This window comes from Somniosus microcephalus, chromosome 5 (genome assembly GCF_052327205.1).
Source record: "Somniosus microcephalus isolate GS21.2 chromosome 5, FLI_Smic_1.0, whole genome shotgun sequence".
NCBI lineage: Eukaryota > Metazoa > Chordata > Chondrichthyes > Squaliformes > Somniosidae > Somniosus > Somniosus microcephalus.
This window is the reverse complement of record NC_140991.1, coordinates 60,941,616-61,013,704: the sequence shown is the minus strand read 5'-3', so window position 1 is coordinate 61,013,704 and position 72,089 is coordinate 60,941,616.

Here is a 72,089-nt window from a genome sequence, read left to right as displayed (position 1 = left end):
AGCTTTTGCTAGACACTTTATTGAGCACATGTGGACTAGGTACAGTATCTGTAGAGGCATCCATCTTGACTGCTGCCTTTTGGGTCACCTGGTGCATCGTGGGTAGCCCACTCTTATATACATACAGCACCACCTAGTGTACCATTCCAGAATGACAGGTTACTGATCATTACAAAAAGGACACTGATTGCAATTTAGCGGGGTTCCAAGCGAGGAACCCACTGTGGCTTTCCCACCAGGCTGAAGGAGATCAGCAGCCGGTCTGCAGGAGGCCCTCCATGATAAGTGGGAAACTTTCCTTTTCCGCAAAGACAGTCTCAACCTCCGCTGCCCGACTCCGCCCACCTCCTCCGATAGTCCTGAAACCCCCTCTCCATGAATTATGTGCTTGTCACTGAGCTTTCCCTTAGTGCCGGCCGGCGGCCTCTGGCCACCCACACCTCCTCTCCCACCTGCCATGCAGCTGCCGCTTTCCAGCTGTTTCGGGCAGGCAGCTGACTAGCGGCACATAGATGAGGCCCAGGAGTTAAAATACCCCGGGCCTCAAACTTAGGTCAGGGAGGGCGTTTCGTATCCACCCCGCCTCCACGCGGCCAAAAACCCATTCAGGGTTAAAATCGAACCCCAACATCTCTAGGAAAGGAGTTGAGGAAAAGAAGAAGAAGTTACGAAGAAACAGAATGTTTCATTAATGCATTCTTTACAGTGTTTAAAAAACAGACAGGAGGTGGCACTGTTGTACAGAGTCCCGAGCTCCTTGCACATTGCACAACCTTATGTTGCAACTGTAACAACGCACAGCACCATCTCCAGGCTGAGAGGAGGAAAAGGATCGATTGTCTTAATCGCCATTCAGATTCACAAACCTGGATTTTCCAGTCAGACACAGGCCTAACTTAGCGCAGAGCCTGATTCACGGCTGCCAGACGATATGAGCACTGGCCTTGCCAGAATTTCCAGGGTCACCTTTGTTCTAATATTTTGGGGGGAGCTCCAGCGCTCACAACATGTCTGCGAGCAGGCTGTAGTGGGGCTGCTGCTGTTCCGGGTGACCAGAGGCCGCAGGCCTGGCACTAAGGCAAAGCTCGCTGGCAAGCAGCTATGTTGCAGAGAGGGCATTTCAGGAGGGTTTTGAGGGAGGAATGGGGTGGGGTTGGGGGGGTGGTCGGTTGGGGGTTGAGTCGGTCAGGGGAGGCCGAGACTGTCCTTATGGAAGAGGAAAGTTTCCCACTTATTGTGGGCGGCCTCCTCTACAGACCAGCAGCCGATCTCCTCTGGCCTGGTGGAAAAGCCACAGCAGCTCCCCACTCAGGCCGCCCGCTAAATTGCAATCGGGGTCCTTTTGATGTGATAGGACCCTGTTTGTATAAATTCATGCCGCTGCTGGATGCATCCCTGGAGTTTGTTCCTGGGAAGCCTGGCATCAGCTGCCACATTTCACTGGATTAATGCTCCGCAAGGGAAGGCCAGAGGCTTGGCTTGTGCTGCTGTCCCGAGGGATAGCAGTAACAGGCAGGTGGTGCTCAGGTGTTGCAGTTCCACTGGATCTGTGTCCCTGCTGATCAGGAAAATGGTTTATCGAAAAGCAGCTTTTAGATCCTGAAAGCCCTGAAAGATGGCAGCCTGGCCTTGGAAGCTGGTTTGCAGGGTGCTGTTTATTTGCTCCCCTGTTGCCACCAGAGCTGCAGTCTGTGCTTCCATGGAGGTGGAGGCCACTTTTAAGGGTCATGGCCACTTTTTTTAAGGGTCTGCTGCAGATTCCAGTGAAGCCGCCACATGTTGCTTTGGTGCCTTCACCGAAGAGAAAGCTTCCCTGATGTTGCCGCGAATTAGAGCTGTGGACTCGAGTCACGCCTGTCAGTTGGCGCACATCCTTGGAGACTTCCCTCAGAGCCTGCATGTACTCCGATGTTTCTCGAGTAGCCTTCTTTTCAGGCAAGTACCCATGAGTTCTGGGACCCATGTCTATGAAGACATAGGCAGCCTTCTCTCTAGCCCCCGCTGGGAAGGTGGCACATCATGAAAATTGGGCAGATTCTATAACAGGTGGCTTATCCGCAACGCCAATTTGATGCCCGGGTGGCAAATTTTTTTATTTTCTTTTATTCATTGATGGGATGTGGGCGTCGCTGGCTAGGCCTGCATTTAGTGTCCATCCCTAATTGCCCTTGAGAAGATGGTGGTGAGCCGCCTTCTTGAACCGCTGCAGTCCACATGGTGTAGGTACACCCACAGTGCTGTTAGGAAGGGAGTTCCAGGATTTTGGCCCAGCGACAGTGAAGGAACAGTGATACAGGTCCAAGTCAGGATGGTGTGTGGCTTGGAGGGGAACTTGTAGGTGGTGATGTTCCCATGCGTCTGCTGCCCTTGTCCTTCTAAGTGGTAGAGGTCGCGGGTTTAGAAGGTGCTGTTGAAGGAGCTTTGGCGAGTTGCTGCAGTGCATCTTGTAGATGGTACACACTGCAGCCACAGTGCGCCGGTGGTGGAGGGAGTGAATGTTGAAGGTGGTGGATGGAGTGCCAATCAAGCGGGCTGCTTTATCCTGAATGGTGTCAAGCTTCTTGAGTGTTGTTGGAGCTGCGCTCATCCAGGCAAGTGGAGAGTATTCCATCACACTCCTGACTTGTGCCTTGTAGATGGTGGAAAGGCTTTGGGGAGTCAGGAGGTGAGACACTCGCCGCAGAATTCCCAGCCTCTGGCCTGCTCTTGTAGCCACAGTATTTATATGGCTGGTCCAGTTCAGTTTCTGATCAATGGTAACCCCCAGGATGTTGATAGTGGGGGATTCAGCGATGGTAATGCCATTGAATGTCAAGGGGAGATGGTTAGAGTCTCGCTTGTTGGAGATGGTCATTGCCTGGCACTTGTGTGATGCGAATGTTACTTGCCACTTGTCAGCCCAAGTCTGAATGTTGTCCAGGTCTTGCTGCATATGGACATGGACTGCGTCAGTATCTGACGAGTCTCGAATGGTGCTGAACAGTGTGCAGTCATCAGCGAACATCCCCACTTCTGACCTTATGATGGAGGGAAGGTCATTGATGAAACAGCTGAAGATGGTTGGGCCTAGGACACTGCCCTGAGGAACTCCTGCAGTGATGTCATGTGATTGAGATGAATGACCTCCAACAACCACAGCCAACTTCCTTTGTGCTAGGTATGATTCCAACCAATGGAGAGTTTTCCCCTTGATTCCCATTGACTTCAGTTTTGCTAGGGCTCCTTGATGCCACACTCGATCAAATGCTGCCTTGATGTCAAGGGCAGTCACTCTCACCTCACCTCTTGAGTTCAGCTCTTTTGTCCATGTTTGGACCAAGGCTGTAATGCGGTCAGGAGCTGAGTGGCCCTGGCGGAACCCAAACTGGGCGTCAGTTAGCAGGTTATTGCTGAGTAAGTGCCGCTTGATAGCACTGTCGACGACACCTTCCATCACTTTGCTGATGATTGAGAGTAGACTGATGGGGCGGTAATTGGTCCCAGTTTCAGTCACCGCCACACAAGTGTTCGAAAAAGCAGAAAGTCTGCTTGGAAAGTGAATGGTTGGCAAAACAATTTTCAGGGCTACAGGGAAAGGCAAGACAGTGGGACTAGCTGAAGTGCTCTTGCACAGAGTCGGCACGGGCTCGACGTGCCGAATGGCCTCCTTCTGTGCTGTAATCATTCTATGATTCCATGATTCTAATTCTTCAGGTCTCTTAGCATTCCATAGGTCACAACCATTCTTCCAGTCGAGATCCATCAAAGTGTTATATGGGGTGTGGCCCGATCTAATTGCATTGGGACCCTGTAACATCTGCCTAGATCATCCCTGATTGTGCATATGAGTGGAGAGTTGGGGATCATTGATTTTATAAAGATTCTAGGTGATTGCACCACAGAGTATTTGAAGGCTAAATTAAAATTGTCTTTTAAAGTTGGGATTCTCCTTTTCAATGAGAAGTGCCACTTTACAAACAATTAAGCAATAAACGGTATCTGTAAATGGCGATGAGGGAAGTTGACCAGTTGGTCCTCAAACAGCACAAATATTGACACTGCAGTAATATGGACACTGGAGTAATAGGGACACTGAAGTAATATTGACACTGGAGTTATATTGACACTGGAACAATATTGACACTGCAGTAATATTGATATTGGAGTAGTATTGACACCAGAGTAATATTGACTCTGGAGTAATATTGACACTAGAGTAATATTGAAACTGGAGTATTATTGACACTGGAGTAATATTGACACTGGAATAATATTGACACTGCAGTAATATTGATATTGGAGTAGTATTGACACCAGAGTAATATTGACTCTGGAGTAATATTGACACTAGAGTAATATTGAAACTGGAGTATTATTGACACTGGAGTAATATTGACACTGGAATAATATTGACACTGCAGTAATATTGATATTGGAGTAATATTGACCCTGGAGTAATATTGACACTGGAGTAATATTGACACTGGAGTAATATTGACATTGGAGTAATATTGACACTGGAGTAATATTGACATTGTAGTAATATTGACACTGGAGTAATATTGACTCTGGAGTAATATTGACATTGGAGTAATATTGACAGTGGAGTAATATTGACAGTGGAGTAACATTGACTTGAGTAATATTGACATTGGAGTAATATTGACATTGGAGTAATATTGACATTGGAGTAATATTGACACTGGAGTAATATTGACATTGGAGTAATATTGACACTGGAGTAATATTGACACTGGAGTAATATTGACATTGGAGTAATATTGACACTGGAGTAATATTCACAGTGGAGTATTATTGACACTGTAGTAATATTGACACTGGAGAAATATTGACATTGGAGTAATATTGACACTGGAGTAATATTGACATTGGAGTAATATTGACACTGGAGTAATATTGACTCTGGGGTAACATTGACCCTGGAGTAATATTGACACTGGAGCAATATTGACACTGGAGTAATATTGACACTGGAGTAATATTGACATGAGTAATATTAACACTGGAGTAATATTGACACTGGAGTAATATTGACTCTGGAGTAATATTGACACTGGAGTAATATTGACACTGGAGTAATATTGACTCTGGAGTAATATTGACACTGGAGTAATATTGACTCGAGTAATATTGACATGAGTAATATTGACACTGGAATAATATTGACACTGGAGTAATATTGACATTGGAGTAATATTGACACTGGAGTAATATTGACATGAGTAACATTGACACTGGAGTAATATTGACACTGGAGTAATATTGACATTGGAGTAATATTGACACTGGAGTAATATTGACATTGGAGTAATATTGACTCTGGAGTAACATTGACACTGGAGTAATATTGACACTGGAGCAATATTGCCACTGGAGTAAAATTGACATGGGTAATATTGACACTGGAGTAATATTGACACTGCAGTAATATTGACACTGGAGTAATATTGACTCTGGAGTAATATTGACACTGGAATAATATTGACACTGGAGTAATATTGATATTGGAGTAATATTGACTCTGGAGTAATATTGACATGAGTAATATTGACACTGGAGTAATATTGACACTGGAGTAATATTGACTGCAGTAATATTGACACTGGAGTAATATTGACTCTGGAGTAATAGTGACACTGGAGTAATATTGACACTGGAGTAATATTGACACTGTTATAATATTGTCATTGGAGTAATATTGACACTGGAGTAATATTGACTCCGGAGTAATGTTGACACTGGAGTAATATTGACACTGGAGTAATATTGACTCTGAAGTAATATAGACATGAGCAATATTGACACTGGAATAATATTGACACTGGAGTAATATTGGCATTGGAGTAATATTGATTCTGGTGTAATATTGACATGAGTAATATTGACACTGGAGTAATATTGACACTGCAATAATATTGACTCTGGAGTAATATTGACACTGGAGTAATATTGACTCTGGAGTAATATTTACACTGGAGTAATATTGATTCTGGAGTAATATTGACAGTGGAGTAATATTGACACTGGAGTAATATTGACATGAGCAATATTGACACTGGAGTAATATTGACACTGGAGTAATATTGACTCTGCAGTAATATTGACACTGGAGTAATATTGACACTGGAGTAATATTGACTCTGGAGTAATAGTGACACTGGAGTAATATTGTCTCTGGAATAATATTGACACTGTTATAATATTGACATTGGAGTAATATTGACACTGGAGTAATATTGACACTGGAGTAATATTGACCCTGTTGTAAAATTGGCTCTGGAGTAATATTGACATTGGAGTAATATTGACACTGTTATAATATTGACACTGGAGTAATATTGACACTGGAGTAATATTGACTCTGGAGTAATATTGACATTGGAGTAATATTGACACTGCAGTAATATTGACACTGGAGTAATATTGACTCAGGAGTAATAATGACACTGTTATAATATTGACATTGGAGTAATATTGACACTGGAGTAATATTGACATTGGAGTAATATTGACCCTGGAGTAATATTGACACTGGAGTAATATTGACATTGGAGTAATATTGACACTGGAGTAATATTGACACTGGAGCAATATTGATTCTGGAGTAATATTGACACTGGAGTAATATTGACCCTCGAGTAATATTGACTCTGGAGTAATATTGACCCTGGAGTAATATTGACACTGGAGTAATATTGACACTGGAGTAATATTGACATTGGAGTAATATTGACACTGGATTAATATTGACTCTGGAGTAATATTGACTCTGGAGTAATATTGACCCTGGAGTGTTATTGACACTGGAGTAATATTGACCCTGGAGTAATATTGACACTGGAGTAGTATTGACACTGGTGTAATATTGACTCTGGAGTAATATTGACTCTGGACACTGCAGCAAGTGTCAGCATAGAAACCTTTACTTCCCCAATCCTATTAAGGGACCAGAGATTACAAATGACCCACAATTTAGTATGTCAAATTTGAACTGTAAAGTAGTCAATATAATCTTTCATTTATATGTTACAATGTTACAATGCCTATGCTTTACAGATGAAAAAGATTCTAGGTGTTTGCCCAGTGGTAGGATTAAGTGAGGTAGCTAGCTGCTGGGTGTCGGTTGCATCCGCTTGAGGTTGAGGTGGCCCAGTACCTAATCTTGTACCACTGGTTCTGTACATCCACTGCCGCGGGTGCTGCCTAGTTTCCAGCACATCTCCAGATGTGGCATGGCCCTGGGACACAACAGCTTTGTCTGTCCCTACTCCAGGCATGATCCTGCTGTTGAATACTCCCTCAGCATGTCCACTGATCTGTGTTGGACAATGAAGCCATGTGTAATGATTCTCTCCATCCAATGCCCCAGCATGTTCGAGTGGGAAAAGAGAGTCAGTTGTAGGTTGCAGTCCAAGGCCTCTACAGCTGCAGTCTCACCATTCATGAGAGATGCCCACACTATGCTTAGGACATTTGCCACTGAGCACTCAATGTCAGATGCCCTTTGGATTCTTACTCCATAAGATGGTCGTTCTCAGATAGAAATGTTCTTTAATAAGCATATCTCATTAGGTCAGAATCCCTAGAGTCTGCAGCTGCGTAAGGGTGCATGCCGGTCCTCCAAGCAGCAGATTCCTGCTCCTCCACTACCACCCCCATTTGCTCCTCCTCATCGTGCTCACTGCTTCACCTCCTCAAACTCACTACATAAATCCCCTAGAGTTGATGCACCTGTGCAAGTTCTTGTAACAGGTGGAGGAGTGATGCTGGCTGCTGTGAGGTGCTGGCTTCATCTGTGGGGCCTCATAGCTGCTGCTGCTATTTGCTGGACACATGTAGGAAGTGAAAATGAAGATATGTTAGAATTATAGCTGTACAATAGCTCAAAATGTACTTACATGGCAAGATACTGTTTGCCATGATTTTGCGCTTGAGTGTATATTTGGGTGACAGTGAGAGTTCCATGAGTTTTTATAAGTTCCATTCTTATCTATCTAACCATAGCCAGAGAATCACCTGCAACAGCTTCTCTTCCCGCTCCTGCATCATTACCTCTGGTGTCCCCCAAGGATCTATACTTGGTCCCCTCCTATTTCTCATCTACATGCTGCCCCTTGGCGACATCATTTGAAAACACAGTGTCAGTTTTCACATGTACGCTGACGACACCAAGCTCTACCTCACCACCACTTTTCTTAACCCCTCCACGATCTCTAAATTGTCAGACTGCTTGTCCGACATCCAGTTCTGGATGAGCAGAAATTTTCTCCAATTAAATATTGGGAAGACCGAAGCCATTGTTTTCGGTCCCCACCACAAACTCCAATCCCTAGCCATTGACTCCATCCCTCTCCCTAACATCTGTCTGAGGCTGAACCACACTGTTCGCAACCTCGGTGTCGTATTTGTCCCTGAAATGAGCTTCCAACCACATATCAGCAGCATAACTAAGACCGCCTATTTCCACCTCCGTAACATTGCCCATCTCTGCCTTTGCCTCAGCTCATCCGCTGTTGAAACTCTCATCCATGCCTTTGTTACCTCTAGACTTGACTATTCCAATGCACTCCTGGCTGGCCTCCCACGTTCTACGCAAACTTGAGGTCATCCAAAACTCGTCTGCCCCTGTCCTAACTCGCACCAAGTCCCGTTCACCCATCACCCCTGTGCTCGCTGACCTACATTGTCTCCCGGTTAAGCAACGCCTCAATTTCAAAATTCTCACCCTTGTTTTCAAATCCCTCCATGGCCTCGCCCCTCCCTATCTCTGTAATCTCCTTCAGCCCCCAAACCCCCGAGATATCTGCGCTCCTCTAATTCTGCCCTCTTGAGCATCCCTGATTATAATCGTTCAACCATTGGTGGCTGTGCCTTCAGCTGCCTAGGCCCTAAGCTCTAGAATTCTCTCCCTAAACCTCTCTACCTCTCTTTCTTCCTTTAAGATGCTCCTTAAAACCTACCTCTTTGACCAAGCTTTTGGCCATCTGCCCTAATTTCTCCTTATGTGGCTCGTTGTCAAATTTTTTGCCTTCTAACACTCCTGTGCAGTGCCTTAGGACGCTTTACGACGTTAAAGGAACTATATATATGTTGTTGAGAGTGAAAGCGAGGCTGAGTGACTGAGTGACTGAATAGGCAGACAAGAAAGAACACGGGAAGGATGACCCTCAGCGGGGACAGGCATTTGGCTTTATTCTGCTCTATATGTTCTCAACCCCTAGGATTTCCAACGTGGCCTGCTCAAAGTAACTCAACGGCAAGTCTGCTCTCCAGTTCTGGCCTGCTCCTTTCTCTGATATGCTGGCTTGTCCTTCCAGTAGAGAAATACTAATGGAAGTGCCGGGACACACTCCAGCCCATCATATGGTGATTATGCAAACATGCACGATACAGCTGGGATTTCTGAGAAGGATTGTTTTGCATTTTTAACTGTCAGTGTGCCAATAGTTTCAGTGGTAAGCTACTGCCAGAAGCTGTTGCTGAAACTTGTGCCATGCTACAGCAAGTGAGTGTATCTTAATGATTCAAAGGATTGTACAATAGTCATTGAATCATAGAATATTACAGCATTTGGCCCATTCAATTAGCCTCACTCCCCCGCTCTGTTCCTTTTCAAGTATATGTATCCAAGACCACTCGGCTCCCGACCTCATTACAGCCTTGGTCCAAACATGGACAAAGGAGCTGAATTGCAGAGATGAGGTGAGAGTGACTGTCCTTGACATCAAGGCAGCATTTGACCAAGGGTGGCATTAAGGAGTCCTAGTAAAACTGAAGTCCATGGGAATAGGGGGGAAAACGCTCCACTGGCTGGAGTCATACCTAGCACAAAGGATGATGGTTGTGGCAGTTGAAGGTCAATCATCTCTGCCCCAGGACATCACTGCAGGAGTTCCTCAGGGCAGTGTCCTAGACCCAACCATCTCCAGCTGCTTCATCAATGACCTTCCCTCCAACATAAGGTCAGAAATGGGGATGTTCGCTGATGACTGCACAGTGTTCAGCGCCATTCACAACTCCTCAGATAATGAAGCAGCCCATGCCCGCATGCAACAAGACCTTGGGCTGATAAGTGGCAGGTAAGATTCGTGCCACAGAAGTGCCAGGCAATGACTATCTCCAACAAGCGAGAGTCTAACCACCTCCCCTTGACATTCAACGGCATTACCATTGCCGAATTCCCCACCATCAACATCCTGGGGGCCACCATTGACCAGAAACTTAACTGGACCAGCCACATAAATACTGTGGCAACAAGAGCAGGTCAGGGGCTAGGTATTCTGCGGCGAGTGTCTCACCTCCTGACTCCCCAAAGCCTTTCCACCATCTATAAGGCACAAGTAAGGAGGATGATGGAGTACTCTCCACTTGCCTGGATGAGTGCAGCTCCAACAACACTCAAGAAGCTCGACACCGTCCAGGACAAAGCAGCTCGATTGATTGGCACCCCATCCACCACCTTAAACATTCACTCCCTCCACCACCGGCGTACCGTGGCTGCAGTGTGTACCATCTACAAGATGCATTGCAGCAACTCGCCAAGGTTTCTTCGGCAGCACTTCCCAAAACCGCAACCTCTTCCACCTAGAAGGACAAGGGCAGCAGGTGCATGGGAACACCATCACTTCCAAGTTCCCCTCCAAGTCACACACCATCCTGACTTAGAAGTATATTGCCGATCCTTCATCATCGCTGGGTCAAAATCCTGGAACTCCCTCCCTAACAGCACTGTGGAAGTACCTTCACCACACGGACTGCAGCGGTTCAAGAAGGCGGCTCACCACCACCTTCTCAAAGGCCATTAAGGATGAGCAATAAATGCTGGCCTTGTCGGCGATGCCCACATCCAATAAAAACGAATTAAAAAAAAGTCTGAATGCTTTGCATGAAACAACAGTCAGCGTACAAAGGGTGAGGAAACTCTTTGTGGCATATATACCTTGCCCGTCTCCTTAGTCTAAGGTACTAGTGGGTCGCCCTACCGTGGCCATTTCTTCAGGTCCGGAAGCTTTATCCAAATTTGCTACCAGTGTATTTGGGTGGTGCAGACTGAATCAACACATTGCACGAGCACCTGATTGTGCTCCTGAGTCGAGGGTGCCCTGGATTTCCATACATGGAACCCTCCTTTTCCCCAATTCTTGGAGCAATACCTCAATTGCTGCATCTGTGATTCTGGACCACTGCTGTGATGGTGCTCTGTTATAATTGTTGTCTTCTCTACAATATTCGTTAGCAAATTTTTAAAAAATGACAAAAAAACATTGTTACTTTTAAAGTGTTACCTGCTCATCTAAATTACTTTTGACTACACATTTCCACTGCACAGTTCCATTGCTAAACATTTAACATTGTATGAAAGCATCCTGTACAATCAGGAGGAAGCTCTCCTGATCTCTCCAGAAAAATAGGCCTACTGCATTTATGTGACTGAGGCTTTGCCAGCTTTTCTTGCCTTGATGGGAATGCCCAAATGCAGAACTGTAGAAATAACAGTAATTTTTCCTTCAATACCTTCATTAAAGAGATATTCAGAGCACAGCACTGGTAAGAATCTAATGAATCGTGTGTGGGTGGAGGAATGGGGAATCCCTACCAACTCCGAGGCGCCTCATTCCAGTATATCAGTTATTGCTGTAGGGTATTTTCCACCCTGTCTCTGTCTTTCCATTCAGTTCTGATAGGGCTTTTACAATCAGGAACTATTTCAACAAAGCTTGAAGCTATCTTTTGTAAATATATGCTTCTTTTAAAAATTGTCAAATGCATTTCCACAAGTTAAGCAAACTAAGATTAAGTTAAATTATAAATTAAAGTTTCCTTAACTAGGCCACCATTGTAGTCGCTGTCAGGCTTCAATGAATACCTTATCTGAATGAAGCTGCTTTTGCAGTGTCAGTTTCCTGTCTGTATGGACACCTATTGACTTCCCCTTTTTTGGTAAAAACACAAAGACATGTATCTGCCTGAATTTTTCTTCACAAAACAACTCAGAGATCAATAAAAGCAATTAGATTCACGGTAACAATTGTTTTAAAAGGGAGGAAACGGGAAAAAAAGACCTTTGATTCTAATAAGTTGTACCTTGGTACTGTAATCAGTGGGTCTGTAGATTCATTTATTGTGTAATATTTATCAGACCGACCAACACCTGCATCATAAAGTGACCCTCATGGGACACATATTTAAATGCATGGTTAAAAAAAGGCCCAATTTTCTTTTTTTGCATAAATTAATGGTAGTGTTTCATTTTTTGGCAGTAGTAAGTATGAGTTCAGCCCCGAGAACAACTTTGGGTATTAAATTCCATATACAAAGCTTGCGAAAGCTATCTAGGGCTAGAACACCTTAACTTCATTGACTTTTTTCTCCAGTTTAACCTAAAGTTCCTGTTGATGGCAAGCTTTCATCCAGTCTTTTTGGACATTTTCCCCATGTGATGCCAGCTATTACCTGCTTCCCACAAGCGTTAACATTAGCAATGATAGCCGACTGTCCTAGAGGTAGAAAAGGAAATAGTGGCAACTGATTCGCGTCATGATCTGCCTGCTGTGCATGCTGCTGGCAGTCATTAGGCGCCTGTGCATGCACAAACTCCCTTTACCAAGATGGCGTCCAGCGTACGTCTTGTTGAAACCTTAGGTGAGCGCTAAGCGGCCCAATTTAACCCCCAACATAAGTTCCATTTCCCAAGTTTATTCCTGTAGGTGGCGCTGCAAGTAAATTTGATTTAAATTCTTCATTCATTTTTTCTTACATTGAGCCATTTTAAGTTTTATTTCAAATTTATTTAAGTTTTATTAGTTTCAACCTTCCACTCACCCCACAGCCTCTCCGCACCACTCCCCGCTGCCCGCTGCCTCCATTTCCAATTCGTGCCACGCCCAGGCCATCCCTCCCCTACTTGCCATTCCCACCATCCCCAAGCCTACCCAACCACACCACTTGCTGCTCCTGAGCCGACCTGCCCACTTTCGGCCATCCCAGTCTTGGTCCCTCGACTCCCCCCTGCTGCTGCTGCCAGTTCCCAGTACTTAGCACTTAGCTGCTGATCTGACGATTTCATTTTCAATTTGTTCATTGTGCTTATGCTAACTGCAGCAGTTTGTAAATCTATATCTTATTAAGAATATTGTGTCAGGAATGCACATTCTGGCCAAAAAAAAACCTTTTGTCAACATTTGCCTTCAATGTCACAATTGCATCCCTTGGCCAGGAGGTGTTCCTGCATCAAATTTTACAACTCTTTACTCCCAGCATCTTGCTTTCTGCTTTCTCGTAAGTAACTTCTTCGCTTTTTGAAACATTTGGAGAAGCGCTCATGAGGGTGTAAGCGAAAGACATTGGCGGTGAATTTCCTCAGAGTTTCTCCTGCTCCGTCACCGTAGCATTAGCAGGATTTTAGCGGCAACCCCACTTACCCGCATACACGGGGTTTCCGCCAAACTTCCACTGAAGTTAGGGCGGCGGGGCAGGAGAATTACCAAGGAAATACACCTCCGTGATATCTAATTCAGATCATGAGGGGCTCCTAATGTTACACTCTGGGTATAATTTGATATTGTGCAGTACAGGCATATTCCTGAATGTAAAATGTTCTGATCACTTACAAAGGCAACCAGTATCCATATACCTAAGAGAATATCTAAGGCAGAGCAAACAGTTGTAACTGCACGCCATCAGTGACACCCCTTTGTGTCCACATCCCTGTTATGTTTGTAATTGCCTGTGATGTCTTTAGGTGGCGCTGAAATCGCCTTTTCCTATTTAGAGCATTTAGTCCTTTGTCATGTTTTTTCAGTCACAAGGCTTGTGATTCTGTGCGATTCCCTATTAATAAACACGTCCATTGTCCAAGGTCTGGCCAGCAGGTGGCAATGTAGAGCAGATTTGTCAAACACCATCTGGAATTTCTTGGACTGCTAAATTCAGCTCCGTAGCACTTGATTTTTCGGCGCTACGGATACCATTTTGAGTCCAAAATGGCGTCCGTGTCACGTGCACACTTCTGGTGTGGGCCATGCCAGATGCCATTTTGGGTAGGTCGTTAGACAGGCACTGGGAGCATGCTCCGGAAGAGAAGCAGGCAGATCGTGACGTCCGTCAGCGTGTAACACTGATTTGACGCCAGCGCTGCCATTTTTGACCTCAACGCTCCAGCCCTCTCTAAAACACGCACAGCTGACCATGTGTTCATCAGCAGGAAGCACCTCCCAACCAACGCTATTTAAAGGGAGCATCAACTGCTTTCAGGTTAGTTGCTGATTGATTCCTACTGGCTCTTGGTGAGTTTGGAGAAGTGTTTGGTGGTTTGTTATCTTATTTGAAGTTGCTGAAGACTCCAGGGAGTGATGTGGCAGGTTACTTCAAGACTTCTGCTCAGACCAGTTTCTCCCAGACATGGGTGCTGTAGTTTGTATCCCTCCTTGGCCTGCAGCATGACGGGGAGAATGAGCAGAGGCGACACAGAGGAGGACAAGCTGCTCAAAGAGGGAGGAAGAGGAGAAGAGCTCTCAGCAGGATGCCATATCCACCCAGCGTCTTCAGGGAGCAATTCTCCGACCTCAGCCTCAGCGAGGAACAGTGCATGCAACGTCTCTGCTTCACAAAGGAGGTGCTCACTGAAGCCTGCCACCTGCTGCAGGCAGAACTGCAGCCTTAGAGCAGGGCGAGGACAACATTGCCAGTGGGTGTGAAGGTGAGCATGGGAATGATTTTTTATGCATCGGGCTCCTTCCAGTCTGGAGCAGGCGATATTTCCAACCTCTCCTGTTGTGTCCGTCAGTAGTAAGACACAGACTGCAGGAGAACGGTACAACAGGTGTTTACTCAACGTGGCTCACTCTGGAACTGAACTGTACAGATTACTACTCAGTGCTATATACAGGTGTGGTCACTGCCGGTACTACAGTATACAGGAGCTGTAAAAAGTAGTTCCCCCCTTAAAGGTATATACATTACAATTCCTCCTCTTTTAGATTAACAGTACCATAACACTCATTTAACAATTAAATATCAAACTAATTACAATTAACACTTTTAACATACAAAGTTAGCTGAAAATAGTCCCTTTATATATTCAGTCTTTGGGGAGGCTTTCTGATCCTTTCTGGATAGCGCCTTTCCCGAGTGTCTCGCTCTTGGTGCGGAGGCGATTCTGGCATCCAGTCGTCGGTTGGGTCATCAGCTTCCGATGCTACTGTTTCTGGGGTAGATGCGACCTGTACGTCGGGTTCCTCACCAGGTACGTATGGGTGAGGCATGGGGTTGACTTGTTCCTGTGACTCTAGGATCTGGTCAGCATTGCATCTCACGATGTTCTCCCCAACGTCCACTGTGTACATTAGTGGGCCCTGCCGTGTGCATATCGTTCCTGGCTGCCATTTTTCTGTTCGGTAGTCGCGGGCCAAGACTGGTTGCCCTACATTGAAGCTCCTTGTTGGCTTCTCATGGATGTGCTGGAATTGCTTACTCTCAACATCTCTTCGTACGTTTGGTCTGAGCAAATCGAGGCGAGATCTTAACCTTCGGTTAAAGAACATCATGGCCGGGGCCTGGTTGGTGACTGCATGTGTCGCATTCCGGTAGGCGAACAGGAAATTGTCCACCTTATGCTGCAGCGGAATGTTGTCATTGTACATAGCCTTTATTGCCTTCTTAAAGGTTTGTACGAACATCTCAGCCAATCCATTTGTGGCTGGATGATACGGGGTGGATGTGTAATGCCTTACCCCATTCTTCTGCATAAACCTCCGGAAATCTTCGGACACAAACTGTGGTCCGTTATCGGAGCAAATCTGTTCTGGCAAGCCGTTCCTGGCAAAAATGGTCCGTAGGACTGCAATAGTTTTCTCCGTGGTGGTGGAGGACATTTTGATGACCACAGGCCATTTCGAGTGCACATCTACGGCTATTAAAAACATTGAGTCCATGAATGGACCAGCAAAATCAATATACACCCATTGTCATGGAGATGAGGGCCACTCCCATGGGTGTGGAGGGCCATGTGGTGGTGCATTTTGGACTTTCTGGCATCCTGAGCAACTCTTGGTCAGGTCCTCGATTTGTTTATCGATCCCCGGCCACCACACATAAGCCCTGGCAAGGCTTTTCATTTTTACCCCTCCCAGATGACCCTCATGAAGCTCATTGAGCACTCTATCCCTTAACTTGGGTGGAATTACCACTCGGGATCCACACATCAAGGTCCCCCGGCACACTGACAGCTGTTCTCTTCTTGTCGAGAATGCTGGCAACAGTGAGTCGCCATGTGCTGGCCATCCCTTCACCGTCAAATCATATACCCGAGACAGTGTCAGGTCATTTCGGGTCTCCTTTTCTATACGAGCGTTTGTTACCGGTAGGTATTCAACTATAGTCGAATGAAATATTTCGACAGGATCCACTGCTGGTGCTTCCTCCGCAGTAGGCAGTGGCAGGCGTGATAGCCCATCAGCATTTCCATGCTGTTTCGTGCCCTTATATTCAATCTCATAGTGGTGCGCCCCTAGAAAGAGTGACTATCTTTGTAGTCGTTGCGCAGTCATCACCGGAACGCCCTTCTTCGGATTAAAAATGGAGACAAGAGGCTGGTGGTCAGTCAGCAAGGTGAATTTCTGCCCGTGCAGATAGTGATTGAACTTTTTCACTCCCCACACTAGGCTGAGGGCCTCCCTGTCAATCTGGGCGTAGTTACGCTCGGCTGAGGTTAGTGATCGTGACGCAAAGGCTATTGGCCTCTCTGAGCCGTCCGAGAATTTGTGCGACAGCACTGCTCCAATGCCGTAGGGTGACGCATCACACGCCAACCGAATTGGTAGTGCTGGGTTGAAATGGGCCAATACCTCTTTCGATGTGATTAGTGTTTTGCTCTTCTGGAAAGCTCGTTTACATTCGTCACTCCACTTCTATGGCACTCCAGTTTGCAGTAGGGTGTTCAGTGGGTGTAGTATTGCAGACAAATTTGGCAAGAACTTATGGTAGTAGTTGTGACACGTTTTCCGGTGCTGGAGCCTTGCCTACTGCCTCAATCTTTTCTGGGGACTTATGTAACCCCTCTTTATCGATAATGTGGCCACAATACGAGATCTGTTTTTAAAAAAACTCGCATTTGGGGCGGTTAGCTCGGAGCCCAATTCCTTCAATCTAGTGAGCACCTGCTCCAGGTTGGCGAGGTGATCACTGTCATTTTCGCCCGTGACCAGGATGTCGTCCAAATAACACTGGGTCCCTGGGATCCCTTGCAGGACTTGTTCCATTGCCCTTTGCCAAATAGCCAGAGCTGATGCTACCCCGAATACCAGCCGGTTGTATTGATAGAGACCTTTATGGGTGTTGATTGTGAGGTATTTTTTTGATGCTTCTTCTACCTCAATTTGCAGATACGCCTGGGCCAGATCAATCTTAGTGAAGCGTTTCCCTCCAGATAGCGAGGTGAAAATATCTTCAATCCGCGGAAGTGGATATTGCACGGTGTGAAGGACTGGGTTCACTGTTACCTTAAAGTCCCCACAGATGCGAACCTTCCTTGGTTCCCCAGGCGTGCTGCTCAACGACTTTTTCATCACAGGGATGATGGGTGTAGCCCACTTGCTCCAGTCTACCTTGGACAGTACTCCTGAACGTTCCAAACTCTCCAGCTCTGCTTCGACAGCTGGGCGGATCGCATAAGGTACCGGTCTGGCCTTAAAAAATTTTGGGCTTGCGTTTTCTCCGATTTTACTTGTTGCTGTCATGCCTTTTTAGTGTTCCGAGTCCTTGCTGGAACACTTCTTGCGCGTCGGTTAGGATCTTTGACAGTCGCCCAGGTGTGACGTCGTCATCCTTTTTGGCAGCCACAGTCAGTGCTTATATGGAATGCCAATCCAGCTGCATTTTCCGGATCCATTCATGTCCCAGTAATGGTGGTCCTCCATCTTGCAATACATACAGGTCTAGTTTTGGTGTTTCCTTACCGTTATATATAACGGTCACCCTTATTTTTCCTTTGGGGTAGACTTTTTGCCCCGTGTACGTCTTCAAAATAATTTTTGTGTCTCTCAAGGGTATGTGTGAGAATAGCCGCTCGTAGTCCCGTCGGTTTATGACTGTTAGGGCTGATCCTGTGTCCAATTCCATTTTTACCTGGACTGCTATCTTGAGAGTGACCCAAATGGTTCGGTGATCCTCCGTTTTGATCAAATTATGCAGTTTCAGACAACTCAGCTCCCTGTTTTCGGAGTCGGTATCACTCTTTTGTTCGTCTGAACTATTCTCCGTCACCTTATGTACCTTCTTGTACTTTTCTTTTGGAGATTTCTTATTGCTGGTTTTCTTTCCCGACCTGCAGACTCGTGCTATGTGTCCTACTTTTCCACACTATCTGCACACTTTGTCTTTGAACCAGCAATCACTGTGGTCGTGTGTTGTTCTGCCGCAGCGATAGCACTTCTCTGTTCTGTATGACATTTCGTTTGTGCCATATTCTTGCAGTCTCTGTTGTATCTCTGCAGCGCCCCGTGCTGCTGCTTCATATGATACCGCAATGCTGAAAGCCTTGTCCAGCGTAAGGTCCTTTTCAGATAAATGCCATTTCTGGGTTCCTTCACTTTGAAGCCCACACACAAACTTGTCCCTTAAGGTATCTGCCAGTCCCGTTCCAAACTGGCAATGTTTCGATAGTTTGCGCAGTTCTGTTAAATATTCAGCATTGCTTTCATCCTTATGCTGGTTCCGTTTGTGAAACTTGAATCTTTCTGCTATCAGCAGCGGTGTGGGGTTTAAATGTTCCTGTGGTATCGTCACTATGTCTCCAAAACTCTTTTCCACTGGCTTCGCTGGGGTTACTAGATTTCGTAATAAGCCATATGTCTTTGCACCCATTAAATTTAACAATACCGGCGCTTTCTTGTCATCTGACACCTCATTTGCCTTGCAGTATACCTCTACTCGTTCGACATATGTAGTCCAATCTTCGACTTCATTGTCAAATGCGGTGATACTGCCGCTCTTCGGCATTTTGGGTGTGGTTTAATATGGCTTAAAATGGCATCTCCCGCGCTTTCCTTCCTCCCCCGCTGCTGCCAACGCCGCTCTCGGCGATCCTCGTGGCAATGGCGGCACCCTATAGGTTTCGCGCGCTTCTCCTGCGCTGCTGCCAACGCCGCTCTCGGCGGTCCTCGTAGCAATGGCGGCGCCTCGCGGGTTTCTGCGCGTCTCTCTCCCTCTCCTCGACGCTGCTCGGCCCCTGAACACCGGCTGCGCCCTGTGCGCTCTGCCCTCTCTCTCTCTCCCGTCGATGCTGCTCGGCCCTTTGCTGTGCTGCTCGGTCGGGCTCTAGCCCGCCGCTGTCCGGGAAGGGTCTGCGCACTACCTGTTGCCAGCCCGTTTCGCTGGACCACCGCAACTGGAAAGCCAAGCCTGGGTCTCAACAGCCTCCCCTGCAATTCTCGAATCTCTGCTGGATGACTGGGCGGTTGCCCGTGGTTGACGCCCGTGTCTCTGGCCTTGACCTCCAATCTACTGGTCTCCAGGAACGAATCCCTGGGAGGTGATGCAGAGTTGCAGGTAGGATCGAATTTGCCTCGTCGCCAATGTTGTGTCTGTCAGTAGTAAGACACAGACTGCAGGAGAACGGTACAACAGGTGTTTACTCAACATGGCTCACTCTGGAACTGAACTGTACAGATTACTACTCAGTGCTATATACAGGTGTGGTCACTGCTGGTACTACAGTATACATGAGCTGTAAAAAGTAGTTCCCCCCTTAAAGGTATATATATTACATCTCCCAGTTCACCAGGCACTGTTGCATAAGGGAGGTCACTGATGCTCTGTATGCAAAGAGAAGTGAATACATTTCATTCTCTCTTGCCAGAGAGAATCAGGAGAAGCGAGCACGCGGCTTCGCCAGGATAGCAGGCTTCCCCAGGGTGCAGGGTGCCGTTAACTGCACACACGTCACTTTGCGAGCACCACACATGAATTCAGAGATGCACTGCAACCTCCCTCAATGTCCAGCTGGTGTGTGGCCATGCTCAGCGCATCATGCAGGTCAGTGCTCGGTACCCTGGTCATGATGCCTTCATTCTGCGGCAGTCCGCTGTACCAACTGCATTTGAGCCACCACGACAAACCAGAGGGTGGCTACTGGGCGACAGTATCCAATGACCACCTGGCTCATGACTCTGGTGCTCAAGCCAAACACATGTGGGCAGCATGCACATAATGAAAGCCATGCTGCCACACGGAATCTGATAGAGCAGACCATTGGCATGCTTAAACAACGTTTCCACTGCCTGGACCACTCTGGAGGAGTCCTGCAGTACTTGCCAGAGCAGGTCTCATGATTGGTCATGGTCTGCTGCATACTCCACTACCTTGCCAACATAAGGGCACAGCCCTTGCCACCACATAAATGGCGAAGAGTTGAGGAGGAGCAAGAAGGAGGAAGGGAGGAGGAACCAGCACAGTGCCTTTCTGACCGTGCTGTCCGCGATCGACTCATTCGACTGCGAACCAGTGAACGCAACCTCAATTCCCCATTCACCAACAGCCCCACACCTTACCTTCCTTCCCTCTGACACTGACCATCACAGCGTCCTTTTGGCCACAATGCTACAATAGAAGTCACCACAAAACAAACATTCCAAACCAAATTTATTAATCAAACCATCCAATACAATATTACATACCAAAGTCAACTAATCACTCTTGTGCATTCCCTTAGTGCCTGTCTTCCGTGTTTGCCTGTCCTCGGCCTCCTACGCAGTGTTAACAAAGTGGCGGCAGCATGGCTGGTGGAAGGCTGCTGACTTTCAGTGGGGGAGACTGCAATTGGCCTTGGAGGACGACCTCAGCAGCTCTGGACCTAGAAGGTTCAGCTTCAGACTGCACCACCTCAGCATGGGCGGCAGCAGTCTGGGTTGGCTGGCTGACAAGCAACAGCAAGGGCACTGGTGGAGTGGCAGTGGTGGGAGGATGAATGCTGTTCTCCTGTGAGAGGACAGCAGGTTCATACTTCATGGAGCCACTGCCACTCCCTCAGGGCGGTGCCTCAACATTCCTAGTAATCTGTTGGAGGACAGATTGCTGGACTGCTGTGACAAACTGCAAGCCCCTTTCAACACTAGTAACTGCAACCATGATGGCAGCAGTCTGAGCTTGCGTGGCAGTAAGCTGACCTTGCATGACAAAAGTCTGAGCTTCCACTGCAGCACTCAGATGCTGGGTGGTTTCTGCTTGTGGTGCAATGAAAGCTGAGACATCGGCCATCAGATGCTGCATCATTGTTGGGTCCACAAGTGCGCTAATGGAGTTGCGCATCACTTCCATGCTGGAAAAGATGGGCTCCAAGCTCTGTGGAAAGCCCTGTGCAAGGCTGGTGCTGCACTCCTCCATGCTCCTTGACATTGCACTCAGGCTTTCTGGCTGGCCTGCCAATGCACCAAGCATTTCATTGTGCATATCCATCAGCCCTCTTCTGCAGGCCGCCCCATCGATGTCCTCATCTGAGTCCTGTGCAGCAGAACTCGTGTGTAACCTCACCCTTTGGGGAGCTGGCACCTGCGCTACCCTTTCTCCCTGCCCTAGCTGCATGCCAGTTGTGCCCGGTGTCTCACCACGTGCAGATCCCGTATCTAACCTATCCTCTAAAGTATGCAGAGTGTCAGTATCTGAGCTGGCGGCTGTGAGTGTGAAATCAAGTGATGGTGCGTCTTCAGCATCACTTCCTTCTTTCTCTTGCAGTTCTTGCTCTTCCACCACTGCCTGGCCAGGTTGCAGTTCTTGGCTATCTGAAAGAAGAAAGACACAAGGGTAGGGTAGTGGTGAGGGGAGGGTGGGGGGGAAAGCAAGAGGTGCATGCTTACACCATCTGCAGCTTGTAAATCAGAAGAGATTGTGAGATGAGGGGGAAGTGGAATGTGAGAAACAGGATTAGGTATCAGGATACCATCATCTTCCATTGTTTCAGCCCCGCCGCTGGCCACAGGCTCAGTGCTGGCTGCTCCAATAATCTCCAACACCGTCTCCTCCCTGGGGGTTAGGTCATGCAGGCACACCTGTCTTCCTGCAGGTAGCCCCTGCTGCCTCCGGTTATGAGCCATCTTGTCCTGCAAAAGAGAAGGAAGTGTGTCAGTGGATGTGGTGCAATGTGCTTGGGTGATGTGCCTGTCATGGTTGAATAGCTGGCAGTGTGTGCAAGCTGTGAGATGTGGGTGTGAGGTTTGCAGCAGTGCTAAGTGTGTAAGGGTGAGGTACAGCTATGAATGTGAGGTATGAGATTGATAGAGATTGTTGGTAGGTGAATGAAGGGTTGTGGTGCATTGAGCAGTGTGTGAGGCTAGTGGTTCAGTTGTAAGGATATGGCATTTGAGCATGAATTCACTGACTTTGATCACTCGTGTGAGGTCATTAAATTTCTTGCGGGACTGCATCCAGGTCCTCGGGGTTACACTGCTGGTATTGATTTCCACGGCTATCTGCTCCCATTGCCTTCTCAGCGTTTGCCTGGAGAACCTCCTGACACCCTGTGGCTTCAGGACCTCTCTCCTCCTGTCCACCTCCTGCACCAAGGCCTCTAAAGCTGCATCAGAGAATCTTGGAGCCCGCTCTCTGCCCTGTTGCACCATCAGAACATCTTCTTCTTGCTCACACTCTCTTCCCCAGCCACTTCCAGCACCTGCTGCAGCCAGAAGGCACCTCCCCTTTAAGAGGTGCAGGCTGCCTTTAAGTAGTGCAGGCTAGCTTTAAGTGATGCAAGCCTCGCGCAAACTTGGGTCCCCTGCTGAGGTGTGCAGCCTCTCAGCAGCTTGTTCAGTGCTGGGCTGGACACTGCTACTATTTAAGTTAACAGGCAGCATGAAGTTTGTGTGTTGCCTGCATCGGAAAGAACGGACATGGTTTCATCACGCATCGCGATACCCACACCCATTTTCAGCCTTGTCCAATTTCTAGGCTTTGATCTGCTATTATTTTTCTGTGGCTGAAATTTCTAATGCCTGAAATAAGGGTTTAAACTAAATTTAAAACATCCAAAAGTTACATATTTCACACTAGCATGATTAATTTTGTGTTGTTTTAATGTCTTCATTAAAATTTTTACTTGAAGGCCTCAGCCTGTCTCAAAAGCCTGGGCTTGAACTGAATACTTTTCCTTTACAACCGTTAAGAGACAGCTTTCAATCACATTTGTAGTTTGTACAATTTCCCAGCATGCAATCTGTGCATCGCTAAAAGGTAAAGGGCAGAAGGGTATAACCACTCAGCCTGTGAGGATTTGAAAGTTTCTTTGCTTTTTCCAAAAGAATTTGAAAGAAGCCGGAGATCATGGCCCTGATATTGCTTGGGGTTTCCGCTATAGCTCCGTGGGAGGCTAACGGACTGCCCCAGAAAATGGTATTACTGGGAGTTTCCTGGCTGCCTTGTAAGGGACAGAACCTTTACAAGGCAAATTAAGGCCAGAGATAGAGTGAGGGCAGAGACTCCCTAAAACCAGCAATCCCCTCTCCTCAGGTTGGTGAGGGAATCCAACGCACTGCTGGCGGCTTGTACGCTAAATGACTGGACACAAGGGTATATGTGGGCCCCACTAGTAAGAAACTGCTCATACCAAAAAAAGAAATTCCACCTGCTGATAGAATCCACCTACATTGGGAGGGAGGACGTTACACCTCTTCGACCTCCAAAGTTGCACTGTAGGCAGAGAATGTGGGAACGTTGGGAGTTCCTGGCCTCAGCCCAGCCTCCTTCTGACATGGGTGCCCAAGTAAGAAAGAAAGACTTGCATTTATATAGTGCCTTTCAGGATCTCAGGACGTCCCAAAACGCTTTACAGCCAATAAAGTACATTTGAAGTGTAGTCACTGTTGTAATGTAGGCAGATGGATATTTGGATTTAGGGCGGGAGACCAGCAGAACTTCCAAGGAGTTTTGGCCCCATTATTGTTTGTATAAACTAGTTAGTCGCATAGAAATAATGTTGAGACATTATTTAATATCTGTGCTTTTTGACATGCGGAGATACTGATGGGCGCAGTGCATTGCATCTGAAACTAGGGATGGGATTTAATTAATTTAATTTGTAAATGATACAAAACTGACACTAGGACACAGTACGTGCCATTTTCTTCCCGTTACACTGGGCGCTTGTCAGATCCTCAGGGTGCCTGTGTAACTGGGCTTTTGAAGCTGCTGATCTGTACCTGAAAACTAAAGATGTGAAAAGAGGCAGCCATGAAGAAGAGGAAGAGATGTTCAATGCCAGGAAAGTGAGTCGGTATTACAGGATGAGGTCTCCTACCCATCGACACGTTGACAAATAGGATAAGCATGTCTTTGCAGAGGAGTGATGACTTGGGAGGCTTCGATTCACAAGGGAGGTTGTTGATAGATTTGTGTAACATGGTTGCAGGAAGTAACTCCAACCAGACTCCACGGCAGGCACAACACCGCTGGAAAGCGGGCAGAACCAGGCTGCCCCCACAGCTGTGGAAATTGTAGTGTCCGCGTATCAATAACACACGGACTGCAGGAGAACGGCAATAAGAGGAGTTTACTGAACAGAGGGTATGCTGGAACTGAAAGTACAGAAGCCTGCTACGGCTTTATATACAGGTGTGGTCACTGCCGGTACTACAGTATAAAAGCAGTTCTCTCTTAAAGGTACATACACAACAATTCCTCCCCTTTTAGATAAACAGTACATAACATTCATTTAACAATTGAATAATAACTAATTACAATTACAATTTTCTTTGTACTATATACATCAGCTGAAAGTAATCATTTATAAATTCAGTCTTTGAGGAGGCTTCCTGATCCTGTCTGGATAGCGCCTTTCTCGAGTATCCTGTTCTTGCGGCAGAGTCGATTCTAGCTCATTGTCATTGGTTGGTTCGTCAGCTTCCAATACCACTGATTCTGAGGTAGACGCAATCTGTACTTCGGGTTCATCACCAGGTGCGCATGCTCGTGGTATGGGTTTGACTTGTTCCTGTGACTCTAGAATCTGGTCAGCATGGCATCTCACGATGCTCTCTCCAACGTCCACTGTGTACATTAGTGGTCCCTGCCGTGTGCATATCGTTCCTGGCTGCCATTTTTCTGTTCGGTGGTCGCGGGCCAAGACTGGTTGCCCTATCTTGAAGCTCCTGGTTGACTTTTCATTGATGTGCTGGAATTGCTTATTCTCAACATCTCGTCTTATGTTTGGTTTGAGCAAGTCCAGGCGACATCTTAACCCGCGGTTGAAGAACATCATGGCTGGAGCTTGGTTGGTGACTGCATGTGTCGCATTCCGGTAAGCAAACAAGAAATTATCCACCTTGTGTTGCAGTGGTATGTTGTTGTTATACATCGCCTTTTAGAGTCCCAAGTCTTTGCTGGAACACCTCTTTCGCGTCAGTTAGAATTTTTGACAGTCGACCAGGTGTGGCGTCGTCATCTTTTTTGTCAGCCACAGTTAGCGCCTGAATGGAATGCCAATCCAATTGTATTTTTCAGATCCATTCACATCCCAATAATGGTGGTCCTCCATCTTGTAGTATATATAGATACAGTTCCTGTGTTTCCATGCCGTTGTGGCGGTACCATCGGTTGTACCTTACATAAAGACACATAATTCCCTTTAACTTACCTTTTGGGGCCATTGCCCTTTTAACTTACCTGTTGGGGCCATTGCCCCTTTAAGATGTGCCCTAGCGTGCTGACGTCACGTCACGTACGACGTGACGTGCGTGCGGCGGCGGCCAGCCCGACTCGGCCTTCCAGGAAGGCCGCCGGCACAGCCCGGCCTAGCGTCTTCGGCCGCATCGGCCAGCCGACAGGAGCGACGCGATCTTCCGCTCCCGCGGCAAGCACCGGCTCAGCCTGGCCTCCAGCTCCCGCTCCCGACTTCGGCCTCAACAGCCAGTGACGCAGCGACGCGCATCACGTGATGCCCTAAGCGCGGGAAATGCGAACAACGTGATGATGTCACAACACAAACGCAATGACGTCATCACGCTCTCTACAGGACTGCGAACTCAGTCCTCGTGGAGTCCCCGCTGGGACAAGACCTATACCACGGTGCTCCTGCAGTCAGCCATCTTACCTGCCATCTTACCTGATGTAATTAGTCTGTTCCTGTAAATAAACAACTTGTTAATAGTTCGTCGAAGTCAAACTCTCTTATTTAGTGGCGATCTACACGAACCGTTACATTGGTGACCCAACGACGTGAGTACGGGAGTTCATCAATTCCTACACTACAATTGGTGACCCCGTATCTGTGAACGATTTTCACGGTAGCAACGCGCAGCCTGACCCTTGTCTTCACAGAGGTACAGCACGCCCAACGGCAACCGTCGACCACCAACGCTACATTGGTGACCCAACGACGTGAGTACGGGAGTTCATCAATTCCTACACTACAATTGGTGACCCCGTATCCGTGAACGATTTTCACGGTAGCAACGCGCAGCCTGACCCTCGTCTTCACAGAGGTACAGCACGCCCAACGGCAACCGTCGACCACCAACACTACATTGGTGACCCAACGACGTGAGTACGGGAGCTCATCAATTCCAATGCTACAATTGGTGAACCCGTATCCATGAACGATTTTCACGGTAGCAACGCGCACCTGAACCTCGCCTTCCCACAAGACGACCAACGCACAACCGACGAACAACCACGGAACAGCAACCGCCTCGCTCCACCAAAGGCGACCCCGTCTTTGCGAACGTATTCGCAAGGTAAGCGCAGCCTGGAGCAGATCCCGTTTGACACGGACAAACCTCAACCGGACCCCGTTCGTTTTTTTGTGAACAATATTCACAAAAGAAGCACGCCATGGAAGCACCAGCCATTTTGCTGTCGCTACCGCAATCCAGGGAGCCACAGTCTCCCTCGTGCTTTACACCGGTAGAAGCCCCGTTCGACGAGAACATCGATGCGGCGCCGACCACGCACTTGCTCACGGTCCCCGTACTCGTCTTTCCTACCACCACACGGATTGTCCGCCTCTACGTCCACAGCGACAGCAAGTATAAATCTCTCCAAGCGCGGGGTACAGCATGTTCGGGCCCACAAAATTCGAGCGCGCCCTGCGGGGATACCACGAGGACTCACCCCCGCGAAACACGAGGACCCACTCCTCGCGCACGAGGACCCATCCCTCGCGAACCACGAGGACCCATCCCTCGTGAAAAACGACGACTCCTTCTCCACCGCCGATGCACCGGCCCTTCAGCCTGCTGGTTGTGTTACCTACTACACGATTTGGCGTGAACAAAAGGCGTGCCGCCCTCCCGGCTGTTTTCTCCTAAATCTACAACTGTTACAAGTGTTGCCGCCCTCCAGGCAGAGTTAACCCCTCCTGAAAGCAACAACAACCTGGACCATTGCCGCCCTTTCTCCAGTTTTCCCTTTAACAAACGCAAACGTCTACTGAAGCTGCACACATCGAGGACGGGTCCAACGGACACTGCGGCCGCGATCAGCCACGTGAAAGTTGCTAGCCTTACCGATCACAGGTTAACACAGTAACTCTTCACCCTCTGTTGTGTTAACGTCGTAGCACTATGGCACGCACCGTTCTGCGTGTTCCAGTCTCCTGAAGGTTTCGCTCACCTGTCGGCGAGTTCACTCACCTCGCCTGTCAAGTCCTTCTGGAACGTTCATTTGGCGTTCCTGCAGAGTTCGTTATAACAAGGACTTGTTCCAACATCAACAGAGTCATCACCCGCGTCCGCCCAACCTGCCCGTCACTCTGACAAGGCCTGCTGTTTCGCACGTCTCCACGGTCCTTCGCCTGACGGATACACTTTATTCACCACGATGCGCGTATGGATCCCCTCACGAGCAGCATCTTCGGAACTCGCTCGCCAAGCCAAGACAGCACGACCACCGAGACCACCAGCGTCAGACCATCTCATCCTTGGACTTTCGTTAAAGCGAATTCTGGGGGGGCCCGTGTGGCGGTACCATCGGTTGTACCTTACATAAAGACACATAATTCCCTTTAACTTACCTTTTGGGGCCGTTGCCCTTTTAACTTACCTGTTGGGGCCATTGCCCCTTTAAGACATGCCCTAGCGTGCTGACATCACGTCACGTACGACGTGACGTGCGTGCGGCGGCGGCTGGCCCGACTTGGCCTTCCAGAAAGGCCACCGGCACAGCCCAGCCTAGCGTCTTCGGCCGCATCGGCCAGCCGACAGGAGCGACGCGATCTTCCGCTCCCACGGCAAGCACCGGCTCAGCCTGGCCTCCAGCTCCCGCTCCCGACTTCGGCCTCAACGGCCAGCGACACAGCGACGCGCATCATGTGATGCCCTAATTGCGGGAAACGCGAACAACGTGATGACGTCACAACACAAACGCGATGACGTCATCACGCTCTCCACAGGACTGCGAACTCAGTCCTCGTGGAGTCCCCACTGGGACAAGACCTATACCACGGTGCTCCTACAGTCAGCCATCTTACCTGCCATCTTACCTGATGTAATTAGTCTGTTCCTGTAAATAAACAAATTGTTAATAGTTCATCAAAGTCAAACTCTCTTATTTAGTGGTGATCTACACGAACCGCTACACCGTTGTATTTAACGGGCACCTTTATTTTTCCTCTGGGGTAGACTTTTTGCCCCGTATATGTCTTTAAGACAATGGACGTATCCTTCAAGGGAATGTGTGAGAATAGCCGCTCGTAGTCTCGTCGATTCATGACTGTTAGGGCTGATCCTGTGTCCAATTCCATCTTTACTTGGGACCCTGCTATCATGAGGGTGACCCAAATGGTTCAGTGATCCTCCTTTGCGATCACGTGGTGTAACTTTAGACAACTTAGTCTCCTGCTCCCGGAGTCATTATCACTCTTCTGGTCTTCTGAACTACTGTCCGTCATCTTTTGTACTTTCTTGTACTTTTCCTTAGTAGTTCTTTTAGTGTTGGTTTTCTTTCCCGACCTGCAGACTCGTGCTATGTGTCCCACTTTTCCACATTGCCTGCATACTTTGTCCTTAGCCCAGCAATCCTTCTGGTCATGGGTTGTTCTGCCGCAGCAATAGCACTTTTCTGCTCCATATGCCATTTCATTGGTGCTATATTCTTGCGGTTTCTGTTGTATTTCCGCAGCTCCCCGCGCTGCTGCTTCATAGGATACTGCAACGCTGAAAGCCTTTTCTAGCGTAAGGTCCTTTTCCGAAAGTAGTCGTTTCTGGGTTCATTCACTCTGGAGCCCGCAGACAAACTTATCCCTTAAGGTATCTGCCAGTCCTGCTCCGAACTGGCAGTGTTTCGATAACTTGCGTAGTTCCGTAAGATAGTCAGCATTACTCTCGTCTTTGTGCTGGTTTCGTTTATGGAACTTGAATCTTTCTGCTATCAGCAGCGGTGTAGGGTTTAGATGTTCCTGCAAGATATTGACAATCTCTTCAAAGCTTTTCTCCATTGGTTTAGCTGGGGTAATTAAATTCCGCAATAGGCCATACGTTCTCGCGCCCATCAAATTCAATAATACCGACGCCTTCTTTTCAGCGGCCACCTCATTTGCCTTGCAGTACACTTCAATTCTTTCCACATACGTGGTCCAGTCTTCTATTTCGTTATCGAAAGCAGTGATGCTGCCACTCTTCGGCATCTTGGGTGGTTTAAAATGGCGCCTCCCGCGCTTTTCCTTCTTCCCCAATGGATTAAAATGGCGCCTCCCGCGCTTTTCCTTCTTCCCCCTGCTGCCAATGCTGCTCCTAGCATTCTAACAGGTAATGGCGGCGCCCCGCGGCTTTCTGCGCATCTCTTTTCCTTCCCCTTTAAAAAAATTTTTTTTTTTTTTTTTTTTTTTAACGCTGCCCGACTCTTGTGCACTGGCCGCGCCCTGTGCGCTCCACCCTCTCTCTCTCTTTTTCTTCCCGATGACGCTGCTCGGCCCCCTTACAGAGCCACTCGATCGAGCTCTAGCCCGCCGCAGTCTGGGAAGGGTCAGCGCACTACCTGCTACCAGCCCGATTTGCTGGGACACCTTGACTGGAGAACCAGGCCCAGCTCTCCACAGCTTCCCCTGCGATTCTCTGAACTCCGATGGATCACTGGGCGGTTGCCCACGGTCGACGCCCATTGCTCTGGCTTCGACCTCCAAGAAGCTTCTTTTCAGGGATGGATCCCCGTGAGGTGATGCAGTACTGCAGGTGAGTTTGAACCTGCTCGTCGCCACTGTAGTGTCCGCGTATCAATAACACACGGACTGCAGGAGAACGGTAATAAGAGGTGTTTACTGAACAGAGGTTATGCTGGAACTGAAAGTACAGAAGCCTGCTACGGCTTTATATACAGGTGTGGTCACTGCCGGTACTACAGTATAAAAGCAGTTCTCTCTTAAAGGTACATACACAACAGAAATGGGGCCAGCTCACTGCCGAGCTGGCAAAGGGCGAGAGCTACTTTAAACCCCGTCTCTCACAGACACTCAGCTGCTACAGAATCTAGCCACAGAGGTTGCAGAAAGAAGTACTGTATCATATTCTGTACTGCAGCACAGCATCAATGTCCTGTTCAGACGGGAAAGGACCGTGATAGCAGGCATTACCATCAGATATACTACACATTTTGGGGAATAAAACATGTCACTAAGGGAGTTGCAGCGTACGTGGGTCGTTTCATTTTTTTCTGGCAGGAGAAAAACATGCAATGCAGAGGCGTGGTCTTGCTGGCTGATAATTAGGGTGACGGTGCAAATATTGAGGATTGCAATTTCTTCCAGAGTGTGGGGAAGATGCAGGTTGGACTGGTGATAGGACGGGTGGTCAGGAGAAAGTGGTTCGTGCCACGGTCTGCCAAACAACTCTTGCAAGTTGCAAAGGTGTATGTGCTGCTGCTGCAGCCTCTGGCACCTCGGGTTCCTCAGCCTCTCCAAAACACCCTGTAGCTCCTTGTTGGAGGATTCTGGCATGCAGGGGCTTCTTGGAATTTTGAGGTTGCAGCAGACCTGAATTATATGTAATTATCAAGGCATCAAAATTACTGCTTCAACATGCCAATAGTGTGTTCAGTAATGGATCTGGTGAAAGCATGCACTTAATTGTATCTCTGCTCTGCTCAAGTCCGTAGAAACCTCAGAATGCTCATGAGTCAAGGCATCTTTCAGGATGTCTGGCATCCAACCCTTGATTTTCTGGGTCTCAGCAAATAATGGTGGGGTTGTCTTAAAAGGATTGCATCGTAACTGCTGCACTTCAACTTAGTCTTCTTCTGCTCCGACACTGGCATGCCAAAAATGAAAGGGTAATTAATTCCTCTGAGATCGATTGCGTTTCGATTTCTACTTGCAGCCAAGTATGGCTCCTGTGCCTGCACTGTGCATAGGTACTGCAGCATATTTGTCGGGATTCCCGGAGAAGCATGAGAACACATCCAGCCACATCCCCAAACTGAAGTCAGGATGTGAGGGGGTAGCCAGAGGAAGCATTCCCATTCACCTTCAGAATTTGTTGTGGATGGACCAATAGGGCAGAAACCTGCTGGAGGTGGGTTCTGTGCCTACTTCTGATATTCCTCTGTCCAAGTTTCACCCCGAAAAGGAATAAATTTCTGGACTAAGTAGTTTCAAAAGAAAACTAGGAAGAGTCAGAGTGTTGTTCAAAGCTTAAATCAACACAAATGCTGCATGTTTTGTCAGTTACCTGCAAAAGCTTGAGAAGGAAGCCAAGCTCTTTCCTTTACAATAGCAAAATACCGCAGAAATCTGAAATGACAACAAAAAGTGTTGGAAACACTCAGCAGGTCAGGCAACATCGAGGAGAGAGAAACAGAGTCAACGTTTCAGGTCAAACTCTTCGTCAGAACAGATCTGACGAAGGTTTCAACCCAAAACGTTTACTTTGAACCTCCTTCCTTTATTCAGCACTGGGAATGTACTGGAGTCATTGATCACCCATTTCAAGCTGGTACCGCGTTAAAGGTGCCTTCAACCATTGCTCTGACTCTTTTGCTGTAACTTCAATTTCTGGGGTTTCCGTGGCTCTTCCATCAAGGTTACAAGTGGGAGAACCGCTGCGGACTTCCACCCTCATTACCTACCAATGGCTTCTTAGCAGCTACAATTTAAATTCTCATAACCACAACCCTGAAGATGGGTGTACCGCTGCATTTACTGCTTTTGGAAGATCTGAACAGCTTTGAGAGGAAGACTCACTTACACCTGAGCTGGTGCGGCAGGGCCATCCTTACCTGCCCACCCTTGCCAGCAGGTCAAGGGACAACTATCCTGACATGCCTGACAAGATCTGCCTTGCCATGCACGCTTCATCGGGAGACAGTCATTGAAATATATACCCTTCTTCAACGAGACTTTCAGACAGGTTCTAGGACGGGCATAGCTCTGTCCATCCAGAATGAGGTCTCACATCACGACTAGTATGGCATAATTCTGTGACCATATCGGTGGAAGCTTATGTGGACCATCCTCCGATGTGCTGAAGCAGCTGTTCTCTCACCAGCCAGCTCTGACCACACAGCTGGCTGATGAAATGTTACAGCACCACAGCAACATTGAGAAGTTCCCTCTAGAAAGAAGGGTCCCCACCAGCACAGAGCAAGACCTCCAATAGCAGAATGGGACCCCAAAAGTACAGAGAATGACCATCTATAAGTAATGGTAGTGGAAGTGTTCAAAAGGTGAAATCAACTTATTATTTAGCGCAGTTAATTACTGTGATTATTAGGAGCCAGAGAAAAGGGGAAGTCTGAATCGTCTGAGTGAGTGAATCACAGCTGCTGTGTGATTTTCAATATTTCCCCCACAACTGCCCCGCGATTTTTGGCATTTTTGCGATACCAATTCATACACCCATTCTGAATCCACTGTCCCCCAGAGAGTCAGAAACCCCCCAATTTTTCAATAGCAGCAAAATGGGGACCGTACCATCTTGTGCCACCGGTAGGATTATGTTGGCAGGCAGGAGGGCTGCCCTTACTGAATTTTGCAAAGCTAACCCCTCCTGCAAATGTGTGAAATGAGTGTGCGGAGCCTAGTCAATTGGCTGGGGTCAGGAAATCTACCGAGGCAGCAGCTTTTAAAAGGCTTTTGCTCCATTAAAGGGGAATGCTTTAATATTGGCCCAGATTTTGCATTAATAATAATAGTGAGACTGCCAGCACTCACTGTTATTTTGGAGTATCTCAGACAGCAACTTGGAGTTCACATATGTGCAGTTAAAGGCAGAAAACCAGAAATTGGTGTCAGAGATACCCCATTCCTCCACAGGGTGCGCTATAACAGTCCTCACCGATAGACTCGGCATTGAAAGATATGCAACGGTGTGAAGTTGGGGTACTTTTAAAAATCTGTTTATGGGATGTGGGCGTCGCTAGCAAGGCCAGCATTTATTGCCCATCCCTAATTGCCCTTGAGAAAGTGGTGCCCACTAGTTCCCCACTAAAGATGCCAGAAAAAGTTAGGATTCAGGAGTAAATGAATTTTTAATGGTGTGATAAGTGATAATTACTGCCAAACAACCTCTCTGGCTCTAAAAATTTAATTTTACTAGTGTGGAGTCTCATTCCTTCAGAAGTTAATTAGTGTTGGAGATTTTTTTTAAATGTAAATAATTGTTTTAACTTTTTCTGTCTCTTTTATCTCTCTCTCTTAATTCCATCTGTTCGCCCAATCTTTATTTTGCTTTTGGCACATCATTTAAATGGAATTTAAACTTCCTGGTTTAGACTCTGCCTGTCTCAGTGAGGATACTTCAATCTGATTGGTTGAAGAGCCTCACTATTGCTTGACCTGCTCACAGACACCATGGGCTGGATTTTGATACTGGAGGCGTGATGGAGGTGGGACTACAACTTTTGGGGTTGTGGCCAACCCACGTGATTTTCACTTGATTGGCCAATTAAGGGCCATCCAGCAACTGGTGATATCACAGATTGACATTTCATCTGCCAAGAGCTTTTTGACAGATGAAATATCAGTGCTTGATAGCTCTTTGAAGCTGTCAAACACTGACAATCTGTACTCCAAGTTAATTCCTTCCTCTCAGGCTGATTTAGAGATCTCTCTGGAACAGAAAGCTGAATGCTGCAACTTTTGACAACTCGCGGCCATTCTGCTTTCTGTGCCGGTGAGATGAGGGACTCCCGAGACCTGAAGGAAGGAAGGCTGTAAAGGTTAGTAAAGGTAAGTAAAACTTCTTTAAACACTTTACACACACCAAACACACATACCTTTGCACTCATGCACCCATCACTCACCTGAACACCGGACATCTCGAACCCTCCAAGCCCATCAGCCCGACGGTCCACCTCGCTAACTTGGCGTGGTTTGGAGCTGTCGGGAATCCAAAACTTCAGCAATAAAAATAGGAATTAGGCTAAAAATTGCCTGTTAACTACCTGTTAACAGGCAGTTAATTGGCACTAATCCCCTTCCCGCCTCGGGGAGGCGGGTCCCAGCACAGGTCGGGTATCTGCCTCCTTTGAAACTGGCATGGAGGCGGGTTGGGGGCGAGATGGGTTCGTGCCCCCCGATTTTGAGATTTTAACCCCCCACACGCCTCCAATCCCACCTCCACGGCCCAATGAAAATCCTGCCCCACGGATCCCCTGTAGAGGACGCCCAATGAGAGCAATTCTCTGTTCAAAAGCCTGCGAAAACTTTGTGGGCAGCTGTCAGCGAGGTAAACAGTGAGCCCGGTTCTTTCGCCGCTGACCACAAAATCCGAGCCATTATCTTTTCAATAAGACTGAGAGATGACCTGATAAAGGCCTTTAAAATTATGAAAGGGTTCAATAAGGTACACATAGAGAAGATGTTTCCACTTGGGGGGACTCTAAAACTTAGAGCCATAAATATAAGATAGTCACTAATAAATCCAATAAGGAATTCAGGAGAAACTTCTTTACCCAGAGTGTGGTTAGAATATGGAACTCACTACCACATGGAGTAGTTGATGTGAATAGTATAGATGCCCTTAAGGGGAAGCTGGATAAGTACGTGAGGGAGCAAGGAATAGAAGAATATGCTGATAGGGAGATGGGACGAGAGTCATGTGGAGCATAAACACTTGCATAGACCAGTTGGGCCGAATGGACTGTGCATTCGATGTAATTCTATGTAACACTCCCTTTTGAGGATAATACCTTGGAGGTTGTGCTGCACGAGCTGCAGTAAAAGAGGGTGGCCCTGCAAGGAAGGGAGGCCACCTTCCTATCAAAAAGAGGCGCAATCTTTTTGTGTGGAGATTGCCAAGAGCATGAGTAAAATCACCCCTTTCAATAGAAACTTGGGTCAAATGAGGAGAAGTTTTGTGATATCAAGAGTCCCAAAGTAACTAAGGGAAGGCCGTATAAATGCTCTGAAAATTTTGAGACATCTTGCGTATTCTTCTAGGAGAAGGCTGCTCATGACCACTATGAAAAAATGCCTACCAGCAGGGGATCTAACAATTATTAATCCATTTGTTACCTTCACTCACTCACTCACTCAGTAACACTAAGGCAAACATTATTCAAGTAGCACAACACCAGGCATGTAGGGGATGGTATAAATGGATAAAAGACATAAGAAACATATGAACATAAGAAATAGGAGCAGGAGTAGGCCATTTGGCTCTTCGAGCCTGCTCTGCCATTCAATAAGATCAGGGCTGATCTTCTAACTCATCTCCACTTTTCTGCACTATCCCCATATCCCTTGATTCCCTTAATATTCAAAGATCTATCGATCTCTGTCTTGAATATATCCAATGACTGAGCCTCCACAGCCCTCTGGGGTAGAGAATTCCAAAGATTCACCACCCTCTGAGTGAAGAAATTTCTCCTCACCTCAGTTCTAAATGGCCGACCCCTTATTCTGAGACCGTGACCTCTGGTTCTAGACTCCCCAGCCGGGGGAAACATCCTTCCTGCATCTACCCTGTCAAGCCCTGTAAGAATTTTGTATGTTTCAATGAGATCACCTCTCATTCTTCTAAACTCTAGAGAATATAGGCCTAGTCTACTCAATCTCTCCTCATAGGACAATCCCCCCATCCCAGCAACCATCCTAGTTAACCACTTTCAATTTCTGTTGACAAGCTATGCTCACTTCTCAATCATTAAAAGCAGCATGATCTTCTTGTGGAATTTGAAATCTGGGATGGATCCAAAGAAGGGATTATTTGTTCCCTCCTGGCACCCATAGCCTCATTTTCAAATACGTCTGGACTTGCGGACCATATTGAATTGGTGGTGTATCTTTGATGACTGTGACCATGAGTGAGTCCTACTAGCTGTTCCTACTGATGGAAGTCCATTTCTGCAATTTCAATTGTCTCTCTTGCTGGAAAGCAGTGGTTTAATTAATACTGTTAATTTTAAAATATTTTCTCAATTTCTTCCACAGGTGAGGGGTTCTGAATTCTCCCTGTGGCCTCCAGCTCCGAGTCACAATTTAGTCTCCCATTCTAGGTCTGAATTTCTCTTATGGACTCTAAATCCTAAACTTTCCTTCCCCACCCTCCCCAGGTCCTTTGAACTCTTTCTCCTGGGCCACTTCCATGTCCTAAACTTTGAGCCTCCAGCCTCCTCCACATCCCAAGCTCTCCCTTAAGCCATCTCAGGGTCCCGAGCTCTCACTCAGGCTGCTCCCCTCCATGTTCCAGGCCATCTCCATTCTTGGTCTCTTCCCTGTTTATGTCACATTCTGGTGGTACAGGTGGAGAGGAGATGAAGACTCTAATGTACACCATAGAGCAGGATACTTGTAGTGTTGGATCTAGTGGTATGAATGGGTGATTGTTACAAATTAAGATTGAATCCTGTGCAATACATGTGCCCATATGTAGTGTGTGGTGATCCATTTTACGAAGGAAGATTTACCATAGTTCATGTTACTTTAGGGGAAAAGGACGTGAGACAATCCAAGCATTGGTTGAACTGTCCACTTTGGTTGAGTAGGAGTCGCAGAGACATTCAGCCTTGAAGTTACTGTTTTGCGATATTGGTGTACATGTTACCAGAGTAAAAGGTTAAAGTTATGAGCAAAGACTTGAAAAAAGGAATTTATAATTAGGGGTATTTTTCAAGCTTTAAAATTTTTTACAATATGTTATGGCCAAGGAATTCCTCAAAACTGCTCCCACTCTGCCAACAATACTTCGCCAGAATTACGGTGCTGCACTTCCGGCAAAGTAACGGTGCTGGAGCAGGAGGGGCAGCAAGGAATTTCCTAGTCCATATTTTTGAAAACCTTGCTCTGAATGTATTGGTAGCAGGTAAGTTAAAGTTGCATAGTTACCGTACGTGTTATTTTCTGCTTGAACAGATTTGAGCAGTAAATAGATTTGGTAATAGTTGTTTAAAGAAAAGGATGAGATATATCTAATTTTTTCACAAAATTGGCGAGGGGGCAGTTGTCTGTGATTCATTCTGAAACCAAAAAAAGGGTTGCGTTGTAACAGGAAACAGCTGAAACAAGTGTCAATCTGTAGTTCTTGACTTTCATAGAATTATAGTATCATAGAAATTTACGGCACAGAAGGAGGCCATTTGGCCCATCATGTCTGTACTGGACTTTGTGCATTAGTGTAAAACAGGTGCTAGCGAGTCAGCAGCCTGCTTTACATCTCCCCTGATTTTTATTTCCATCGGTTTACATCTCTTCCGATTATTATTTCCATTGAAGTCAATGGGAATAATAATCAGGAGAGATGTAATATGGGCTTCTGACTCACTATCCTATCACACAAAGTCAAGATCTACCCCAAAGAATCAAATAGATACTGTGGTAACAATTACTACAATGTAAAAGAGATTATAGCTGCTTTCTGCTCAGCTTAGTGAATTCAATTAACCTTGTATGACAAATATAATAAATTCTAGTTTAAAATGCTGGAAAATGGAGTGTCAAAGTGCAAATTTCCTGGTAAGCTTGCTTCAGTTCCCCAGATGTGCATATGGTATATACTTGAGCGAAGGAGACCTTGGGCTCCAATTTACAAGTGTCTGTTTCCGCTGGATACGACGGGCTGGGGGTTGGCTTGAAAGAGTCATAACAGCTGGCTTCACTTTCCTCTAAAGTACGTGACGATCTGCTCTTACGTAGGTTGCTGGTCATTCTGCACGTCAGCATGGGAGAAAGAACAGATGAGACTACTCCCTCTCAGGGTACCTGTACAATTGTTCAATCCAACGTGGCCCCTCAAAGGATTGAAGAAGTGCCAGTTAGTAGGCAGGTAATACAAAAGCAAAATACTGTGGATGCTGGAAATCTGAAGTAAAAACACAAAACGCTGGAAATACTCAGCAGTTCAGGCCGTATCTGTGGAGAGAGAAACAGAACCCGCCTGCCCTAGGTAACTGGGTCAGATGCCCAGCAGAGAAAGGAGGTTTTGCCTAGATCTGATCCTGGCCACAGCTCAATTGGCCTCTGAGCAAGGGGGGCTGATCTAGGAAGCCTTTTTTTAAAATTGTCCTCTTTGGGAGTCCTTGGCCAGCGTGGAGTTCACAAGTGCCCTTCATCTCTCTCGGTATTATTGGCAGCCACCAATACACTGGTTGATTCCCTGAGTGAAGCTCCCGGCTGTGGCATTCCCTACCCCTTGCCCTGTCCCGAGCCTCATAAGAGGTGGACGGGCCCTTATAAGGCAATTCAAAAATTGGCGGAAACAGTGGAGACCCACCATAACCGGGTCTCCTCCGTTTTCTTGGGGGTTCCACAGGTGTCCCGCGGAAGTTATGGTGGAAGACCGATAGACGCCCCCCCTATCAAACCCTTTCATAATCTTAAAGACCTCTATCAGGTCACCCCTCAGTCTTCTCTTTTCTAGAGAAAAGAGCCCCAGCCTGTTCAATCTTTCCTCATAGGTATAACCTTTCAGTTCTGGTATCATCATTCTAATAAATCTCTTTTTGCACCTTCTCAAGTGCCTCTATATCTTTCTTTATAATGTGGAGAGCAGAACTGTTCACAGTACTCCAAGTGTAGTCTAAGTGTCGTCTCAGCCTTGTTAATTTTGGAATTGTGCCAAAACAGTGAGTGAAGGTCAACTGCAGTGACTAACAGCTAGTCAGCCTATCGTGCCTGTCACTGCACCGTGGGCTGCCTGTGAAACAGGGCCAAACAGCAGATGGGTGGGAACATGCAGCTGTAGTCAGCTGAACCCACCCATTTTTCAAAGGCATCTTGGCAGCAGAGCTCGTCTGACTGAGATCATTTCAACTTGTTTGTAAACTGCGGATTGCACATGTTTAAAATCTGATTCATTAGATGTGAAGCGTTCCAACACCCATTCGGGCTATTTTGTGACTCACACCTGCTGAGAGTTTGGCATGCCGGTGCTGTCAGGAATACTGGACCCAAACATAGGCACAGCCACCAACAACAGGGTATCTAGAGTTATCAGCATGCCGGGCAGATCTGCACACACCTCACCACCAAGCCAGACAAAGTTTAAATCACCTTATCTGAGCAAAAGCCCCCTTTACACAAAACTTAAAGTGCCAATGCCCTGAGGAGATTTGTGAGCCTTATTTCAGCTCATCAGTAAAACTATTTATAGATTCAAATACAAAACACTACTGGGGAAGACATTGGGAAGTTAGCAAACTTCACCAAGGTAAATACCTACTTGAAAAAAACTTGGTAAACATTCACCCATATAAAAACGTTTGAATGTGCTGATGGTGCTTATTACTGACCTTTAACCCCAGTCAGAACTACGGTAGAAATTTGAGTTCAAAGGTTTGACTTTCGGCTTGGTTATGCTCCATAAACGTGTGCAATTAGGGCATAACCAACCAGAAGAATGGGTAGAGATGGCTTACACCAGGTTTCTGCCCATAAAGAGCCTAGACTTCTGGTGAATGTTTGGGTTGGTGCAGGAGGTTCCTTTCAACATTATACCGGGTCAGACTTAAAATCCACACTATTTCCCATTGGGAATGTCGGAAATGTACCTTCGAATGGAAAAGAATTTAAAAGGACCCCCAGCATATATGAAAATCTACCCCAGTTTGTGACTAATATGCACTGCAATCTAATCTAGTGCTTCTTCTGGGTTATTACATAGAATGTACAGCATAGAAACAGGCCATTTGGCCCAACTCATCCATGCCGGTCCATCCATGCTCCACACAAGCCTCCTCCCACCCTACTTCATCTAACCCCATCAGCCCATCTAACCCTATTCCCCTGGGACAGGAGTCTGTAAAGTGGTGGACTGATGTGTACCTGTGAGAGGTTCTTGGGATTGAGTTGGCCCTCAAAACTTGTGGCCAGGGCGCTGAGACCAGCTACCTGCTCCACCACTTCCTTCGCTACAGCTCTGCCCAGTTTCTGGCACATGCATAGTCATCATAGGGGTGTGGTGTGGAGATGCCGGTGTTGGACTGGGGTGGACAAATGTAAGAAGTCACACAACACCAGGTTATAGTCCAACAGTTTTATTTGAAATCACAAGCTCACCTGACGAAGGAGCAGCGCTCCGAAAGCTTGTGATTTCAAATAAAACTGTTGGACTATAACCTGGTGTTGTGTGACTTCTTACAATCATAGGGGTGTGTTAGCCGTGCAGATGTGTTGTCATTCTGAGAGACAACATTATCATCGTGCCCATTCTACATGTGCCCCTGCTACTGGCCCCTGTCTGATTATGGACACTGATCTGCGTGATGCCACCTGATGGTAGCACCTTTGGCCACCTCACTAACCTCACTTCTACTCCTGCTTGGGTCTGACTCTCAGCTGCCAAGCTCCTTCTTTAAAGGCACATATAAGCGCAAGTTGTTTGTTGCCTAGAGCAAAAGATGTAAAATAGGCAAGGTGGTCCCTTCTGTTCAAACAAACGTCCCGGGTAAAGTAAGGAGTAACATTGGCAGTATCCATGGGGATCTCCACATTCCACTCTTCTGACCGAGAAAGATAAAGTGAACGAGGGGCCTAACTAACTCAGCGGGGACAGTAGGGAAAGAGAGAAGAAACGAAGCAAAAGAGCACAAAATAAGCCCAGTTTGTGACTAATGTGCACTGCAACCTGATCCACTGCTTCTTCTGGGTCATTACATAGAATTTACAAAGAACAAGAGAGGAAGAAAATAAAGCCTAACCAAGGAGTTAGGACAGAATTCGAGTGAAATGAAGAATAAGGATCTCGGTGACTGCCAAACATTAAGGCTACAGCGAATAAGGCTGAGGGAAAATTAGAAGGGCGGTAGGGGCACACAAGAGAGAAATCTCTGACACTATATGAGAAAAATGCTTCAAAGTTCAAGGCACTGGGGCCTGGTGTTGGTAATTAATTACGTAGTGGAATTTGCTGATATTCAGAACAGAAGCTGTTACTGTAATTGTTCTCATTGTTGAGCCAGCTTGCTGCTGTAAAATATGTTACAAGAAGGAGATTGAGCCTCCTGCACCAAGGAATTTCTTCAGCTAATACTTCAGGAATGTTTACTCAGCAACACTGATGAGACACAGATACCTGCCATTAAAAATTAACAGACAGAAAGCATGCAAAGGAGGAGGAGAGGGGCAGTGGCGGCTCCAACAGAAGTTTAGCCTCACACGCCTGGAGCTATCCAGTAAATTACAACGTTAGACAAAATAAGCATTGCTTCACTATAGGAACAATGGTGCTGATAACCATAAGTTGGAGATACAGGGGCCTCTTTCAGGTGAGCAGTTTGGTTATCTGCCCGTTTTCAAATAGTCAAGACAAGCGAGCACCCAGTGTGTCATGGGAGGGGTTGGTTATTTAATGTGAACCGTTGGCATTTCCTAAACATCCACAAAGTGGTTAGAGTTTTGCCCTCTGATTCAGCTGATTAAGGTAGGGAGTAGTTAGGCCATGTAGAGCAGTGAAGGTTCAATTCCTCATCGTGTCCCGGGTTAGCTGATCTGTGTTACCGTTGACCTCACTGTAGCCAGAATAACAAAGGAAACAACTTCAGACTGCTGGCCACTATTATAAATCTGGTTCTGTGTTGGAAATGAATTGAAGAAAACCCCTTTATTTACATGAAACGCCTCTGTGATTCTTCCTCTACAGAACACTGTTTACTGTAGAATCTGTTCTTACTTAGAACCATCTACATCTCAGCCACAAGCTTATCAAATTAATTACCTCCATGACTAGATGCCCTCTGCTGGATATTTGTAAATACAAAATATAGTATTGAACACTGCAGGAGTAATTTCACAAGGCTCCACTACTAACACAAAGCCTCACAACTGGTGAGCGCAGAGCTACGGGGTAGAAATTCGACTTGGGTGGTAGTGCAAAACAGGCGGTATCGCATTTGTTGCCCGTAATGCCGACCACCATGGGGAGCTTGACCACTTTAGGGTTTTTTCCAGCAGAACCCACCCTTGCCCTCCACCATCACCCCTCCCCCCCCCCCCGCCCACCCCCCCCCCACCCCGCCGCCTTTTGGCTCACTTCCTTAACAAATGCTACGCCTGAGGCCTTTGGCTCCAATCTATAGCGCACTGCACTCACCATGTTGGGGAGGTTATTTCCGAGGAGAGGGATCCTTACCCTGCACCTAATCATTGGAGGTTAGTCATGGGAGGGAGCTTGATGTCGACACTGGGTTACAAACACAGCAAAAGTATTCCATTTCCCAGTATGGAAACCTCTCACATACATGTGTGCAAATTTTTTTCATTTTATTCAAAGAAGCAAAAATGGAAATGTATTTATAAAATGCCAGTCACCAAAGTTGCAACAGCTTTAGGACCTTATCGAAACTTTGCTTTCTGCAGGAGTCTCCACTCTTGACTAGCAGAGTGTAGGGAGAGGCATAACAACCCTTTCTTTGTGATCTTAGTTTCTTCATCCAACATAAACTTACTTGTCGCTTTCTTGATTGGTTTGCTGTCATCACCCTTTTGGCAGAATAAGCAAAGGTTCTTGAATGGCCGTCATAATGAGGAGCCTGAAAAGAAAAGGGCAAAACTGTCAGGAAGAAGTGAATCTTTCCACTGAAGGTTAAATAGGGAAGTTCAGACTAATAGTACAGTTGAGAAATGTTTGCTTTATTAAACTGCTGTTGCACTTCTTCAAATTCATCAAAACAAGTCATAAACTGTGACACCCACGTTTATTCCTGGAGAAGTCCCTCCACCAGCTAGGTGGTGTATAAAAGAATGCTTTTGTTCAGCTGACTGTGAAACTTCTCCTTTTCTATATTGTGGCAAAACCACTAAGTGACTTACATAATTGTCTGTAACCAATGTTATTACCTTTAGCATTAATTGTCTGTAACCAGTGTTATTACCTCTAGCATTAATTGTCTGTAACCAATGTTATTACCTTTCAAGTTGGCTCTGGTTAAACAGAGCTAGATCGACAACATCGCGATCTGACGCGATGACGTCATCACGTGGGTCACGTGACGTCCCCTTCGGCGGGAAACGTGATGACGTCATGACATCAGAGGTAGAGGGCGGGACCAGCCAGTCCTCGTGTGGATTGAAAGAGAAAAGACCTGTTTTGAGCTTCTCCTGTAGTTTCTTGTTTTGTAAAGTTCTTAGACAATAACTTTGTTGTGTATGTACCTTTAAGAGAATAACTGGTCTCAGACTGCAGTACCGGCAGTGACCACCCCTGCATAAAAGGCGCTAGAGAGCCTCTGTTGTTTAGATTTGTTGATGCCTTCCACCAGTAAAGATCGTTTTGTTTTCTCTCCTGCTAGTCCGTGTCTCAATCATTCACGGACTTAACACTGGCGACGAGGTAGAAAGAACTTACCTGCAACTCAGCAGCAGCTCCGACGACGTTGAAGGTCGGAAGAAAAAATAAATTAAATTAAAAAAAATAATAGAGTCCATTGAAACTCGAGGAACGGGCGTCGACCGTCAATCATCGGGTTCAAGGCTTTGCAGGAGCGACTTTCCAGAGCCAGGCTGGGTTCCTCGGTCCGTGGTTTCCCAGCTAATCGGGCTGGTGGCAGGTAGTGCTCTGATCCTTCCTGGGCTGCAACGGGGCTGGGCAGCGAGTCGGGAAGCAAGGAGAGAGAGAGAGGGTGGAGCATACAGGGCGCGGCCGGTGTTTCAAAGCTGGGCAGCGTTCGGACCTCAGAAGAGGGAGGGAAGTGTCCCAGAGGGTCTGCTCCACGACGGGAAAATAATAAAAGAAAAAGAATACGCGCAAGAAACCGTGGAAAGCAGCGCTAACAACAGCGGGGAAGAAGGAAAAGCGTGGGAGGCGCCATTTTGTTAAATCGGAGAAGAAGGCAAAGCGCGGGAGGCACCATTTTAGATTTCCAAGATGCCGAAGACTGGCTCTATCACTGCTTTTGATAATACATTAGAGGACTGGACCACGTATGTGGAAAGAATCAGGTATATTTCGAGGCAAACGATATAGCGGAGGGGAAAAAGGCATCGATATTGTTAAACATAATAGGCGCTAGAACGTACGGCCTATTGCGGGACCTGATTACTCCAGCCAAACCGAAGGTGAAGAGTTTTAACGAAATTGTTGCTGTTCTACAGGAGCACTTAAACCCTGCACCGCTGTTGATAGCAGAAAGATTTAAATTCCACAGGAGAACTCAGCACAAAGATGAGAGCAATGCTGAGTATCTTACGGAACTACGCAAGCTATCAAAGCACTGCCAGTTCGGAGCAGGACTGGCAGATACCCTACGGGACAAATTTGTCTGTGGACTCCTGAGTGAAGGAACACAGAAGAAGTTACTCGCAGAAAAAGAGCTGACGCTAGATAAGGCTTTCAGCATGGCAGTATCGTATGAAGCAGCAGCCAGGGGAGCTGCAGAAATTCAACAAAAACCACAGGAATACGGCACCCACGAAATGACACGGGGATTTGCAAAATGTTATCGCTGCGGCAGAACTAACCATGACCAGAAGGACTGCTGGTCCAAAGACAAAATATGCAGACAATGCGGGAAGATTGGACACATTGCACGAGTTTGTAGGTCTGGGAAGAAGACCAGCGACAACAAAAAGGCTACTAAGGAACCGTACAAGAAAGTACAAAAGATGACGGACAGTAGTTCCAAAGACCAGATGAGCGATAGTGAATCCGGAAACAGAAGACTAAGCTGTCTCAAACTTCACAATGTAATCGCAAAAGAGGATCACCGAACCATTTCGGTCACTCTCACGATAGCAGGGTCCCAAGTTAAAATGGAATTGGATACAGGATCAGCGCTAACCGTCATGAATCGACGAGACTACGAGCGGCTATTTTCACACATACCCTTGAGAGAGACATCCATCGTCTTGACGACGTATACGGGGCAAAAAGTGTACCCCAGAGGAAAAATAAGGGTGCCTGTCGAATACAATAGCAAGAAAATACGGAAATTGTATCTCTACATACTGCCAAATGGTGGACCACCGTTATTGGGACGGGAATGGATCAGGAAGATAAACTTAGATTGGCATTCCATTCATGCAATGACGGTGGACGGTAAAAAAGATGAAGACGTCACTCCTGGACGATTGTCAACAATCTTAGCTAACGCCAAAGAGGTATTTCAACAAGAACTGGGCACGCTTAAAGGCGTAACCGCCTCGATAAAAATAGAAGAGAATGCAGTTCCCAAGTTTTTCAAAGTGAGACCGGTACCATATGCAATTCGCCCAGCCGTCGAGGCAGAGCTGGAGAATCTGGAGAAGGCGGGCGTGTTGTCTAAGGTCGACTGGAGCGAGTGGGCGACACCCATCGTTCCTGTCATGAAGAAAACGTTAACCAATAAGTCCGGAGAGCCAAGGAAGATTTGCATCTGTGGGGATTTCAAGGTGACGGTGAACCCTGTCCTTTGCACAGTACAATATCCTCTTCCAAGGATAGAAGACATCTTCGCCTCGCTGTCTGGAGGGAAGCGTTTTACAAAAATTGACCTAGCACAAGCATATTTGCAGATGGAGGTTGAAGAGTCCTCTAGGAAGTATCTCACGATAAACACTCACAAAGGTCTTTACCAGTATCATCGATTGGTATTCGGAGTAGCATCGGCTCCGGCGATATGGCAAAGAGCGATGGAACAAGTCCTGCAAGGGATTCCGGGGACTCAGTGTTACTTGGACGACATCCTTGTAACAAGTGAAGATGACGGTGAACACCTTAACAACCTAGAACAGGTGCTCACTAGACTACGGGAACATGGGCTGCGAGCCAACCGCCCCAAGTGCGAATTTTTTAAGAAACAGATATCGTATTGTGGCCACATGATTGATGAAGAGGGGTTACATAAGTCCCCTGACAAAATTGAAGCGGCTGTTAAGGCCCCAGCGCCTGAAAATGTGTCGCAGCTGAGGTCATTCCTCGGGTTGGTGAATTACTATCATAAGTTTTTGCCGAATTTGTCGACAATTCTGCACCCACTGAACGCCCTGCTACGAACGGGGGTAGCATGGAAATGGAGCGATGATTGTAAGCGTGCTTTTCAGAAGAGTAAGGACTTAATCACTTCAAAGGAAGTATTGGCTCACTACAACCCAGCACTGCCAATCAGGCTGGCGTGTGATGCGTCTCCCTACGGCATTGGGGCGGTACTGTCACATAAATTCCTTGATGGTTCGGAGAGGCCGATAGCTTTTGCGTCACGCTCGTTAACTTCTGCCGAGCGTAACTACGCCCAGATTGACAGAGAGGCCCTCAGCCTAGTGTGGGGGGTGAAGAAGTTCAATCACTATCTGCACGGTCAAAAATTTACTCTACTAACCGATCATCAACCTCTTGTCTCCATTTTCAACCCTCAGAAGGGCGTACCGATAATGACAGCACAACGGCTGCAGAGATGGTCCCTTTTTCTAGGGGCACACCAATATGACATCGAGTACAAAGGAACTAAACAGCATGGAAATGCTGATGGATTGTCATGTCTACCATTGCCGACGGTGGAAGAAGAAGACCTTGCAGTGGATCCAATGGAGTTATTCCACTCGACCATAGTCGAATGTCTCCCTGTGGCGAATGCAAACATAGAAAAGGAAACACAGAATGACCCGACACTATCACGGGTCTATGATTTAACGGTGAAGGGATGGCCAGCACATGGCGAACCACTGCTGCCAGCATTCTCGCCGAGAAGAGAACAGCTGTCAGTGTGCAGAGGAACCTTGATGTGTGGATCCAGAGTAGTAATTCCACCTAAGTTGATGGATAGAGTGCTCAATGAGCTTCATGAGGGTCATCTGGGTGGGGTAAAAATGAAGAGCTTAGCCAGAGCGTTTGTGTGGTGGCCGGGAATCGATAGAGAAATCGAAGAGATGACCAAGAGCTGTGCAGGATGCCAGAAGGTCCAAAACGCCCCACCACAAGCTCCTCTGCATCCATGGGAGTGGCCCTCATCTCCATGGCAAAGGGTGCACATTGATTTTGCTGGTCCCTTCATGGACTCGATGTTTTTAATTGCGGTGGATGCACATTCAAAGTGGCCAGAGGTAATAAAAATGTCCTCAACCACCACGGAAAAAACTATCACAGCTTTACGAACCATATTCACCAGGAATGGGCTGCCTGAACAGATTTGCTCTGACAATGGACCACAGTTTGTGTCTGAAGAGCTCCGGAGGTTCTTAAAGAACAATGGTGTTAAGCATTACACATCTGCCCCATATCATCCAGCCACTAATGGATTGGCCGAGAGGTTTGTCCAAACATTCAAGAAGGCTATCAAGGCAATGTGTAATGAAGATATACCCCTACAACACAAGGTGGACAACTTCTTGTTTGCCTACCGGAATGCGACACATGCGGTTACCAACCAAACTCCAGCCATGATGTTCTTCAATCGAAGACTACGATGCCGCTTGGATTTGGTTAAGCCAAACGTCCGAAGAGATGTGGAGAACAGGCAGTTACAGAATATGAATGAAAGGCCGACCAGGAGTTTTAAGATAGGTCAACCAGTTTTGGCCCGGGACTACCGCACTGAGAAATGGCAGCCAGGAACGGTTTGTACACGACAAGGACCTCTCATGTATACCGTGGACATTGGGGAGAGCATTGTAAGACGACATGCTGACCAGATTCCAGAGTCACTGGAAAACGTCAACTCCACACCACGATCTGATACACCTGGTAATGAAATCGACGTTCCAATTGCAGCTACCGCAGACCCGGTAATATTGGAAGCAGATGAACCAAACAACGACATTGATTCTGACTCAACATTGCCAGAAGAACCTGATACCCCAAAGAGGCGTTATCCAGACAGAATCAGGAAGCCTCCTCAAAGACTGAACTTATAATTGCTTAAACTTAACCAATGTATCTAGCAACAGTAATTGTGATTGTAATTCGTTATCATTAGTTGTTAAATGAATGTTATGTACTGTTTATCTAAAAGGGGAGGAATTGTTGTGTATGTACCTTTAAGAGAATAACTGGTCTCAGACTGCAGTACCGGCAGTGACCACCCCTGTATAAAAGGCGCTAGAGAGCCTCTGTTGTTTAGATTTGTTGATGCCTTCCACCAGTAAAGATCGTTTTGTTTTCTCTCCTGCTAGTCCGTGTTTCAATCATTCACGGACTTAACAAAATTCAGTTTGTTAACTTCCAGTAAGTTATAGATTCTTTGTTAGGATTGCAGACACTCCTACATTGGTGACCCCGATTCCTCGCGATCGTTTTTCGCGGTGAACGCCGAACACAGGCCAGTGATGGAAGCCAATGCAGTGGCCTTGAAGCTCCCCCAATTCTGGGAACAACAGGCAGCCTCTTGGTTTGTGCAAGCCGAGGCGCAATTTGAGCTCTGCAACATCGTTCAGGATCAGACCCGATATCTCCACGTGGTCTCCGCCCTCGAGAGCTTGACGGCGTCGAGAATCATCAGCCTGCTGGAGAGTCCTCCGACTGCTGACAAGTATGTCGCCATCAAGACACGATTGCTGCAGGTATTTGGTCTCACCAAAGCGGAGCGCGCTCGCCGTTTACTGGCTCTACCAGGGTTAGGAGACTCCAAACCCTCGGAAATGATGAGTCATATGCTGACTCTCCTGGGGTCCGAGCCCCAGTGCTTTCTGTTTCGCGAACTGTTCCTTACTCAACTTCCTGAGCAAGTACAGGTGTCCCTCGCCCGAGCAGAAACCGCAGACTGCGTCGCGCTCGCCGAAGAGGCGGATAAGATTTACGCGGTCCGGCAACAATACTGCGCCCTCGCGCAACGCCCTGCCGTGAAGAGCCCGGCCCCGGCTCTGACAAAGGCGCCTCCGACGACCGGTTTCTGCTACTACCACGCTCGTTTCGGCCCGAAGGCCCGCTGCTGCAGCTCGCCGTGCACTTTCGTTACCAGACCGTCGAATAGACCGCCGCGAGTCAAGCACGCCGGTCCCGGTACTTCCCCCGCGGCCGCGATGGCGATCGGTGCTTCCGGGAATCTTACCTACGTAACCGACTCCATCTCTGGCCGTCGTTTTCTATGCGACACGGGGGCGCAATGCAGCATACTGCCCGCCTCGGTCATAGACCTTCGCTCCGGCAGCCGTGGTCCCCCTATGCAAGCGGCCAACAGGGGTTCGATATGCACTTGCGGGAAGCGCCTCGTCCGTGTATGTTTCGGTGGACAGTTTTTCAGCTGGAATTTCATCACCGCTCAAATCTCACAGGCCCTGTTGGGTGCTGACTTTTTAGGCGCCAATGGCCTGTTGGTGGACGTGAAAAATCGACGCCTCGTTCGCGCCGCCACGCTCGATGATATTTCGGGGATGCGCAGCATGGCTGCGTCACACACGATTTCACGTGCGCGGCCGCAGCCTGACAATTTCGCCCGGCTGCTTGAGGATTTCCCCGAGCTGACGAAGCCCAACTTTTCGGCTCCGACCGTCAAGCATAGGGTGGAGCACCATATTACAACTACCGGCTCGCCCGTTTACGCCAGGGCACGACATTTAGAGCCCAGCAAGCTAGCGGCAGCAAAGGCGGAGTTCGCCGTGATGGAAAAAAGGGGGATCATCCGTCGGTCCAGTAGCCCCTGGTTCTCCCCGCTTCACATCGTCCCCAAGCCCAGCGGGGGATGGCGGCCCTGTGGGGATTATCGCCGCCTCAATGACATAACGACGCCCGACCGCTACCCCATTCCCCATATACAGGACTTCTCAGCACATTTGGCGGGGACGTCCATCTTCTCCAAAATCGACCTCGTCCGTGGTTACCATCAGGTGCCGGTGCACCCTCAGGATGTCGAAAAGACAGCGGTAATTACCCACTTTGGACTCTTTGAGTCCTGCGGGACCTAGACTTTCTGTTTGTTTATTTGGACGATATTCTGGTTGCCAGCATTTCCAAGGAGGAACACCTCGAGCACCTTCGGGTCCTTTTCAGACGGCTTCAGCAGCACGGCTTCATCGTTAACTCGGACAAATGCCGTTTCGGCCGATCGCAACTGGATTTCCTGGGCCACCGCATAACCCCCACGGTGGCAACGCCACTTCGGGTCAAGGTGGAAGCAATTGCGGCGTTCCCGAAACCGAAATCCGTGAAAGCTTTACAGGAGTTCCTGGGGATGGTTAACTTCTATCATCGTTTCATCCCCAGGGCTGCACAGCTCATGCGTCCTCTATATGAGGCCCTCAGAGGCTCGACGGGAAAGGACCCTGTGGAATGGTCACAGGACATGGATCGTGCTTTCGAGGAGACGAAAGCCGCACTCGCCAATGCGACCATGTTAGCACACCCCCTGCCGGGAGCCACCATCGCTCTCACGACGGACGCGTCAGACTACGCGGTGGGGGCCGTCCAGGAGCAGTGGGTCGACGGCGCGTGGCAACCCCTGGCCTTTTTTAGCCGCCAGCTACAACGGCATGAACGCTGGTACAGTACTTTCGATCGAGAGCTGTTGGCTTTGTTTTTGGCCATCCGCCATTTCCGTTTCCTCCTCGAAGGACGACGCTTCATCGCGTTTGTCGACCACAAGCCATTGCTGTTCGCAATGGCCAAGTCTGCAGAACCATGGTCGGCTCGGCAGCAACGGCAGCTGATGTACATATTGGAGTTCACCACCGACATCCGACATGTGGCCGGTAAGGACAACGTCATCGCCGATTGCCTATCCCGTGCCGCCGTCCAGGCCGTCCAATTGGGCATTGACTACACACAGATGGCGGTTGACCAAGCGGACGACCCGGAGACCCAGGGTTTTCGTTCGGTTCCAAACAGCCTCCAGCCGAGGGATGTGCCTTTCCATTCCGCAGGTACCACTCTGCTCTGCGACGTTTCGCTGGGTGCACCCCGTCCGATCGTCCCATCTAAATGGCGTCGTACGATTTTCGATGCCTTACACGGTCTATCGCACCCTGGGGTACGGGCATCGCAAAAACTGCTGGTCTCCAAATTCGTATGGAGGGGAATATGCAAGGACGTCAGGGACTGGGCGAACACTTGTGTTGTTTGCCAACGGTCCAAGGTGTAGCGCCATGTCAGAGCCCCGCTCGCCACCTTCGAGGTCCCGGAACGGCGATTTGATCATATTCACATCGACTTAGTGGGACCACTCCCACCTTCCCGGGGCTTTACGTACCTTTTGACGATGGTGGATCGCACCATGAGGTGGCCGGAGGCAGTTCCTCTGACGTCCACCACATCTGCGGACGTTGCTCGAGCTTTTGTTTCATCCTGGGTAGCCCGTTTTGGTGTCCCTGCGGATATTTCGTCGGATCAGGGGCCGCAATTTTCTTCCGAACTGTGGAACGAGGTGATTTCCGTGTTGGGCGTTAAACTCCACCGCACTACGGCCTATCACCCACAAGCGAACGGCTTGTGCGAGCGGTTCCACCGCTCCTTGAAGGCATCGCTCAGGGCCAGCCTGCTGGATGCATCCTGGGTCGACAAACTGCCGTGGGTGATGTTAGGACTCCGCACGGCGCCGAAGGAAGATCTCCAGTCATCGGCGGCGGTGATGGTTTACGGGCAAACGCTTCGAGTCCCAGGTGAATTCCTGCCGTTACCTACACGACCATGGTCCGCGGCCACACAAAAAGAGACCCTCCGGGATGCGGCCCGCTGTTTCCGCCCAGTTCCGACCTCACGGCACGGTTTGCTTTTGTCCAACGTCCCGGGGGAGTTGTCGAAAGCCAAGTTCATGTTTGTGCGCCAGGACGGCCATCGTACCCCGCTCGCACTGCCGTATGCCGCACCCTTCAAGGTTTTGCAGGCAGGGGACAAGAGTTTCGTGATTGACGTCGGGGGCAAACCGGATCACATCTCTGTCGATCGCCTCAAGCCTGCGCACCTGGACCTCGAATGACCGATCGAGCTGGCGCAGCCTCTGCGCCGCGGCCAGCCGCCAGCTGCTACCACACCTGACACCGCCGTACTGCCTACCAGTTCGCCGCCTGCTCAGTGTTTTCCCCTCCGGGGATTTCAGAGTCAGTCCAACAGACTTGTCCGACCTCCTCAGCGATTGACTCTTTTCGTTAAAGACAATTCTGGGGGGGGCGTATGTGGCAAAACCACTAAGTGACTTACATAATTGTCTGTAACCAATGTTATTACCTCTAGCATTAATTGTCTGTAACCAATGTTATTACCTTTCAAGTTGGCTCTGGTTAAACAGAGCTAGATCGACAACATCGCGATCTGACGCGATGACGTCATCACGTGGGTCACGTGACGTCCCCTTCGGCGGGAAACATGATGACGTCATGACGTCAGAGGTAGAGGGCGGGACCAGCCAGTCCTCGTGTGGATTGAAAGAGAAAAGACCTGTTTTGAGCTTCTCCTGTAGTTTCTTGTTTTGTAAAGTTCTTAGACAATAAATTCAGTTTGTTAACTTCCAGTAAGTTATAGATTCTTTGTTAGGAGTGCAGAGACTCCTACAATATCTTGGTTTTAATATTTTGTATAATAATTGTGCATAAAATTGCAGTACCCCGTATATCATTTCAAAATGAAATATAGTCTAGCTCAGGGGTGGGCAATTATTTGGGCTGGAGGGCCACTTAACAAGTTTTGGTGAGCTGTTGAGGGCCGCACACAATGTTCACCCTAAGGTGCGCAGCCTTAGGGTGAACGCGAGGTCCCGCACAGGCTGCTCACCAGCTCCTGCCACTGGAAGAGATTCCGCGCAGCAAATTTAAAGGGACCATGCACGAAAAGAAAACCGAGGGAACATTGCCGCACACATAAAATGAATTGTATTAACTACAGCTACCATTAAAATTTGTTATGGCATTTATTGTATGAAGAACCTTTCATGTTGTTTCCACACTTAATAAAAATAACACTTATTAACATGCTCATGAACATGAAAGAGGTTTACGAGTCATATTGAAAAGTGTATGATCTGTTTATTCCAAATTGTCTAAATGAATTCTTATAGTGGAAAATGAGAGATCGATTCTGCTTCCACTGACAATTATAAACAAGGTATAAGGCACAATCAAGGATAAAATCATTTATACAACCTTTAAAAATTGCACATGAAAGTGCTACTTTGATGCTTTTGAAGCCTCGCTAAGGAATAATTAGGTGACTCGGAAAATGATTTATACCACAATTTGCACCCCAGATCAGAAGTGTCCCTGGTTCAGGAAACTCGTCCCCAAATAGAACCATATTCATTGATCTGCTGGTCGGCAAGAGTTGGATTTCAACTTTATTTTTGAATAAACTGGAAAAATTCAATCTTTGATTTTTTTAAATGAATATACAGAAACCCTGGGGGGAGCTTCTCGTTCCGTTCGCGCCCGGTTTGAGCTCAGGAACGGATTCCAGGAGTCGGTTGAACGGATACGATGATGGCAGTTCCGCCTTCCCACAATGCAGTGTGGCGGAGAAAAGGCCCCACCAGTAGCTCGGTGGTTCTCAGGTAGGTTCTCTTAGCCTTGTCATGACTGTTGCAGCCCAGCACTGTTCGGTTTGGCTCACTGTCGCTTTCACTTTTGATCGCTTTATAACAATTTGCTGTCAGAAACTGCAAAGAAAATATTGCACCGAGAGAACAGCGACTGTGGTTTTTGTAAAAGTGTGTGTGGTGAGCTGTGTGAGGAGCATTCCTTTTTACTTTGCACTTGATCCTTACATTATGATTGATGATGTACCATGGTATTGTATTGGAAAAGTGGAATATTTTACTTTACCCATGTGGAGGGCATATGAATTGATTGACAGTATTATAAGAACTTTATTACCAATCCTTTTAATTATGGTGTTCAATGCTTTAACCGTTAGACATATTATAGCAGCAAATAGAGTCTGCAGTGGACTCCGGAGCAATAGTGAGAATCAGAATGACCCAGAGAGGGAGAACGGGGAAAAAATCCATGATTTTGCTCTTTGCTGTATCTGCTAATTTCATACTACTGTGGATGACGTATGTTGTACATTCTTTAAACTGGCAAGTGCAAAACTTCTATTACAGAGACAGATATTTGAATAACCCGATATACATCACCCAGCAGTTTAGGTTTATGCTGCAGCTTCTCAGTTCCTGCACCAACATGTGTATCTATGGACTGACACAGAGGAAATTCAGAGAGGAGCTGAAGAATGGGGTGAAGTATCTGTTTACACTGAATGGGAAATTATGTAACTAACAAACAACTGACATCAACCTGGTTCAGACTTACTGTGAACCTGCAGAAGGCTTTGAAGTTTTACACCTCAGTTCCTTCATATCCCATCAATCTAGGAGGGTAGGTCATTAGCAACCAGGGGACTGACTATCTCCAGAGTGAATTTATTGCCAGTTACATAAATGCTGAGATATGACAATAAATTTAAATGAGACTAAAGCTAGGATAATGGATCAGCGAATTGGGTATGTTACTAGACTAATAATCCCGAAGCCTGGATTAATGACCCACAGGTCATGGGCCTAGATCCCACCATGGCAGTTGCAGTAATTTAATTCAGAAATATAGAACTGGTCCCAGTAAAAGTGACCAGGATGCAATCGGATTGTTGGAAAATCCCACCAGTTTCACTAATGCCCTTTAGGAAAGGAAATCTGCCGTCCGTACCCGGTCTGGCGGATGTGTGACTCTAGTCCCACAACAATGTGGTTGAGCTGTAAAAAGGCAACAATGCTGATTTTTTGGTGGGAGAGAGGGTAGCTCGTCTGATCTGCCATTTAAACAAAAAATAACCAATTAGTTAAACTGCTGAAATATTTATGACGGTTCCTCAGGATTCCTCCTTAGGCAGGAGACCATCTTGTGTCAGTAGGCACCGCAAGTTCATATTCTAGGCTGATCTGGGTACAACATCCTCCACTGTCCGTGTGCTCTCGGCCTGCTTGTCCAACACACTGTCAGCGGAGGGGTGTTCTTACTTGTAATTTATTCCGCAAAATACGAGGGTTCACAGAATCATATGCTAGAGATTCACTGATTAACAAGTACACAATAATAATTATTAGCAATAATTAAACATACACTGAATATCAGCACTTATGGCAAACTCTTGCAAGATTTTAGCAGGAGAAACCAAAACATGTTACAGTTCCGAGCTCGCTGTGCTTATCCTTACACTCATTTTCTTTACCTTTTTCCAATCCTTCTACGTAACAAACCATATATTTCTGCATTACCCAAGACAATTAGCTGCTTCCCCTTGTCCCTTATCAATAACTGGGATATATACTTAAAGGGGAAAAATGACAGAACTATGGGGAAAGAGCTGGGGAGTGGGACTAATCGGATAGCTCTTTTAAAGAACCGTCAAAGACACAATGTGCTGTATGATTGTATGATAAGACAAGCTCTAAACTCTCCCACCGGGAAGAGGTTTCTGAAACCTTCTGAGACAGTGGGTGTTTCACAGCTCACATGGGAAATCTCAGTCTGTTTGGAACAGATTAAAAATTGAGAAATTAAAAGTTAGGATATTCGGGGATGAGTATAGATGGTACAGCACTATTGCCAGAACACATGCAAGATTCGAGATTCAGTGTAAAGTGAAAATGGCGTTGTCTCTACACGTATTCCACTAGCAGAAGCAACAAAGTCGTCATGTCGGTTTTCTTGAAACGCATCCAGGCTGCTTTGCTGTGCTCCCACCCTGTGTGTCCCCAGATTCGGTTTAGAAAATATGGTTACCCTGTGGCAGTACCACTGGTTGTCCCTTACATTGAGATACATAATTCCCTTTAACTTACCTTTTGGGGCCGTTGCCCTTTTAACTTACCTGTTGGGGCCATTGCCCCTTTAAGACACGCCCCAGCGCGCTGACGTCACGTCATATACGACGTGATGTGCGTGCGCCGGCACAGCCCGGCCTAGTGTCTTCGGCCTCAACGGCCAGCCGACGGGAGCGACGCAATCTTCCGCTCCCGCGGCAAGCACCGGCACAGCCCGGCCTAGCGTCTTCGGCCTCAACGGCCAGCCGACAGGAGCGACGCAATCTTCCGCTCCCGCGGCAAGCACCGGCACAGCCCGGCCTCCCGACTTCGGCCTCAACTGCCAGCGACGCAACAACGCGCATTACGTGACGCCCTAAGCGCGGGAAATGCGAGCAACGTGATGACGTTACAACACAAACGCGATGACATCATCACGCTCCCCACAGGACTGCGAACTCAGTCCTCGTGGAGTCCCCACTGGGACAAGACCTACACCACGGTGCTCCTACAGTCAGCCATCTTAACTGCTATCTTACCTGCTGTAATTAGCCTGTTCCTGTAAATAAACAGCTTATTTGTAGTTCGTCGAAGTCAAACTCTCTTATTTAGTGGCGATCTACACGAACCCACGTTGGTGACCCCACGACGTGAGTACGGGAGCTCATCAATTCCAATGCTACAATTGGTGAACCCGTATCCGTGAACGATTTTCACGGTAGCAACGCGTGCCTGAACCTTGTCTTCACTCAAGACGACCAACGCACAACCGACAAACAACCACGGAACAGCAACCGCCTAACACCGATTCCACCAAAAGCGACCCCGTCTTTGCGTACGTATTCGCAATGGAAGCGCAGCTTGGAAGTGAGCCCGTTTTTCACGAACAATTTCACAGAGGTAGAGCACGACCAACGGCAACCGTCATCCACCAGCGCTACAATTGGTGGGTTTGTGAACGTCTTTCACAAACGAAGCACGCTATGGAAGCATCAGCTGTTCTGCTGTTGCTACCACAATCCAGGGAGCCACGGTCTCCCTTGTGCTTTATGCAGGTAGAAGCCCTGTTCACCGAGAACATCGATGCGGCACAGACCACGCACGTGCTCACGGTCTCCGTATTCGACTCTTCTACCGCCACACAGATCGTCCGCCTCTACGTCCAAAGCAACAGCAAGTATACATCTCTCCAAGCGCGGGGTACAGCATGTTCGGGCCCACAAGATCGGAGCGCGCCCCACGGGGATACCACGAGGACTCACCCCCGCAAAACACGAGGACGCACTCCTCGAGCACGAGGACCCATCCCTCGCGAACCACGAGAACCCATCCCTCGTGGACACCGACGACTCCTTCTCCGCCGACGACGCACCAGCCCTTCAGCTTGCTGGTTGTGTTACCTACTACACGATTCGGCGTGAACAAAAGCGTGCCGCCCTCCTGGCTGTTTTCTCCTAAATCTACAACTGTTACAAGTGTTGCCGCCCTCCAGGCAGAGTTACCCCTCCTGAAAGCAACAACAACCTGGACCGTTGCCGCCCTTTCTCCAGTTTTCCCTTTAACAAACGCAAACGTCGACTGAAGCTGCACACATCGAGGACGGGTCCAACGGGCATCCTGCGGCCGCGATCAGCCACATGAAAGTTGCTAGCCTCACCGATCACTGATCAACGCAGCAACTCTTCACCCTCCGTTGTGTTCACGTCGTAGCACTATGGCACGCACCGTTCCGTGCGTTCCAGCCTCCCAAAGGTTTCGCTCACCAGCCAACGGTGACATCGCCCGCGTCCGCCCAACCTGCCCGTCACTCTGACAAGTCCTGCTGTTTCGCACGTCTCCACGGTCCTTCGCCTGACGGATACGTTTTATTCGCCACGACGCGCGTAAGGATCCGCTCACGAGCAGCATCTTCATACCTCACCTACCAAGTCGAGACAGCACGACCGCCGTGACCACCAGCTTGTCAGACCATCTCATCCTTGGACTTTTGTTAAAGCGAATTCTGGGGGGGCCTATGTGGCGGTACCACTGGTTGTCCCTTACATTGAGATATATAATTCTCTTTAACTTACCTTTTGGGGCCGTTGCCCTTTTAACTTACCTGTTGGGGCCATTGCCCCTTTAAGACGCGCCCTAGCGCGCTGACGTCACGTCACGTACGACGTGATGTGTGTGCGCCGGCACAGCCCGGCCTAGCGTCTTCGGCCTCAACGGCCAGCCGACGGGAGCAACGCAATCTTCCGCTCCCGCGGCAAGCACCGGCACAGCCCGGCCTAGCGTCATCGGCCTCAACGGCCAGCCGACGGGAGCGACGCAATCTTCCGCTCCCGCGGCAAGCACCGGCACAGCCCGGCCTCCCGACTTCGGCCTCAACGGCCAGCGACGCAACGACGCGCATCACGTGACGCCCTAAGCGCGGGAAACGCGAGCAACGTGATGACGTCACAACACAAACGCGATGACATCATCACGCTCCCCACAGGACTGCGAACTCAGTCCTCGTGGAGTCCCCGCTGGGACAAGACCTACACCAAGGTGCTCCTACAGTCAGCCATCTTACCTGCTATCTTACCTGCTGTAATTAGCCTGTTCCTGTAAATAAACAACTTATTTATAGTTCGTCGAAGTCAAACTCTCTTATTTAGTGGCGATCTACACGAACCGCTACAACCCTATGTAAAATAGTAAAATCTGCCGCTACTAAATGAATTAAGTGACTGATTTAACAACAGAAAATGCTGGAAATACTCAGCAGGCCAGGCAGCATCCGTGGAGAGAGAAACAGAGTTAACGTTTCAGGTCTGGAATCCTTCATCAGAACTGGAAAAAGCTGGAGTTGTAACAGATATTAAGCAGGTGCAGAGACAGAGGGGGGGGGGAGGTTAGGAGGGGAGGAAGGAATTGAAAGAACATCCTGTACTTTTGTAAGAGGCTGGAAAGATAAAATGTTGCAAATGGGAATGGCAAAAATCATACTGCATAAAAAATGGGGGCAGGGATAATTATCTGAAATTGTTGAACTCAATGTTGAGTCCGGCAGGCTGAAAAGTGCCCAATCAAAAGATGAGGTGCTGTTCGTCGAGCTTACTTTGAGCTTCATTGGAACAATGCAATAGGCCGAGGACAGAGAGATCAGAGTGGGAGTGAAGCGGTGAATTAAAGTGACAGGCGACCAGAAGCTCAGGGTCACCCTTACGGACTGAACGGAGGTGTTCCGCAAAGCGGTCACCCAATCTGCGTTTGGTCTCCCCAGTGTAGAGGAGACCGCATCATGAGCAGCGAATACAGTATATTAAATTGCAAGAAGTACAAGTAAATCGTTGTTTCACCTGGAAGGGGTGTTTGGGGCCCTGGACAGTGGGAAGGGAAGAGGTAAAAGGGCAGGTGTTGCAGCTCCTGCGCTTGCACGGGAAGGTGCCAGGTGAAGGAGAAGGGCTGTTGGGGGTGATTGAGGAGTGGACCAGGGTGTCGCGGAGGGAGCGGTCCCTTCGGAATGCTGAAAGGGGAGGTGAGTGGAAGATGTGTTTGGTGGTGGGATCACGTTGGAGGTGGCGGAAATGGCGGAGGATGATCCGTTGAATATGGAGGCTGGTGGGGTGAAAGGTGAGGACAAGGGAACCCTAACGTGGTTCTGTGAGGGAGGGGCAGGGGTGAGAGCAGAAGTGCGGGAAATAGAACGGACACGGTCAAGGGCCGTGTCAACCACGGTAGAGGGGACTCCTCGGTTGAGGAAAAAGGAAGACATGTCGGAAGCACTAGTATGGAAGGTGGCATCGTCAGAACAGATGTGGCGGAGACGGAGAAACTGGGAGAATGGAATAGAGTCCTTACAGGAAGCGGGGTGGGAGGAAGTGTAGTCCAGGTAGCTGTGGGAGTCGGTGGGCTTGTAGTGGATGTTTTTTATTGAAAGCCAATTGCCAGAAATGGAGACGGAGAAGTCAAGGAAGGGAAGGGAAGGGAAGAGTCGGAGATGGACCATGTGAAGGTGAGGGAGGGGTGGAAATTGGAAGTAAAGTGAATGAACTTATCTAGTTCAGGGCGAGAGCAGGAAACGGCACCAATACAGTTATCGATGTACCGGAAAAAGAGGTGAGGGTGGGGACCTGAGTAGGACTGGAACAAAGAATGTTCCACATATCCCATGAATAGGCAGGCATAGCTAGGGCCCAGGCGGGTTCCCATAGCAACACCTTTAATTTGGAAGAAGTGAGTGGAGTCAAAGGAGAAGTTGTTCAATGTGAGAACAAGTTCAGCCAGGTGGAGGAGGGTGGTGGTGGATGGGGACTGGTTGGGCCTCTGTTCAAGGAAGAAACGGAGCGCCCGAAGACCATCCTGGTGGGGGATGGAGGTGTAGAGGGATTGGACGTCCATAGTGAAAAGGAGACGGTTGGGGCCAGGAAACTGGAAACTGTTAAAGTGACGGAGGGCATCGGAAGAGTCGCGAATGTAGGTGGGAAGAGTCTGGACAAGGGGAGAAAAAATAGAGTCGAGATAGGAAAAGATAAGTTCCGTGGGGCAAGAACAGGCTCAAACGATGGGTCTACCAGGGCAGTCCTGTTTTGGGATCTTGGGAAGGAGGTAGAAGTGGGCTGTGCGGTGTTGGGGGACTATGAGGTTGGCGGCCATGGAGGGAAGATCTCCAGAGGAGATGAGGTCAGTGACACACTTGGAAACAATGGCTTGATGTTTGCTAGTGGGGTCATGGTCTAGGCAGAGGTAGGAGGAGGTGTTGGAGAGTTGGCGTTCAGCTTCCGCACGGTGACTGATTGTTTGATTATATATTGTACTGCAAGTTACATGGCTGTTTGGCACAACGGCTCGAGCCTGCAGGGCCTCTGACGTGAGCGGTGTTCTCTTTTTAGTGTTCTGAGTACGGGAGCCCGAGGCCTTGCAAGGTCTGAGCTACAATCGCATGCCATTACCTGGAGTCGTTGTGCTCTGGGATCCACTCCTGTGTCTAAGACAGCGATGAGAATCCTCTGTCGTCGTACTCTGGGTACCAGGAGAGGAAAGGCGAAGCGCCGGTCTCTTTCTTTGGTAAAAGAGTCATCAAGATGAGAGTCCATGATTCAACTCTAAAATGGATAGGGCATATTCGAGTATGCAGTGCATTCTGGGTATGGACATCTGCCATTGGGGTCCAGAATTGCAGAACGGATCCTTTTACGATCAGGCCGGGGAGAATCGCTTTTGTGAATTGATAAATTGAATTAAGCATTACTGTGTGTTCCCTGGCTGCAGTTCGGGTCCATCTCTGACCCACGAGAACATAAGAACATAAGAAATAGGAGCAGGAGTAGGCCATTTGGCCCTTCGAACCTGCTCCACCATTCAATAAGATCATGGCTGATCTTCTACCTCATCTCCACTTTCCTGCACTATCCCCCTATCCCTTGATTCCCTTAATATTCAAAAATCTATTGATCTCTGTCTTGAATATAACCAATGACTGAGTCTCCACAGCCCTCTGGGGTAGAGAATTCCAAAGGTTCACCACCCTGAGTGAAGAAATTTCTCCTCATCTCAGTCCTAAATGGCCGACCCCTTATTCTGAGACTGTGACCCCTGATTCTACACTCCTCAGCCAGGGGAAACATCCTCCCTGCATCTACCCTGTCAAGTCCTGTAAGGATTTTATGGGGGAGAAATTCGGTATCGCCCCGTTTTGGGCGCAATTATCGGCCGGGCGCAAAGTTTAGCGCCTGGCGTTAATTATCGCCTCCGACTGCAAACCTGGCTTCTATCGCCCCTGGAGGAGATTGGAGCACTAAATCAGGCGCTACACACTTGTCTTAAGGTGCAAAGGCCGAGGAGCAAGGCGCTAACTCAGAGCGCTGGCGAAGCTCATGTGATGTCAGTTAGCGATGGAACACAGACACACTGGCGCCGGACAGTTCTTAAAGGGGAGGGTCGATCTTGCTCTCCAGCCACACCCTGCTCATTGCAGCCTTGAATCTCGTCGTGGACAAACCTGTGCCTAAATTTTCCAGCCAAGGACTATGGAGAGGGTGAGAGAACGAGCTCAGCACTTCAGTGACCGGGTCTTAGAGGCTCTGGTTGGCGCGGTGGAGCGCAGAAGATCAATACGAGACCAGCATCGGGCCTAGGAGTGAGCAGCGAGGTCAGGAGGAGGAGCTATAACCCGGCATAAAAACCAGCGGCAGCGACCAGGGGCCCGAGACCAGCATCGGACCTAGGAGTGAGCAGCGAGGTCAGGAGGAGGAGCTATAACCCGGCATAAAAACCAGCGGCAGCGACCAGAGGCCCGAGACCAGCATCGGACCTAGGAGTGAGCAGCAAGGTCAGGAGGAGGAGCTATAACCCGGCATAAAAACCAGCGGCAGCGACCAGAGGCCCGAGACCAGCATCGGGCCTCGGAGTCAGCAGCGAGGTCAGGAGGAGGAGCTATAACCCGGCATAAAAACCAGCGGCAGCGACCAGAGGCCCGAGACCAGCATCGGGCCTAGGAGTGAGCAGCGAGGTCAGGAGGAGGAGCTATAACCCGGCATAAAAACCAGCAGCAGCGACCAGAGGCATACCAAATCAACAGCAGAGGAGAGAGGTAAAAAATAATCCAAGAGTGACGTCACCAGGAAGCAGGTAAGTGATTGGTTGGATTGGTTGGTGAGTATTTCTTCTTTTTATTACAAGCTTAAATTCGGCGGTTTTTTTCTAGGGTCTGTGCTGTAAGGGAGACAGTTGGTTAACCATTAAACTGGTGTAATTTAGAGGGATTGATTTAATCTAAATCCAATTAATTAAATAAAAAAATTTATAATTAATTACATAGAATGGAGCAGATGATGTGTTACTGTTGCGAGATGTGGGAGCCGGTAGACCCCATTGAGGCTAACGGTGATTACATCTGTGACAAGTGTCTGCTGCTACAGGATCTCCAGCTCCGTGTTGATGAGCTGGAGTCTGAGCTTCAGATACTGCGACACATCAGGGAGGGGGAGAAGTACCTGGACTCTGTGTTTCAGGAGGTGGTCACACCTATGAAGTTAATTAATTCAGATGTAGGTCAGGGACAGGACGGTGTGACCACGAGTGAGGCAGGTACGGGGATCCAGAAGGTAGTGTTGGAGGAGCCGCAGCCCTTGCTCTTGTCCAACAGGTTCGAGCTTCTTACTCCCTGTGGAGACGAAAGCAGGGGCTGCAGGGAGGATGAGCAACCTGGCCACAGCACCGTGGAGAGGGGGGCCATTCAAGAGGGGGGAGTAAATAGAAATGTTGTAGTGGTAGGGGATAGTATTATTAGGGGGATAGATAGAGTTCTCTGCAGCCAAGAGCGAGAGTCCCGTAGGCTGTGTTGCCTACCCGGTGCCAGGGTTAAAGACATCTCCTCTGGGCTGGACAGAAACTTGGAGTGGGAGGGGGAGGATCCAGTTGTCGTGGTCCATGTTGGTACCAACGACATAGATAGGACAAGGAAGGAGGTTCTGCTGAGGGAGTTTGAGCAGCTAGGGGCCAAATTAAAAAGCAGAACCACAAGGGTAATAATCTCTGGATTATTACCTGAGCCACGAGCGAATTTGGCTAGGACAAATAAAATAAGAGAGTTAAATGCGTGGCTCAAAGACTGGTGTGGGAGAAATGGGTTTTGCTTCCTGGGACACTGGCACCAGTGCTGGGACAGGAGGGAGCTGTTCCGTTGGGACGGGCTTCACTTGGCCAGTGCTGGGACTAGAGTCCTGGCGGATCATATAACTAGGGCTGTAGAGAGGGCTTTAAACTAACTAGTGGGGGGGAGGTTCCTAGAGAGCAAATAATAAAAATGACAACAGAGAAGGTCAAAGACTTAGGTAGCAGTGGGGAAATTAAAAACCAGAGCGTGTCAGGAAGGGGTAGAAGGTGTGGAGTAAAAGGTAAAGTAATAAAAAGGGCAATAGCAGGAACTAAGTGTCACAAAACATATTTGAAAGTTCTCTATCTGAATGCACGTAGCATTCGTAACAAAATAGACGAGTTAAAGGCACAAATAGCTACATATGGGTATGATCTTGTGGCCATTACAGAAACATGGCTGCAGGGTGACAATGCCTGGGAATTAAACATACCAGGTTATTTAACAATCAGGAAGGACAGGCAGGAAGGAAGGGGAGGTGGGGTGGCTATGTTAATAAAGGAAGGAATCACTGTAATACAGAGAAATGATATTGGGTCAAAGGATCAGGATAATGAAACAGTTTGGGTGGAGATAAGGAATAATAAGGGGAAAAAAACACTAGTGGGTGTAGTATATAGGCCTCCGAACAGTCGCAACTCGGTTGGACGGAGTCTCAATCAGGAAATAGTTGAGGCTTGTAATAAGGGAACATCTATAATTATGGGGGATTTTAACTATCATATAAATTGGACGGCTCAAATTGGGCAGGGCTGCCTTGAGGATGAGTTCATTGAGTGTATTAGGGATGGGTTTCTTGAGCAGTATGTAACTGAACCAACCAGGGGGCAAGCAACCTTAGATCTGGTCCTGTGTAACGAGACAGGATTAATTAAAAATGTCCTAGTAAAGGATCCCCTTGGAATGAGTGACCATAACATGGTTGAATTCCATATTCAGTTAGAGGGTGAGGAGGCTGTATCTCAAACAAGCATGCTAAGCTTGAATAAAGGAGACTATGAAGGTATGAGAGCGGAATTGAGTAAAGTGGATTGGGAAAATAGGTTAAAGGATAAGACGATACATGATCAGTGGTAATAACAACAGAAAATGCTGGAAAAACTCAGCAAGTCAGGCAACATCCGTGGAGAGAAATTTGAGTTGACGTTTCGGGTTTGACCCTTCTTCATGATCAGTGGTGTACATTTAAGGAGTTATTTTACAAATTCCAAAAAAAGTATATTCCACTGAGAAAAAAAGGGTGTAAAAGAAAAGACAGCCATCCGTGGCTAAGTAAAGAAATTAAGGATAGTATTCAACTAAAAACAAGGGCATATAAGGTAGCCAAATCTAGTGGGAGGATAGAGGATTGGGAAAACTTTAAAAGACAGCAAAAAATAACAAAAAGATTGATTAAGAAAGGGAAGATAGATTATGAAAGTAAATTAGCAAAAAATATAAAGACAGATAGTAAGAGTTTTTATAGTTATATAAAAAGAAAAAGGGTGGCTAAAGTAAATGTTGGTCCCTTAGAGGATGAGACCGGGAAATTAATGGTGGGAAATATGGAGATGGCAAAAACACTGAATGAATATTTTGTATCAGTCTTTACAGTAGAGGACACCAAGAATATCCCAACACTTGACAAGCAGGGGGCTATAGGGGGGGAGGAGCTAAATACGATTAAAATCACTAAGGAAGTAGTACTTGGTAAAATAATGGGACTCAAGGCGGATAAATCACCTGGACCTGATGGCTTACATCCCAGGGTTTTGAGGGAAGTGGCGGTAGGGATTGTGGATGCATTGGTAATAATCTTCCAAAACTCCCTGGACTCAGCAAAGGTCCCGGCAGACTGGAAAACTGCTAATGTAACACCCTTATTTAAAAAGGGCAGTAGACAGAAGGCTGGAAACTATAGACCGGTTAGCCTAACATCTGTGGTAGGTAAAATTTTGGAGTCCATTATTAAGGAGACAGTAACAGGACATTTGGATAATCATAATTTAATAAGACAAAGTCAGCATGGTTTTATGAAGGGGAAGTCATGTTTGACAAATTTGCTGGAGTTCTTTGAGGAAGTAACATATAGGGTGGATAAAGGTGAACCAGTGGACGTAGTGTATTTAGACTTCCAAAAGGCATTTGACAAGGTGCCACACAAAAGATTATTGCTTAAGATAAAAAATCACGGGATTGGGGGTAATATTCTGGCATGGATAGAGGATTGGCTATCTAACAGAAGGCAGAGAGTTGGGATAAATGGTTCATATTCAGACTGGCAATCAGTAACCAGTGGTGTTCCGCAGGGGTCAGTGCTGGGTCCCCAACTCTTTACAATCTATATTAACGATTTGGAGGAGGGGACCGAGTGTAACACATCAAAGTTTGCAGATGATACTAAGATGGGAGGGAAAGTAGTGAGTGAGGAGGACATAAAAAACGTGCAAGGGGACATAGACAGGCTAAGTAAGTGGGCAGAGATTTGGCAGATGGAATACAATACTGGAAAGTGTGAGGTTATGCACTTTGGCAGGAAAAATCGTAGAGCAAGTTATTATCTTAATGGCAAGAAACTTGAAAGTACTGAAGTACAAAGGGATCTGGGGGTCCTGGTGCACGAAACTCAAAAGGTTAGTATGCAGGTGCAGCAAGTGATTAAGAAGGCCAATGGAATGTTGGCTTTCATTGCTAGGGGGATAGAATATAAAAATAGGGAGGTATTGCTTCAGTTGTACAAGGTATTGGTGAGACCGCACCTGGAATACTGCATACAGTTTTGGTGTCCATACTTAAGAAAGGACATACTTGCTCTCGAGTCAGTACAAAGAAGGTTCACTCGATTAATCCCGGGGATGAGGGGATGGACATATGAGGAGAGGTTGAGTAGATTGGGACTCTACTCATTGGAGTTCAGAAGAATGAGAGGCGATCTTATTGAAACATATAAGATTATGAAGGGGTTGGATCGGGTGGATGCAGGGAGGATGTTCCAGATGATGGGTGAAACTAGAACTAGGGGGCATAGCCTTAGAATAAGGGGCTGCTCTTTCAAAACTGAGATGAGGAGGAACTACTTCACTCAGAGGGTGGTAGGTCCATGGAATATGCTGCCCCAAAAAGCTGTCGAAGCTACATCATTACATAAATTTAAAACAGAAATAGACAGTTTCCTAGTAGAAAAGGGAATTAAGGGTTACGGGGAGCGGGCAGGAATTTGGACATGAGTCTAGGTTCGGATAGGTCATGGCCCTGTGGGTAGCGGAGCGGGCCCAGGGGCCGTGTAGCCTGATCCTGCTCCTGTTTTCGTGTGTCTAATGCTGTTAGATTCAGGAGATAGTCCTGTCATAGTGGATTGGCGGTTAGGATCAGATCAGCCATGATCTTATTGAATGGCGGAGCAGGCTCGAGGGGCCAATTGGCCTACTCCTGCTCCTATTTCTTATGTTCTTATGTTCTTATGTAATACTGTACCCAGAGAGTGGCAGGAGGCCATTGCCGTGCGAATCCAGAAGAGTGTGGAGGGAGGTGGCTCAGCACGTCTCCTCCAGGAGCATGGTTCCCAGGACCCATATACAATGTCGCAAAAAGTTCAACAACCTCACTCGGGCCGTCAGGGCGAGTGGCTGTTTTTCAATACCTCTCCATCCCTCCATCTCAACCTCACTCTATGGCCAGAGGGTCTTAAAACCCCAATGCCCAACACTCATCCAAGACCTATGGCCATCTCATAAAACACACATGCACATTCCACACCTTGCATACAATAAGGGCTATCCAACAATGGGAGGTACATCAGGCAAGACCATGGCTGCATACAGTAAGGCTTATTCAACTATGGGACGCTCAACAGGCAAGACCATGGCTGCATACAGTAAGGCTTATTCAACTATGGGACGCTCAACAGGCAAGACCATGGCTGCATACAGTAAGGGCTATTCAACTATGGAAGGCACATCAGGCAAGACCATGGCTGCATACATTAAGGGCTATTCAACTGTGGGAGGCACATCAGGCAAGACCATGGCTGTATATTTATTCAGAGGCCATCCTTTTTCTTGCAGGCCAAGCTATCTCAAAACAGGAGACAGCAGCAACGGACAGGTGGAGGGCGGCCTCAGCTGCAACCCCTCAGCGATCCTGAGGCGCGCGTCCACAGGATTGTGGCAAGCCAGGTGATCGGTCCCGTCGCCCCTGGAGAGGCTGACCCCATGGGAACAGCAATAGTAAGGTCATCAGCTTTCTCTCCTCTTTCATTCCACTTGTCCCTCACAACACCAGCCTTTGACACTTTCAATCCAACTTACTAAATCACTCCACTCCTTCCTCCCTTATTGCCCCCCTGTCCTCACGCTAAGGCCACTCTTCTACCTCCCTGCTTTCAGATGTTGATTCACCAGCTGAGGAGATGGGCCCTCAAGCTGCCAGTGGGAGGGAAGCCGCAGGCGAGGAGAAAGAGGAAGCTGGAGCCTCAGCGCCAACCTCTCCTGAGGAAGCTCATGCCCACACTGGGAACACATCTTCCCTGGAGGGGAGCAGGGGGGAAGGGTCTGATGAGGGTGAAGCTCCAGGACCCAGTGGGCTGCAGCAACGCGATGGGGGTAGGGAAGCTCGGGGGCCTTCTCCCCGGAGGGAGAGTAGGCCAGCGAGTCCTGCTGCACTGGACGCAGAGGAGGAGTGGCTCATCGCTGAAATGAACACCCAGGCGGTGGATATGCACACTCAGCTCATGAGTGCAGTGGGAAGGGTGCCCGAATGCATTGATGCACTGGCAAGGAGTGTGGAGCACTACGCTGCAGCACAGGCGGACGCCACTCAAATGCTTAGTGCTGCAATTCAATCACTGGCTGCCGTGGCCCCATCTCAGACTGCTCTCATGCAGACTCAGATTGAGGCCACGCGAGCACTGACTGCTGCCATCCTTGCTGGTTCGGACACATTTCCCCAGGGTTCTCACCGCGTCGCAGCAGGCCAGCAATCTGTGCTCCAGCAGATTGCTCCGGATGCTGAGGTGCTGCCCCGTGGGAGTGCCAGTGTGTCGGTCGAGCATGGAGTTGCTGTCCTCTCTCAGGATGACAGCATTCCTGCTGCCACCACTGTCACTTCCCCATTGCACTTGCCACCGCCTGTAGCCCAGACTGCTGCCGCCCATGCAGAGTTGGTGCAGCCTGCAGCCGGGCCCTCCAGGCCCAGAGCTGGTCGAGGTCGTCCTTCAAGAGCATCTGCAGTCTCAGGTTCTGACAATCAGCAACCTTCCACCAGCCTTGCTGCAGCCACTGGGGCCCCATTACGGAGGAGCAGTTGGGTGGGAAGGGGGGAAGTGGGCAAGGGAAGGAGATCGCCCTCGAAGGGCAAAAAGTAGGAGGTGTGATGAAATGTTGGGAATGTTTTTATTAAAGGCCGAGGTTCATGCAATGACTTTTGTTTAGTGTTTTGGACATTATCTCCAGATTGTGAGAACCAGTTATGTTAATTAATGATTTTTTGTGTTTGTTTCTATTAGTTTGTCATGAATAAATGACACACACAGAGTTTGTAAAATAAAAAAGTTCTTGTATTCAAAATGTACATGTTTGGCCTTTGGAATCATTGCTGCCTTGGCTGGCTATAGGGGTTGCGGGGTGCTTTCCATCATACAAAAGCAAAAAACTGCGGATGCTGGAAATCTGAAATAAAAACAGAAGATTGACGAAGGGTCATCGACCTGAAACATTAACTCTGTTTCTCTCTCCACAGATGCTGCCTGATCTGCTGAGTATTTCCAACATTTTCTGTTTTTATTCCTGCTTTCCATCATGTTGCTCTCCATGCGAGAAGCCATTTCCTGAGTAGAGGCCTAGAAGCGGCTTGTTATCAGCCGTTGACGGACGGCCCTTGCAGTTTCAACATTGTGGGCCTCCCTCCCGCCTTGGTGCTGCTGCTGATCATCCTCTTCCTCCTCCTCTTCCTCCTCCTCCTCCTCCGGTGGTGCACCAAGGCCTGGTGGAATTGGCTGGGTCCTGAGGACTGCAAGGTTATGAAGAATGCAGCAAACAATTATGAAGAGGGAGACTCGCTCAGGCGAGTACTGCAGGGCTTCTCCTGAGTGGTCCAGACAACGGAACCGTTGCTTGAGCATGCCGATCGTCTGCTCAGTGATGTTCCTGGTGGCAAGATGGCTCTCATTGTACCACAGCTCAGCAGGGGTGTTGGGGTTACGGAGCGGTGTCATCAGGCAGGTGCACAGTGGATAACCCTTGTCCCCGAGGAGCCAACCATTTGGCTGATGCGCTGCCTGGAAAAGCTCTGGCACACCAGCCTGGTGCAGGATGAAAGCATCATGGCTGCTGTTAGGATAGCGGGCATTGACAGCGAGTATCAGCTGTCTGTGGTCACAGACCAACTGGACGTTTAAGGAGTGGAACCCCTTGCGGCTTCGGAAAACCTCTGCATTCTCCTGCGGTGCCCACAATGCCACATGCGTGCAGTCAATGGCGCCCTGCAGCATGGGGAAACCCGCTATCCTCGCAAAGCTCAATGCGCGTTCATGCTGTTTGGCCCGGGTCATCAGGAAAGAGATGTACTGGTGTCTCCTTTTATAGAGAGCCGGATACAGCAATGGACCACGAACTGGGAGATATCAGCGATGTCCCCAGTAGCTGCTTGAAAGGAGCCAGTGGCATAAAATTTCAGAGCCACTGTGACCTTCACTGCCACCGACAGAGACGTCCTGGTCCTCAGTTGAGGCTGCAGATCTGGCTGCAGCAGGTGGCAGAGCTCAGTGACCACCTCCTTGCTGAAGCGTAGCCTGCACACCACTGCTCCTCAGACAAATTAATGTAGTGTAGGAGTCGCTGGAAATCAACAGACTGCGAGACTTTCGTAGCAGCAAAGAAAAACCGCGTGTTAGCTTTATTAACTCTCTGCATGGACTGAGGGACTCGGCCTCGACGCAGGGCTATGACGTCATCACACAATCGACAACTCTTAAAGGGATCCTGCCCCGATAGCCCAACCAAGTTCCGTACATAACGTGGAGCGATAACAACATTGGCTAAACATAGTGAATTGTGTTACTGTCCCTATGTGGTCTCCGCCACAGTAGGAGAATTGTTCCCAGAATACCCTGGGAGGGTAAGGTCTCCTGTACAGAGGCCTGTTGGCCCTCCTCCCTCTGGCCATGATTGCCACTCTCTCTCTGCGTCTCTGATGCCTCAGGTTCTGCAGGCGCAGGACAACACCCCGAATCAGTGCAGCCCCCATAATCTCTTGACAATCGAAGTAATGAAGGTCAAATTTAAAAGAACCTGCAAAGTGATGCTCAGTAGCCAAAACTACTACACACAGCGTTGACTCTGTGCAGAAGTCTCTCTATCTCTCTCTCAGAATCGCTCTCTCTGTCAGAATGAGTGGTACAAGAATGTCTACCACAAAAAAAGGCAGGAAGAGGGCGCCTTTAAATAGCACTCCCCCTGCCTCTTACTGACTGGAAAACATTCCACTCTCCCTATCGTTGCGGAAAGGAGGGGGGCGCCACTCAATATCTGGTCCAGGGCGCCACCAGGGCGTTGCACACTCGACTGACATCACGATATGCGGGCGCAGGAGATCGGGGCGGTAGAGTTTAGCGCCACCGCAAAAACGCCAGTCAATTTCACGAGCGGCGCAAACATCGCCGCGCCCGGGCGCTAGTTGCGTTGCGCCCCATTAGTGCCCTCTTAGGGTGCTAACGGGAGGCGCTAAGCAACCGAATTTTTCCCCCTATTTGTTTCAATGAGATGACCTCTCATTCTTCTAAACTCTAGAGAATATAGGCCTCGTCTACTCAATCTCTCCTCATAGGAAAATCCCCTCATCCCAGGAATCAGTCTGGTGAACCTTCGTTGCACTCCCTCTATGGCAAGTATATCCTTCCTTAGGTAAGGAGACCAAAACTGTACACAATACTCCAGGTGTGGTCTCACCAGGGCCCTATATAATTGCAGTAAGACGTCTTTACTCTTATACTCAAATTCTTTTGTAATAAAGGCCAACATACCATTTGCTTTCTTAATTGCTTACTGTACCTGCATATTAACTTTCAGTGATTCGTGTACAAGGACACCCAGGTCTCTCTGAACACCAACATTTCCCAATCTCTAACCATTTAAAAAATACTCTGCTTTTCTATTGAGAAGTGAAAGTGGATAGACTAATGTGCAGCTTGAGCTCCGGCTCGCTTTCTATTTCTGTCCCGCCCAGTGGGCCAGATAGAATGAATTGGCGGGCCGGATGGGCCGTATTTTGCCCACCACCAGTCTAGATCAATTAAATAGTCAACACTCAAAATTGTTTATGCAAAAACTAACAATAATATTCAAGGTTACGGCTTCACCATATGTTTGACAGTAAAATGGATGGAATCCAGGAATGTAATCCCTTAACTACTGATAGAAATCACTTGTAAAAAAAATGAAATTTGATCTCTGGGCCAATTTTCATGTGCTATCAGAATTGGCTCGGTGAGAGGACTCTGGCCTAGAAATTCACTTTG